The sequence below is a fragment of the Adiantum capillus-veneris genome, chromosome 27, assembly GCF_014529385.1.
Source record: "Adiantum capillus-veneris isolate H3 chromosome 27, ASM1452938v2, whole genome shotgun sequence".
Lineage (NCBI taxonomy): Eukaryota > Viridiplantae > Streptophyta > Polypodiopsida > Polypodiales > Pteridaceae > Adiantum > Adiantum capillus-veneris.
Genome location: NC_140957.1, coordinates 43,166,959 through 43,239,047, shown reverse-complemented (window position 1 = coordinate 43,239,047; position 72,089 = coordinate 43,166,959).

The window sequence follows — 72,089 nt, the reverse complement described above, 5'->3', positions numbered from 1 at the left end:
CCTTTGGGTCTGAGTGCAATGTGGAGAAATCACAAGTGATCTCTCTATCTATTGAATAGTCAGGTGAGATTGTCACGAACGGAAAGATATTTTGCTATCTTGGAGCCCCACTTGGGCTGGAGACATCTCACAAGCAAAGGTTTCAAAGCCCCACTTGGGTTGGAGACATCTCACAAGCAAAGGTTTCAACGGGCCATGGAAAGAGTTCGGAGCAAGATGCAAAGCTAGGAATATGTTCTCATCCCCGTCCACAGTAGGGTGAAGGTGATCAACTCAATTATGATCATGTATCTATCCTTCTTTTGGGCCCCTCCTCAAGATACTAAAGTGAAACTAGAAGGAATTCCTAAAACTCGTGAAAATTTTCCTATTGAAAAATACCACCACATATGTAGTACCTTGGCAATGGGATAAATGGAAAAGTGTTGCACACCTAAGGAGCTTGGTGGTGTTGGAATCCTTGACCCGACAATGCATGCAAAAACCCAGTGTGCTAAATTTATGGCGGCCATTGCCAAACAAGATCAAGAATGGGCCATCATGGCCTAGGACATGATTGACAAGGCAAAGCTTTTCTCTCATGGGGAACCATGGAAAGAGGCAAAGGTTCATGAAAAACTGTTGGCACCTCCATGGGTCAAACTTTTTCTTGGAGGCAACACGGGCTATGTGGTACATAAATGCACCAAAGCAGCAGAGGCACCAGAATGGGGAGAGATAACCAAATATTCTTAAAAATCCATAACCCATTGGTCCCTTGGCTCTCCAAGGTGGGAACTGAATTGTTGAATCCACTCTAGAGAGAAGTTGCCAAGAAATTCAATAACAAAGGTCTCACTCACCCGACCCAATTTGGGGACTAGTACAACATGAAATAGAAATATGTTGACATCTAGTTCAATCTCGATTCTCAATAGAAGTGAACGAGGTCTATTAAACAAAAGTAGTCAAGGGTCTTGATATTATGCCCTTTCCAATATGTGAATTTCAACTTGAGTGGAAGGCTTGGCACTAGCTTGAGAGCAAAAACTTCACCAATTCGCAAACCAAGGAAATTTACTACAGAATTATGTTTAAAGCACATTGTTTCTCCCCACTTAATAAACAATGCCAAAAGCACTATCCAAGATCCAGATGGGCATTGATAGCAAGTAATATATGGGACCCTTAGTGGCCCCTAGCTATGAAGATCTTCCTATGGAAAGTGCTTTAGGGAACTCTTCCAACCGGGGTCAAGATCTTCATATGGAGAGTTCTTTGGGAACCTCTTCCAATTGGGGTCAAGATATTGGATAGAGGGATAGGCCCGAATAGATTCTTTGGATGCAAAGTGCCTAGTGAGGACCCCTCCACTTGCTCCAAAATTGTCCAACTACAAGAGACCCAGCGAGAAAAATATGCAAATGGACTCAAAAGACCTGGAAGATCATGTTTCTCAAGAGAAACCTACTCTTGGGAGGTAGAATATGAAAGAACCATGCCCAAACGAGCAAATAACTCATGAGCTTCATCTACATCCACCTCTCCTCTATCAACAGTGATTTTATCAACATAACCATACTTGGAAATCACATCTTTGAGCAAAAACTTTCATACTAAACTTGTAGCTTTGGTATGCAAGGCTCTTCCTTCAACTTGGTTAGTAAGATCTTCTCTAGCAAGAACAATATACCTCATTTTCCAAACATCTATTGGCATTGTAATCAGGTCCACTACCCACTTGTAGTGCATAGCCAATGGATAAGTGGGATATAATTCATCTTAATATCGTACATTATAATATTTTTGGCATATTAAGCAAGTCTCCACAAAATGAGCCACATCTTTGTAAATAACTTTCCACCAATATCGATCCTTGATCTTGACAAAGGTTGCCCAAACTCCTCTGTGTCCAACCCATAAGCTTTCATGAAACTCTTTTATCACTTGTTGTTGAGTTGCTTTGTTCCAAACAACCCGTCATGGTACCTCTCTTGGACGATTTGGCTACTTCCATAAATGACCATCCCTAAGAAAGTAGCCATAAGCCATTTTTTGGATCCTCTTATAATCATGATCACTCCATCCTTCTTGCCTGGTAAGAGTGCTAAGGTAGCAATTGATCAAAAGCCACTCTCCCTCATAAAATTCTTTAGAAAATACTTCAAAAACATGAGCAAGAGTACAACAACTTGCATGTAAATGAGGAGCTATAGAACTTTAAGCCCACATCATCACTTGTAGTAAGCATCTCTTCTTCATTTTCAAATCTAGCCCTTGATAACATAACCGCCATCGGATTATCTATACCTGCAATATGAAAAAATTCTCGGTTAAGAGACTTAATATAAGCTATCCATTGTGGCACGGCAATGTTCAAAGTAGAGCAATTTTGTCAGACCTTAGAGCAATAGCAACGCCCCAAAGTTCTCTCTTAACCTACGGGTAACCTCGTTGACAAGCATTGAGCACCTTTGCTCCAAATCAAACTGCATACATGTGTCCTTTTGCATCATCCTGACTTATGGCCCACCCAATTCACGTCGAGCTAGTGTCAAATGTTAAGATTATTGACCTTCCACACTTGTAATCAATTTTCTTAAGGTAGGAGCCTCGAGAAGCAACTTATTTACTTTCTTGATAGCATTTGTGTGAGCTTCTTCCCATACAAACCTTTTTCCTTCCTCAACAATTGGTAAAGCACCTCTAGAACCGCCAGTGCCCCCTCTTATCTTTAACGTCATCTTTGGACCCCTCTTCACATCCTTTGATTGGTAGATCATTAATCAAAGGCATAGTAACATGAGTTATAAAGTCCCTTAATACCTTATCCATGCCATTCATCATATGAGCTACAAAATTGGTAGCATCCTATAGTAGAGTGCACATCCTTACCAAACCGAGTGGTGTGCGGATTGTAGTAAGATCCTTTCTCATTAAAGCTAACAAACATTGGTCATATGCAGAGTAGAGATCACCCATGGAATATATGTATCTTTCTGCAAAAGCTTCAACAAACTGTTGACTCGTGGGGTCAACAACAAGACATAACTCAACAAAGCCTTATTTTTTTGAGAGTTATGAAATGCTACGGATTATGGTTCAAAACATCATTTGTAGTCTAGTCTAGTTGCAAAAGTTGGGGTGTAATGGCACTTCCAAATTGTACATACAAAGTCATTTTACCCCTTGAACTCTATTTTAGGTTTAATCTATGGTAGCCTTAGTATATAAGGTACCTAGGTCATTTTGTAAAGGGAACTTTTATCATAATCATAGTTTTAAGCTGCTGATGTCGATTGTGTGTGAGAGAGGAAGAGAGAGCGTGAGCTTCATCCTAATGCAACTCCCCGCTCGTTCATCACATTGGAGATCCGACAACACCATCGTGCTAGGCTCAGCAAGAGCTATTCCTCATGCCAAGCATTCCTCGTGGAACAGAGCGAACGTGCATCTATAAGCTATTTGTGGTTGTAAGTATATTAAACGATGTCTGTTTTCTACTTGCAAGTAGTCATTAAAATCATGGCGACATAAGCTACGCATAGGTACTCATAGATTTCAATTTCGGCACTTCCAAAATCCGACTCTGTCTTCATATGCATTTTTTGCAGATGAGTCTAGAGTGAGGATTTTGAATGTAGAGGCTTTGGGACATGTGTATCCTAGTGAGGGGATGGTGTTCCTTCAGTTTCATACGATTCTCATATGGTTTAGTAAGTTTCCTTCCCTTTGTGTGTATGTGGGTTGAGTGGGGTAGTTGAGAGCAGTGAGATTCTAGATTGTGGTTTAGTTAGCCTTCCAGAGTATTGTATGCATGGGATGGTCTCATCTTAACAAGCTACAGAGATTGCCTTCGTGCGCCTATTGTGCCATCTGTGTCCTCGATTGACATTATGTCGATCTAGGTTGTGTTGCATGCACTTTATATGTCGTGTGATTTTCTCCCACAACATTGGCACCGCTGTCGGGGACATAAGGACTTGAGTAGGTAATCCTACTAACATTCGTGTGATGGTTGCTTGCTTTAGTTTAGGCTTAAAAAAACATTTTTCTCAAGTGGATCCAGAAGAGGTTATTCCGAGATCAAGTGGATAGCCAAGAAGCGTGTATCTTGCCAAGGGTCTGCGACTAGGTAGATTTAGTTAGGATTTGTAGTATTATTTGTAAATTAGAGTAGTTGTTGGTGGTCAAATGATTTGTGAGGTGATAAAATCATTTGCTAGTTCGTGTGTGGCATTGAAACATTTTTCTACTCATAAATACAAAACGCCATATGATGTGTAGGAGTAGCTTTAGGTAAGTGATTTGATTCTGATTTAGAGTTATTCATCACTGATTTATTTGTTGAAGTGCTTGTTTGCATTTAGAATCTCTAAAAAGTCTTCTTTTGAGGAAGAAATGCAATAAACAACTTTTTGCTGATATTTTTGCATGACTAATTGATGTTGAGCATATAAGAGGACATGTGCAAGAGTTATGTGTACAAAAATTGTACTTCTGTAAATATGGACATCATAGGCATATGATGTTGTCTCAGGGGCAAATTTGAGAGATCTGACTGCGGCGTTTCACCCTAATGATGTTAAGTATGGAGCCTGATTTACCCTTGTAATTTTCTGTGGTAAAAGCGCACATTTGTAAGGCCCCCATTATGAGGAGAAGCCATCGTGCGTGAAGGAAAATCACTCGCCGGAAACCAAAATTTTCACGGCCAAAAATCAGGGGCAACTTTACCCGAGACTTTTTTTTCCCCTCGCCGGAATATTATGGCCGGACGGCGACCGAAAAGTGGTCGGAAAACAACCGTCGGTTGGCCGGTAGTCAATGGCCGGTGCCGGTGGTCGGAAGTCAATGGCCGGTGGCCAAATTCAAAAGCGGACTTGTCTTCTCAAGGGTGGCCACACATGGGCGGATTGGAGGGTCCGATTTGGACTTATCTACACAAGGACGACTACACATGGCTGCCTCTCATGAGAGAGGGCAGCCCTTTTGGCCTATAAAAGGAGGCCATTTCTACACACATTTCATAGTGTGTGAAGTTGATGCAACAAGGTGAGTGTGAGGTGGTGAGAGTGAAGCAAGGCGGGAGCTCCATTAAGGGTATAATCCCTTTGTAAACTACTTCTTGTTTTGAAGTACTAAATCCATTGAGTGGCTGCTTTCCCGTGGACGTAGCCCACATTGGGTGAACCACGTATATCGTGTGTACTCTCTCTCTCTCTCTCTCTCTCTCTACTCTATAATCTCGTGTATGTAAATCTGTCCCTCTCCATTAAGTAATCTACTCAATTATCTATTTAGCTACGTCTTATTTCCTAACAAGTGGTATCAGAACAAGGTTTGCTCGTAGCTAAATTATCTCAAGGAAAGGATTCCTTGGGAGTTATGGCGGAGGAAGGGAAGCTCAAGATTGAGAAGTTCAACGGAAAAAACTACCAACAGTGGAAGATGCAGATTGAAGACTATCTCTACCAGAAGGACCTCTATTTGCCACGAGGCGGTCTTGCAAAGAAGCCCGTAACGATGGCAGATGAAGCATGGATTGTCCTTGATCGAAAGGCACTGGGAACAATCCGGTTAAGCTTGGCGTCAACGGTGGCCTTCAATGTTTCGGAGATGAAGACCACGGAGGACTTGATGAAGTCACTTGACGACTTCTATGAGAAACCATCAGCATCCGGTATTTCTTATGAAGCGCTTGTTCAACCTAAGGATGGCAAAGAATGGTTTAGTTGCAGAAAACCTAAATGAATTTAACACAAACATAAGTCAACTTCGATCGATGAAAATCAATTTTGATGATGAAGTGCAAGCTCTCCTTATACTATCATCTCTACCGGGTAGTTGGGACAGCCTTGTGATGGCTGTAAGTAATTCTATCTCTGGTACAAATACTCTTAAGTTTGATGATGCTGTGGGTGTTCTCCTAAGCGAGGAAATGCGAAGGAGAAGTATAGGAGAATCATCAAGTGCTACACTATCAGTGGAAACAAGAGGAAGGCCTAAGGAAAGGTTCAAAAACCAAAAGGGTCGTGATCGCTCAAGGCGGAGCAAGTCACGCACAAAGTCAGTTCTTGAATGTTGAAACTACGGCAAGAAGGGCCACATCAAGAAGGATTGCTGGTCCAAGAAGAAGAAGGAGACAGAGTCTCAAGACAACAAGCCAACATCGGAGGCCAATGTGGCAGTTAAAGTAGAGCAAGATGCTCTAATTCTCTCATTAGACAATGTGTCTAATTCCTGGATAGTAGATTCCGGGGCTTCATTCCATGCGACACCACACAAGCAACATTTCCAAGACTACACCAAAGGTAATTTTGGGTATGTATACTTGGGAGATGATGAAGCTTGTGAGATTGTCGGCAAAGGTACAGTTTCTGTCAAAACTACTAACGGAAATGAATGGAAGCTTAAAGATGTTAGGCATGTTCCTTCTCTTCGCAAAAATTTGATCTCTACACGACAATTGGACGATGAAGGTCACAACATTGCATTCGGAAACAAACGGTGGAAGATCTCAAAGGGATCTTTGGTGGTTGACAAGGGAGAAAAAGTTGGTACACTTTACTTGTGTACTGTTAGCACGCAACCTTCAACTTGTGCAGCAACTACAGAAGTTGACAGTGCGGTGTGGCACTACCGACTTGGGCATATGAGTGCCAAAGGAATGCAAATCCTTCAAACAAAGAAGCTTCTACCAGGTTTGAAAGAATTGGACTTAGAGTTCTGTGAAGATTGTGTTTATGGTAAACAAAAGAGGGCAAAATTTCAAAAATCAAGAAATGAAAGAAAAAATAAAAAACTTGAGTTGGTTCATTCTGATGTTTGGGGTCCTGCAAGTATACCATCACTTGGTGGCTCATTGTACTATGTAACATTCATAGACGATGTGACTAGAGAAACATGGGTTTATGTCATGAAGAATAAATCCGATGTATATTCCATATTTCAAAGGTGGAAAGACTTTGTGGAGAATGAAACAGGTACCAAGGTTAAATGCCTCAGATCCGACAATGGAGGCGAATATTGAAGCCAAGCTTTTGAAAGCTTTTGTGCTAGCAATGGTATTCGGAGGCAAAGGACAACCCCAAGGACACCTCAACAAAATGGGATTTCGGAAAGGATGAACAGGACAATCATGGAGTGAGCACGAAGCATGTGGCTACATGCAGGCCTACAGCTTGAGCTTTGGGCGGAAGCTGCAAGTACGTCTGTGTACTTAATCAATCGGTCACCCTTAACGGCATTGGATGGGGGAGTTCCAGAAGAGGCATGGACAGGTAAACCGGTGAATTATGCATTTCTCAAAGTGTTTGGGTGTGAGGCTTTCATGCACATAGATAGAAGCCTAAGATCAAAGCTAGATGCAAAGTCCAAAAAGTGTTTCTTCATTGGCTATGGAGAAGGTGACTTTGGGTATCGCCTATGGAATCCTGAAGATGGTAAAATCTTAAGGAGTAGGGATGTAATTTTTTTACGAACAAAATATGTACAAAGATTACTTGGAAAGAAAACAACAAAAGAAACAGGTGATGTGTACATGGAGCTTGAGGACGGTGAAGACTCAAGGAATGCAAACGGTGACAATGTGCAACAACGTCAACCAAATGAGGAGCCTCAACCTATTCCCCGAAGATCTACAAGAGCAAGTAGACCTCCAGAAAGGTTTGTTCCTTCCTTCAACCATCTCTTGATCTCAGATTCTGGAGAGCCAGAATCATACGAAGAAGCTATGCAACATGAATCCAAAGAAGAATGGACGAAGAGCATGCAAGTGGAGATGGACTCACTACATCGCAACCAAACATGGGAGTTGGTTGAGTTGCCTAAAGGTAAGCGGGCACTTCAAAACAAATGGGTGTACAAGCTGAAGGAAGAAGAAGGTGGGAAGAAAAGGTACAAATCTGGGTTTGTGGTAAAAGGGTTTTGTCAAAAGAAAGGTATTGACTTCAATGAAATATTTTCTCCTGTTGTAAAAATGAACTCAATTAGGCTTGTCTTAAGCCTTGTGGCTGCTCATGATCTAAATCTCGAGCAAATGGATGTAAATACGGCATTCCCTCACGGTGACTTAGAGGAGGAAATCTACATGCTTCAACCAAAGGGGTATGAAGTAAAAGGTAAGGAAAAAATGGTTTGCAGATTAAAGAAGAGCTTGTATGGTTTAAAGCAAGCATCAAGACAATGGTACTTGAAGTTTGATCGATGGATGTTGGATCATGGATTCACAAGATGCAACTCGGATCACTGCGTCTACACGAAGAATTTGGGAGATGGGAAATTCATCATCCTAATGTTGTATGTTGATGACATGTTGATTGCAAGTGCTAACATGCAGGACATCAAAGACCTAAAAGAGGAGTTGTCTAAATCTTTTTCAATGAAAGATTTAGGTGCTGAAAAGAGGATACTTGGTATGAAAATATCAAGGGACAGGACGAAGAAGACAATAAAGCTATCTCAAGCAGATTACATCAAGAAGGTACTAGAAAGGTTTGCAATGCAAAATGCAAAACCAGTTTCTACTCCTTTGGCTGGTCATTTTAAACTAACGAAGGATATGTGTCCAAAGACACAAGAGGAGATAGCCTATATGTCTAAAGTTCCATATGCTGTAGCGGTAGGTTCTCTAATGTATGCTATGGTCTGGACAAGGCCAGACATTGCACATGCAGTAGGAGTTGTGAGTAGGTTCATGGACAACCCAGGTAAAGAGCATTGGCAAGCTGTGAAGTGGATACTTAGGTATCTAAAAGGGACAACAACAAATGCTTTGTATTTTGGAGGAACTGATATTTTTCTAGAAGGGTATGCTGATGCAGATATGGCAGGTGACAAAGATACTTGAAGGAGCACTATTGGCTATGTATTCACGGTTGGAGGCACAACAGTAAGCTGGGTTTCAAAGCTGCAGAAAGTGGTTTCACTTTCTACCACGGAAGCAGAGTATGTAGCAATGACGGAGGCAAGCAAAGAAATTCTATGGCTTCACAAATTCTTAGAAGAGCTTGGATTCAAATAAGAAAATTGTGTCTTGTACAATGATAGCCAAATCGCTATCCATCTTGCGAAGAACTCAGCCTTTCATTCAAGGACAAAGCACATTGAGGTGAGATATCACTTCATACGCACTCTTTTGGAAGAGGGATAGCTAAAGCTAGGAAAGGTGCATACAAGTGAAACAAATTTGAAACATTTTTGGGCTTGCAAAGACCACAAGACGCATCTAGGCAAACTAAAGGCTTGAATGATCATAACTTGCACAAAAAGTGGTCAAATTCAATTTTGAAACTTGTTGTGAGTTTCTAGTGTGTAGTAAGGAGCCTCTGGAGTGAAATTCACTTTAAACTAACTAGCTAAACATCATACGTGTATGATGTCTAAAGGACACTTTTAGATATCAAAATTGAAATCTGAGCTTACCAAGGTGTTAAGCACAACAAAACAAGCTTACAGACCAAGTTTGGGCTAATTCTGAGCACATAGACATCATACGCATATGATATCTCAAGGCCAAATCTGACAGTCCAATTGCACTTTTGACCACACAGGGGGTTTGAGAATGATGATGTAAGCTTGTTTGCAAAATTTCAACTCATTTGGTCACCTACTTTTGTATTTAAAGATATTTTTGCAGATACAAGAACGTAAGGGTGAAAAAGTAGTGATTTGAGCAATTTTGACATCCAAAATTTGTTGTGATCACATATTCTTGCCGTATGCATCAAGAAGTACCTTGGGTAGAAATCTACGTGAAATCTGAGCCAAAAGACATCACACGTGTATGATGTCTTAGGAGCCAGATTTGGGTCAAATCATACATCTAAGTATACCCTAGTGTCCTAGAGCATAAAAGAAGTCCCTAGCCAAAATTTCATTGCATTTGGAGCTAATTTCCAAAAAGACAAAAAGTGGGCAAGGTTCTGCCTGTAGTCACCATAACTTGCACAAAAATTGTTCAAATTGAATTTTGAAAGTTGTTGAGGGTTTTTGAGTGATAAAGAGTGTCTCGAACAAAAGTCACTTCATTTTGCCACAAAAGACATCATACGTGTATGATGTCTCAAGTGCCAAATTAGTAGTCAAAACTTGCATATGAGCCCACAAAATTCTTTGCCATCATAAAATAAGCCTAGAGACCAAGTTTCATTCAATACGAATCACTTTTAGCTTGGTAAACCTTCCAGGAAGTTGCAGGCAACAAACAAAAAAAGGACTGATAGGCCTAACTAAAAGTGTCAAAATCACAAACTGAGACTTGGAGTGGCTAGAGTACATCAAGGAGAGTCTACACTTACAGTTTAGAGCAATTCTAAGTCAGTAGACATCATACACTTATGAAGTCTCCAGGCACAGATAGACTGTTTTGGCCATAACTTGAGCTTCCTATATCGGATTCAAAAACTTTTTTTTATCAAAACAAAGCTCCAAACTAGCTCTACAAGTTTTAGTGTCAACCCTGAACAACAATAAAAGATCATATGGGTCATTCATTGATGGTCAATGTCCAAAAGAAACGTCGTTTAAGGCCTCAAAATTCATTTGAAAGTTAGGGATGTCTAAAACTGACAATTTGAGAGAACTGTGCAAAAACGGTCGCGGTTTTGCACATAGTTTCGACTTTTCCTTGACCAAAGCACTTGAACACTTTGATGTAGCCTTCTTACATCAAGCTAGAGCTGTTAAGCCCATAGATCATGTCTACTTTAGACTCAAACTCAACTTACACAAGCTTCGGGATCCCAACAATAGAGGAAGACCCGCCCATAATGGATCTTCCAAACTTGCAACTTATAAAAGACAACAAAATTTGCATCGACATTGACAACCAGGTCATGTCATGGAAGACATTAATTCAAGGAGGGGAGTGTTAATCTGTACAAGACATAACTCAATAAATCCTTATTTTTTGAGAGTTATGAAATGCTACGGATTATGGTTCAAAACATCATTTGTAATGAGTAATTAGTCTAGTTGCAGAAGTTGGGGTGCAATGGCACTTCCAGATTGTACATACAAACTCATTTTGCCCCTTGAACTCTATTTTATGTTTAACCTATGGTAGCCTTAGTATATAAGGAACCTAGGTCATTTTGTAAAGGGAACTTTTATCATAATCATAGTTTTAAGCTGCCGTCGATTGTGTGTCAGAGAGGAAGAGAGAGAGAGCGTGAGCTTCATCCTGACGCAACTCCCCGCTCGTTCATCACATTGGAGATCCGACAACACTATCGTGCTAGGCTCGGTAAGAGCTACGCGTCAATGCCAAGCATTCCTCGCAAAAAGAAGCGAACGTGCTCGCGCATCTACGAGCTATTTGCGGCTATAAGTATATCAAATGATGTTTGTTTTTTGCTTGCAAGTAGTCATTAGAATTGTGGTGACATAAGCTACACATAGATACTTCAGTTTTGAGCACTTTTGAAATCTGGCTCTGTCTTCATACACGTGTTTTCTTCAGATGGGTCTAGAGTGAGGATTTCGAATGTAGAGGCTTTGGGACACGTGTATCCTAGTGAGGGAATGGTATTCCTTAAGTTTTGTACGATTCTTGTATGGTTTAGTGAGTTTACTTCCGTTTGTCTGTATGTGGGTTGAGTGGTTTAGTTGAGAGAAGTGATATTCTAGAATGTGGTTTAGTTAGCCTTCTAGAGTGTTGTATGCGTGGGATGGTCTTAGCCTGCTGACAAGCTACATATATTTCCCTCATGCGCCTATCATGGCATTTGTGTCCTCGATTGACATTATGTCAATCTAGGTTGTGTTGCATGCACTTTATAGGTTGTGTGATTCGCTCTCGCAACACAAACTCATCCGCAATTGGACCTATACCCACATTGCAGATTGTTACCTTGTTAACTAGTTACATGTCATGTATAAACCATAGGGTACCATTTTTCTTGGGAACAGTAAACCATTGATTGGAGTATGGTGCACATGATGGTTGCAAAATTCCCATTTGTATCTTCTCGTTAGAAAATCTATAAGCTTTGCAAGTGAGCGTTAGGAACTGGAATAGGAAGAAAGCTCCATGGAGTGTTAGGAACAATGAATACAACCATCGGTGAGACAACACTTGGATCTACACACCCAATCTCACTTGGATCAAAAGAAAAGGCTTTACCATGTTTTTCAAGCATACCTTGAAAAAATTTGATCTCCTCTTTGTTAAGAAAACCGTCTTCTCCAATCTTCAGTTACTTCAATGTCTCCTTGGTAAATTTGTGCCCCATGTTCTTTGGATCTTGGAGCATAGGCTATCGAGAGGCTTCCTTTATCACTCCATCGCTTCCTTTTGATAAAGGTGTAGCCACTGGCCTTACTTTCTTTGCAACAATTGTATACTTCATCTCCACCTAGGCTTTGACCATGTCACCCAAATCTTCTCGCCCTTGTATAAATTCTTCATATATATCCAATGCTTCGTACATATCCATTGAATGCACCTTAGAAACTTCAATTTCCACTTTGTAGCCTATATTGGTTGATCTCTTCTAGCTTTGACATAGTATCCACATAGAAACCTCTTCAAAGATTCCTGAAATAACATCATCTGGTTCAAGTATATCACATTCCTGCAACTCACTTTGAATACTTGACACATATTGCTTCTCCCATTTAGGAAAATCATTAACTTTCATGTAAGACATTGAACCTTCCAATGTTACCCCAAAAATCATGAAGAGAAAGTTTCTCTTTGCAAGAACCTTCCCTCCTCTGTACCACCATAGTATTGCTTTATAATGGCACCCTGAGAAAATCATGTGAAAACCTGTGTTCTTTGAACTCTTTTTGTATATTTGGTAAGGGATGATCACATAAACTATCTTTGTTCTTGGCATGATCCACGAATCCTTGCATAGGCCAAACTGTCATCTAGCAACTTCATTTCCATACGCAGAACCGTAATGTAGGGTTTTCCCAAAATAAGTGGATAGGAGGAATGCTCTTGTACAAAAGAAAAATGTTCATCACAAACATCCCCAATAGTTACCTTAACATTTTCACATGCACCATAAAGATTTCTTGGGGGCATGTTGGCAACTTGCATCTACCAACCGTGGTCCACATCAATAGGCTACTTCCCTTTCTTTTGCAAGCCCTTGGTCAAAAGATTAACTTCCAAACCATGGCCTACGAGTGCTAAGACCATCTCTTCAATGCTGCCAAGATTAACGATGGTTTTTGTCGTTGCTCTTGCTATATGAGTTTTTGAAAAATGACTCTTTGGATACAATTTCATTACCTCCTTCATCATTAAAACGAACATGTCTTACCTCAGGTACAATCAAATTTGAAACCACCACATGCTTTGGCTCTTCTTCTTCTTCATATTCATCCAGAATTGCTTCAATGCAACAAATCATTTGGCTCTTAGCTACTTTAGGCTCCTGCTCACTTGATACCCGTTGTTTTCTTTTGATAATATTGATAATCTCCTCTTGAAACTCACGCTTGGCAATTCCCAGGATGTTACCCAATCTGAGATCCACTTTGCTATTAAGAATGCACTCTTCAAAGACCTTCTTTAGATTTGTAGCCAATTCAATGTCAAACTTCAGCTTATAAGAGGGTCCCTTGGGCTTACCTTGATTCTTATGTTTTGGTGCTTCTTCCATAACCACTTCAGGAGCAGGTTTGGGAGCATGCCCATCTTCTTTCTTACTATTGAATCTCGTTTCCCTCTTGGATGTCCCTGCATTTTCTTCATCCCTCCTATGTTTCTCTTACACTATCACATCATTAGCTTGAGACTTAGCAGTAAATTCATATATCAAAAGAGAATCCGCCGGATCAGTCCACCTTGTGATTTCTCGAATGCAATTCCCAACCCTGTGTATTTTCCCATGAGTCACCTTACCTGATTCTGCTATCTTCAAAGCATAAGGCCATAAATCACCTTTAGCTCTTATACCTTCATCATTTGCCTTGTTGTATACCTGCAACCAATATGTAGCTGCTTCTACAAAAGAAACATTATGCTCTATTTTCTCCACTAACTTCTTTATACCACCCCTTTCAAAATTCAATCAGAGCTACTCACCTACTATCTTGAGATGAATGAATCTTCTTATCTTTCCAAAAAATCACATTTTTATCTGTAAGCCTCATCAAAATATTCACAATCTTTGAGTTCATGATCTTTACTATCACATCATATGTAGTGATCATCCCAATTCTTGCATGAAGGACATTGCCTAGGCTCTAAGGTAGACCCCTTCGTAGCTAAGCCCTCAAGTTTTACCGCTTTAAAATTCGAATTTAACTCTTATATACCTTTCACCAAATTGTCAAGAACTGGCTCCTCCACTTTGGGTACTGTCAAAGATGATTTCTCCTTAGCTTCCTCTTCAATAGCATCTGTATCTTTGGCCACAATTAGCTTATCAACCCTCATCTACCGTTTCATGACCATATTAACGATTTCAAAAACTATTTGCCAGTCAGACATTAATCCCAATTCTCTTGTTGAGTCCTCCAGTAATTGTTTCAAACTCTTTTGAAGTCGTGGATCAACATCTTGAATAAACAATTCGACCTTTTTGGGCTTCATTGAATGTTTCTATGTTGTCGGTAGTTGCTCAAATTTATTTTCAATTTCCTCTCGTATTGCAGGGGACTTGATGTGTGCTGCGTGTGAGTCATTAAGGGTGCAAACACGCAACCTATGGTGCAAGAAGCTCAAGAATGCAACGGTGTTTCACTCACCTCTGTCTTTTTGTCGTTACAGGAATTTGGTGCCACCATGAAGAGGGAGCCCGCCGACACCACTACTCAACCGCCATCGATGCCACCGCAATGCTTGATCGCACTCTCTCTCTCTCTCTCTCTCTCTCTCTCTCTCTCTCTCTCTCTCTCTCTCTCTCTCTCTCTCTCTCTCTCTCGTGAGGCAAGAACACTCTCTTTAGCATGCACCTCTTAGTATGAGCGATTTAGGTCACAATGACCCTTTTACATGGGTTTTGGCCCATTCACACATAGGCGTCCATACTGGTCGATCAAAGTAAAAATTACTGTCAATTGAGATATGTGGTGTGCCTGTCATCAACGATCACCCAATCACCTATAGGACCAACAAGCTCGATCCTTGACTCAAAACAATGTGATATCCGTGGATGTGAACTGGGCTGACGTCGAGCCTCATATACGCCCGGTGCTGACTCCACTACATGACCCATAAAAACATCATCACACGGGTCTCCATCATCATTGATTGACCTGCCCCTTTCCTGATGTAGATTCTATCCTCGGAGGGTAGTGAGGTGAAGCTCGTTGGTTGAGGTGGTAGAGCATATGGGATATACTGTTTGCACAACAAATTCACCGTGAGAGTATGCAAGTGGAACTATCCTGGCAATAAAGCATGAGGGAAATATAAAGTACATGAGGACATGAGTAATTGCAAAGAATTATGAAATGCTACACTGCCATTAAAGATGAATAAATTGCACTTTAATGAAATTGATCAATCAAGACTTTTGGGCTTCTAGATGAATCTACCAATTGGGTAGGTATGGCAAAGGTTAAAACAACTACTCTAGTAGTAGCAAAGTTATATATACAATGCAAGAGTCCCCAAGTGTGCCTTTTATCTTTGATTAGCCAACTAACTCTCACAACTCCAAACAAGAGCTTGAATTTTTCACTTTAAGCTTAATGGAAATCTTTTTCATGTCTTTTTTTTAAATTCAAAATTATTTGTGTGTGCTTATTTTGTATGTCCAAGGCTTTTTTCTTTTCAAAGAAAAGCTCCCACACTGGGAACCTCGAGGGCTCTAGTACCATAGACAATACATGTAAGTGAAACACCAAATCAAGCCGGGATTAATCCACCTTGGGATTTTACGTTTGTGGTACTTTTTCTACTTGCTTCCATTTCCTTTGTATTCTCACTAGTGTCTTTCGATGTTGAAGTGAGCAAGCTACTCTATGCCTAAAACACTCCTAGGGTCTCAAACACCCAGATAACTTTACCAACTAGGACTAGTGGTCAAGTAAACGAGTCAACCTAAAGTCACGGCCTTCTAACCTCAAGGCTCATCCATAAGACTAAACTCTAGTTCACCAACCTAAGCAAAAACAAATTTATATAGCTATAATGGCAGATAACAAAACATAACTAAATACACTTAATCAAACCATGGAAAACCACAATCAACAAGTATAAATATCCACCAGCATGAATCATGGAAAGTAGTACACATGGAGGTATGGAGTTGCTCATTTTGTTGAAGAAGATGTCCTCAGCCATGTCGATGGAGATCCATATAAGTTTTATGCAACAATCTCAAGCAACAAGGCACTATATCTCAAGGAGGCATGTCAGTGTGAAAAGACCAAAAATCCTAGAAAAGACCAAAACTCATGGAAACAATCTGAAATAAACTCTAAAACCCTAACCTACCTATATATTATCACTTATGGAATCAAGGAAAGAGGATTTCCATATAGTCCGGGTGGCATCCCTAAGGTTAGGCCTATATCCTCATCATCTAGATAAACAAAATCATTGTCAATGAGACCATAGTTTTTCTCAGATTCTTCATCATCTTCATGTGCACATATATTAATTAAGAACCTCGCTATGTGTGGATACTCATACTGTGCAAAAGAATAGGCATGTGCCACTGGAGAAACATTCGTTACTGGGTACGGGTCATTAGTAGTCCATAGACGTATTAGCCATTCTAACTCCTCAAAATTTTTCTCACACGCGAGTCTCTCTACCAAATCCCATTCACAAGAAAGTACAGGGTAGTGTATGCAAAACACTTGAGAAAAATAAAAAGGGTACCTTTCATAAAAAATAGAAGCGTATGCCTTTGGTGAACTAGCCATCTCTAAGAACACAGATAGATTTGGTCAGGTCTCTAAAACATGAGGGTTGTATCTTGTGCTGCTTGATGTAACATGGTGCATTTTGACTATGTATTGGGTCCGATAGGGTGCACTCTCGTTGCTAGTCTCTCTTGCTCATTTATTGTTTTTTTTTTGGCTTGTATAAGTATAAGGCTATGTATATACAGTCCCTTAATTAAAGAGTTGATAGGTCAGGGAGGAAGGTTAAGAGGGAAGCGAGCGAATGATGATTGTAGTAAACACACTCTCCCCTTCCTTGGGTAGATCATACTTTTTGAAAGGTTGTTGTCAGCTTTTGAAACCAATCATTCTAAGTTGTAATGAGTGAAGTCTTTAAGCAGTAGTTTTCCACCACCTTAGGTGCTTCATCAAGTTGCAAGGGTGGTAAGGTACTCTCCCATGATCTTACTTGCAACATTTTTATAGGTGGTAAACTTACAAAGGGAGGTGCAAATTCTTTCTTGTTTGTATCGATATTTACAATGGTAGGTGGAGGTTGTGTTGAAGCTTGCATTTCCGTAGATGAACTACATTAAGAGCTAGAAGCTTCATTTGAATTCCCTGTTCCTGAGCTAGGTGGAACAAATCGTTCTTTCTTCGGTACACAAACTAGCTCTGGAATGGGTGTGTAGCATTCCATGATTTTTTCCTTTCCGCGATCTTCAATTCGTTTTGGACTTACAAGATTTGGCATACATGGATCTTTAGTAGGTGACAAGAGAGAACACAAGGTACATTTATGTACCCAGATTTGATCATTTTTGTCATAGTAGCCTTGGGCTTCTAATAATATCTTAGGAATCCAACATAATGTTTCCTTACATTTCTTGGGGCGAGTGGGGCATCTCTTACGAGGCTTCTGTTTTGAACCAGATTGAGCATCGAAAGTGGTTGTTAACAAAACTTTAGGGACCCATTTGTATGTTGCCCTTGACAAATCACGCTGAGTCTTGGGTGCCTCATTCTTTGTTTAAGCCATGGAAGTTGAAGCTCTAAAGCGTTGTGCCATAGGGATAGATGTTTCAACCTCTTGAATATGCAATGTTCCATTCTGTGTTCTCTCAGGAGGCAATAACTCAAGAACTGTTGCTTGAGTGGCAGGACTGAGAGTTTGTTTTTGTGTTGTGATACTCGTCGTTCCCTAATCGATAGTACACTTGGATGCACACATCCACTTACGTCCTAGGTTTATGATGCCCTCCATAGCACTCGCAGACATGACCAAAAATCTTTGAGCCACTGTCCCGTTGTCATAACTGACAGGAGAGTGCAAGATTCCAAAGACAATAGTTTTCTTCTTGTTAAACCCTCGAATTGGACCGTACTCTCGGATAAAGACGGATTTCCTAACTGACCTTACACTCCATAGAATAACAGATTATGTTTAGCTCATGTGTCCAATAAAGTGTTATATAGCACTTTCCCATAAGTTTTATTTAACTCGATGGGGTATCGTCAGAATATTCCACTTCGTCCTCTGATTCAACTTGAAATGCATGTGTAACTCCAAGCTTGGCCTCTCGTTGGTGCATAATACGTTGTTATCGTTCTTGAGCCTCAACTTAAGCTTGTATCTTTTCAATTCTGCTTGTACCTTGGCTACCTTTTTTTATGAATGGTACGTAGCTCCTCTTGGCCTAAAGGATCATAGTATCTTTTAAATTTACTCCCATTGAGGAATCCAATGGTTTCTACTCCATCAAGAGTTTCCACAAAAATGGTACCTTGTGGGGTGATTTCGCATACTCTATATGGTCCTTTTCCTGCATATTTCAGCTTTTTCTTCTTGTTACGCACTCCATACATAAGAAGTTTATCCCCAACCTTGATATCCTTGTTCTTTAAATGACGATCAAACCATTTTTTTTTGCCTATCCTTCTCCACAAGTGCATTTGCATAGCCAGTTGCCTCTCTTCATCTAACCGCTCAAGAATATATAAATGCTCAACTAAAGGGTTACCATCCCAACCTTCTTGCGAAGCTACTCGAAGATTAGGAATGACAAACTCCCATGGCATAACTGCTTCTTGTCCATATACCATCTTGAATGGTGTACAATTAATAGCCACTTTGTACGTAGTACAATAAGCCCATAGAGCTGATGTTAGCTTCAATCTGTGCGATGAGCCTCTACCATCTTGGTCAAGATAGAAATTAAAGTCTTGTTAGTACTCTTAGCTTGGCCATTTGCTTGTGGATAATAAGGTGTCGACTTATGGTGATATATCATGAAGCTTGTTGTGAGTTCCTTTATCACTTCATTTATAAAATGAGTGCCATTATCACTCATGATTTCAAAGGGGCAACCAACTCACGTAATAATGTTCTCAAAGAGAAACTTAGAAGTTGACCTTGCATCAACCTTGCGTGTCGCCTTAGCTTGTGCTCACTTTGTCACATAGTCAATCGCGACAATAATATATCAGGATTGGGTGTTAAAGTTAAACCCCATTTTTCAAATGGTTGGGTCACTTTAATAGGATGTAAGGGCGTCCGATCCTTCCGTTGTATGGTCTTGTAATGTTGGCATTCATCACATCCCTTTACAAAAAGTGATGCATCCTTGAATAAGGTGGGCCACACCAATAGCGTGAATGCAACACCTTCTTAGCAGTTAGTTGTCCTAAAAAATGTCCTCCAGCTATGCCCATGTGTGCTTCTTGTAGTATGTACAAATACTCATCCTCACGAGCACATCGTCTAAGAATAGCATCCTTCCCTAGCTTGTAGAGAGTACCTGCAATTTGAGGATAAGGTTCACATTTCTTTAGTAGCTTTTGAGCTCTATCCTTACGAGGCTCCTTGGGTGGAAAAACATTAACTAAAAAGTTTACAATCTTCTCACTCCATTCATGCATGGTCTCGACTACGAATAGGGAAGTATCGGGCAATTCATCATCGATTCTAGTGGGGGCTTCACCATTGGGTATACAAGACAAATGATTAGCCATGACATGCATTTTATCGAGTCTCATCACAATGGCAAAATCAAAGTAAAAAAAAATTAATAACCATCGTGTAATTCTTCCCGTGGAAGATGGTTTGCTTAAACAACACTTGATGATCCACATAAAAACAAACTTGTTGGCAAGAAGGTAACAGCCAAATCTCTTTATTGCTTAAATCATAGCTAAACCTTCCCGCTTTGTAGTGGTGTAGTTCCTCTCAGCATCATTCAGTGACAACTTGCAAAGCTAATGGGGTAGTCCAATTCATGTTCTCTTGGTTGAGCTAAAACACACCCAATGGAAAAGTTTGACGCATCAATATACACATGGAAAATCAGAATCCAATTGGGAACTCACACGACTGGAGCACTTGTCAATGCTTTTTTAATAATTCATAGGCATGGTCACACTCCTCGGTCTAGTGAAACTCGATAAGACGCTTGTACAATGGACGTTTTTTCTCATCAAAGTTTAATATAAACCGTCGATAATAACCAACATGCTCCATGAATCTTTGGACTCCCTTATAGTTTGTAGGTGGTGGTAAATTAGCAATGGCTTTAATTTTGCTTTCATCTGTGGAAATCCCATTCTTGGACATAATATGCCCTAAAGTGACTCCATGCTTAACCCAAAATTGGCATTTGAAAGGGTTCAACGAGATGCGATACAATCTGCACTTTTCAAACACTTTTTGTAAACATGATAGATGTTCTTTCCACGAAGAATAAACACAAAGGTCATCTAAAAAAGCTTCGCAAAACTCACTTAAATATTCCCTAAAAGCAATGTTTACTAATCTTTGGAATGTAGCAGGGGCATTAGTTAAGCCAAAAGCCATAACATGAAATGCAAACACTCCAAATTTAGTTATAAAAGCGGTTTTAGCTTGCTCCTCTAGTGCAATTGTGATTTGATTGTAACCAGAGTATCCATCCAAAAAGCTATAATATTCCTTTTCTACAACTCTCTCAAGCACATGTTCCAAATATAGCAAGGGGTAATGGTCCCTTCTAGTGGCAACATTAACCTTCTTGAGATCCATACACACTCTTAGTTTCCCATTCTTTTTTGGCACAATAACTGTTGGAGACACCCATTCTGAGTGCTCAATAGGGTATATGATTCCATATTTGATAAGCTTTTTGAGTTCTTCCTAAATAATCTTCGCATACTTAGGATTCATTGGGTAGGCTCTTTGGTGGACTAGTTTAGTAGTGCTAATCATTGGAATTGTGTATGTTGCACTACGGAAGGTGGAATGCCCTTCATGTCATGATATTTCCAAGCAAGTATAACCTTGAATTCCTTGAGGAGATCCTTAAGTACATATTCCTCAATCTTTGTCAAGTCTTGGGTAATGAAAATAGGTTTGGAGTCCTCACTTGGGTCTGCTAACTCTATTTCTTAACTACCACCGGACCATCATAGACTCCACATTAGTAGGTATTCTTTGGGCCTTTGTATATACAACCTTACACTCCTCCGTGGTGGATTTGAAATGATCAATCGAGGGGTGTAAGTCCATGGGATGTTGTTGTGTTGTGGACTATGATTTTGCTTCTACTTCCCTTAGTTATTGAGCTAACTCTCGATTTTGGTGTCTCCTTACAGTACGGCTCAACTTTGGCTTCTCTGCAGCCTCTAATTGTGCAATATTGATGGCTTGTGGGCTACGTGTACCACATGACGCTTTGAAGGTATTCACCCCAATTATCTACCAACTTCGATGAGCATCACATGCCCCCATATAACCGAGCCATTCTACGGTAGATTTCTTTTCATTTATCCTAGCACATATATTTGCTCGATATCATCGCCTCTTATATTGCTTACTCCTCTTGTCTAATTTTTGACTATGGCCGGTCTCTAGTGCAGAGTCGCTAGATGAATTGCTACTTGTGCCTTCTCCTCTCTAGGATAGATTGTCATCTAGGGTACCACTGGGCCTTGAATGGTTTATTCCCACATTTGCAACAGTATTTAACTCAGATTCTTTGTGCTCAGAGTCAATTTCAACTGATGATTCCGACTCCAGATTGTGTGGGCTATAGTTTTCTAAGACTCTATTGGTTCCACGGTCAGTCAAGCCTTCATTTCATAGGTCATTAGAAGCTATATGCATTGCTCCTATCATATTTAAAGGTACAAGTTGTGGAACTTCATCCCTTTCAGGTGTTACCCATGTTGTCCCTCTATTTCCCCAAGTGTTTATGGTTGCTGCTAGGTGAACCCAATCCGCATTGTCAGACTCAGTCATTCCAGGTAGAACATCCATATAAGGGGAATCTTCCCCAACATCGGTGTCCTTTTTACACGTGTAACAATACTGCAATGGAGCGAGTGAATTGTGGTGTCAGATCGATGGTCAATTATAAATTTGTTTCCTAGAGGATGTGCTTGACCAGTCACAAGATCAACTCGAATGACTCTTGGAACTGTAAGTAGACATGGTTTTTAGACCAATCATGCACCACTTTTGCTTCCCTCATGAAAGGACGTCCTAAGATAATTTTAGATGACATAGTGTGCTTGGAAAAAGCCATAAAAATGAAGGTGTGCCTTACCTTGTGTCCAAGGACATTGATCTTGAGATATTCTAGCATCCCGATAGGTTTAACGATGGTCTCATTGGCCATCTTTACCACTATGTTTGTAGTCCCAAGGTGAAGTCTCCCCACAGATTCCCAACAATTTTTATTTACAATGCTAACCCAACGCCCCCATCAAGGAGTCCCTTCAAAGTACTATCCTAACTTGTTGACAGGTATTTCAACAACAGAGTTCTCATCCAAGTTGGGTTGTGGATCTAAGGTTTCCTCCTCTATTGGCACTTCATTAGACCTATCTACCGGTGCAAATTGTGCTAGCCCGACCTTCAGTTCTCCATTGAGGACAGCTCGACGAAGAGCTAGGAATAGCTTGGGTCTCCATATAGTTTAGACATGATGGTGGTTCTAGCTTTTGAAGCCATGAAATCCATCAATTTGACAATATTCAACAAAACTTTTTGGCCTTTAGCCCCTTGACATGGGGAAAATGGGATCTCCATTTCTTCAATAGGGTCAGGTAATCCCTCTGTAAACATTCTCTCCAACAAGAAGGGAGTAGCCCACTTCCCAATGACTTGAAGTCACTCTCTTCTTGGATGACACTAGGTATGGCTAGTGGCCTATGGTCTTTGTGAGGTTGATTTTGTGTAGGAAACATTGTGTCTATAATTTGGATCTTCCTAGGTGTTATTTCTAGCTCCCTTTGGGTCTCATCTATCAAACTCCTTAATTGATTGACTTGCTCGATCTCCTTTATAGGGTTTGGGTAAGTTACGATCTTCTTCCTATGTTCCTGTAAGGGAATAAAACATAGCTAAGTAGATAATTGAGTAGTTTACTCAATGAAGAGAGAGAATTTTCACACACGAGATTATATATATATATATATATATATATATATAGAGAGAGAGAGAGAGAGAGAGAGAGAGAGAGAGCACACGATATACATGGTTCACCCAATGTGGGCTATGCCCATGGGTAAACGACCACTCAATGGCTTTAGTACTTCAAAACAAGAAGTAGATCACAAAGGGATTATACCCTTTTGGAGCTCCCGCCTTGCTTCACTCTCACCACCTCACATCAACTTCACAATGCACCACAATGCTTCACAATGTTCAATTCATTTTTGTGTGTAGAAAAGGACTCCTTTTATAGGCCAAAAGGGTTCTCCTCTCTCGTGAGAGGCAACTGTGTGTAGCCACCCTTGTATAAATAAGTCTGAGTCGAATTCTCCCATGCGTCCATGTGTGGCCGCCCTTGAGAAGACAAGTCCAATTTGAAATCGACCAGTGGCCATTGAATTTGGCCACCACCAAAGACTTTCACCCATTTTCCATTGGCCATTGACTACCGACATCGGCCAACTGGCCAACCGATCGGCCGTTTTTTGACCACTTTTTGTCCGTCGTCTGGCCATAATATTTTGGCAAAAAAGGAATATTTTGGTGCTCGAGATTGGATGTGAAAATTTTGGTTTCCAGCAAGTGATTTTTCTTCATGTACGATGGCTTCTCCTCATAACGAGGGCCTTACAAATGTGAGTTTTTAATACAAGAAATTACAAGGGGTAAATCAAGCTCTATACTTAACAGTTTCATGGGTTGTGTCCATTGTGGCTCATCATGATCCTCCTTGTTTTTTCCTTTTCTAATGGCCGTTTTAGTCTCCATGGTCTCACCTAAATCAGAATCATTTTCAGTGTCGTTCATATACATGGGGTCATCACCAATCCCTATGTTAGTCTTTGAACTGGGGTTTGACTTTGTTACCTTTTGTGATCTCTTCCTTCGTGTTTTCTTCTTCTTCTTGGGTTGGGTGATTGATGTCATGTCTTTTTCTTCAAGAATATAATTTTGGGCTTGGAGCATCGATTGTGTGAGTACATTTACTAGTACGACCGGTGTACTTTGTGATGGCACCTCAATAATCTCAATTAAGCTCAATGGCGTGATCCTTGGTGCATTTGGATTATTAGGACATTGGAGCAATCAAATGATTTATGCCACATCAATTACACATGAGTATCGGCATTGTAGATGTGCTCCCTTCATTGGTATGCGCTAGTGTAGCATTCTTTGTTAGTCTAATAGGACACTCAACTACACGATGTGTACCTCCACACTCATAGCATTGAAGAGGTGGTCTCTTAGCAGTGAGATTGATATTTTGGCCTCTTGCTGCAAGAGCAACTACTTGATAAATAGGTTTGACTTGTCCCCAACAGTCCTCCATGTAGTATTGTGGACACTCTTCAAATGCATCCATCCTAAAGGAAATATTAGGGTCTATATCTTCCTCACAGTCTTCCAAACAAGCATTAGATGGCTCACAACCCATATGATTCACAGAGGTGACTCTTGGATGCGGGGGCTATGGTCCTAGCACTTGAGGTGGTAGCTATGTAGCTTGAGCAACATTTTGGGCTCTAGGAACCATGTGTTGTGATAGTTGTTCAACAGGTGGGACAGGCATCAATGCAAGAACTTAAGGTGAATCCATCCAAGCCAAGAGTGGTCTATTCATCATCACACGTTTGAACATTATACAATCCTTAGCTTGGTGACCATACCTACCACATGCATTGCAATTCCCATGGAATTTTACACTAAATGTAGGGCATTCGCTAGTGCTATGTGGACCAAAGCAAACCGAGCACCATTATTGTTCCCTTCTTGGATACATATGATTGTCTTGTGAGGCTCAATTATCTCTAAGACTTTGTTGAATGAACTTGGTGAGATCTACTAAGGTCATCTCAGATATCTTTGGTTCTTTAACAATAGGCTATATGGTTATTGGCCCATGCCCCAATGCTTGCGAGCTAGTAGATTTAGGATCAACAGACACTCTTTCTCCTTGAATTATTAAATTGTCCTCCAATTGAATTGCATTGCATTGATGGTTACTACTTCTCAAGTGGTGATACCTCTGATGAGTAGGCCATTATAGATATCCTCATGTCGTAGTCCCCTAATGAATCTATCGAGCAATTTTTATTATTGAAGTGCTCATTTGGATTACTACAAGAATTCAAATGCTTCAAGCGACTACTAAAATCTCTCACTGACTCCCATTCCTCTCGTTGGGCTTTTTGGAGTTAAGATGCTACAGCCCAAAGCACTCCTTCTCATATATACTCCTTTAGGAACAATCTTTGAAGAGTACGGTAAATCAATTTCTCTTTCATCCTGAAGGTCCTATACCAATCCCTAGCCTTCCCACTCAAAGTCGGGCTTAAAGCATTGCTCTTATGTAGTTCATTGTGTTCTCCTAGGAAATCACATATTTGTTGAAATACTTCGATATGCCTTCTAGCATCCCCTTCCCCACTGTTTGTGTGAGCTTGGCCACTTGTATTTCCTTACTTCTAGGATGTCTATCAAGCTGTTACACATATTTTCAACAAAAGATCAACCAATAGCTTTAGAAAATGTTGCCAAGTCACACAAGTGAGCAGGTATAGTGGGGACATGTGCTCTCGGGATTGCAAATGGAATGGGGGTTGGCATTGGGTTAGGCATATGGGTGATCCTCGGGTCCCAAGCTGGGTATGATGTTGTGCCATGTGGTGGCCCAAAGTTCATATGTGTAGCCCTAGGCATAGCAGCCATAAGATATGACATGTTAATACTAGTTGGTATGTCCCCACTAGAATGAGTACTCGGATAGGGTGGTTGTGGAGTATAGGCTGTTGAAAAAAACAATAAGGGTGTGGGAGCTACATGGGTATGAGGGCCCATAGGTACATATGATTTATACACACTTGTAGGTATTGTTGTGGACATTGTGCTACTATGTAGTGGTGCTTTACTCACGAATGAGGTCCAAGGTGTACTTCTTGGTGGGACATTAATAGTCGTAGATTCTTTGAGGGAAAGATGAGCTAAATTTGGGAATGTGAAATGATTGCTTGCAGGTTCAAAGGGTATCGAGATTCCAGACAAAACAACATATGAAGGATCAATGGGTCTCACTGAGGGAGTCTCCATTTGTGATAGGGTTGGTTGTTTGGCCTCTCTTGTATCCAAGAATCTCATAGGACCCATCGAAGGAATGTTAATTTCCTTGCCTCCCTAATTGGATGACACCATGGATGACATCATAGATCATCTGTTGGCTGTTCCTATAAACTTGTGGCCCCAAACGTGGATTGTACCACCTCTAACCACCCCACAAGGTATGTGCAACATGTTTACAGGTCGGTCAACGTCTTAGCTTGTAGGTCATACTCCCAATTTTCTATAAGAAATATCTCCTCTAAGCTTGGCATGTTGGAGGTTCCCCTTGAAGTGGAAGCATTATGGCTCCCCATTGCTTGACCCTCCATGACTGCTATCTTGGGAGCACTCGGTTGCTCGACTGGCATGGTTGTTGTCATAGGGGTCTGCGCTTTCATGGGTCTTCTTTGTTCTAGCATTTGTAGGTTCTCAATTTCCTTCTCCCTCATTGCTTCCATATATCATTCGATCTCTTGCACTTCGGCAAGACTCCTACCATTGGGTAGTAGAACCTCGGGGGGTGATGACTCGGTAGGGTCTTTAATGAGTGGAGTAGGTAGGATATCAACATGGGCACCCTTGGGGAGTATAGAGGAGTCTACATGAAGTGAAAGGCAAATCTACCTCCCCATTGCCCTCGTTCACTTCACTAGTTGTGGGCTCCGAATGGGTGTCTCGACTAAAGGTCTCTTTTGAGTAGCTAAACACGCTAGACCCGTGCCGTGGGGCAAAGGCATGCATGTATTGACTTGACATTTCAGGGTTTTGTGTAGGATATCCCTCCATCGCATTTGAGTCAGAGGAAGAGTCACTAGCTGCTAGGTGGGGTCCTTGAGTAGTATTGCCCTGGGTTCTTGCCGAGGGCCTAGATCCTAATGTGGAGGGATAATGGGTGCACGTGTAAGCAGAGGTACTTTCTATATTATCATGCTCTAGAACATGACCAAAGCGTAGGTGCATGTGACCTTGGCACCCTAGAAGTGTTGATGAGTGCCCGTGAGGGCTGCTCACCTAGTTTTTCGGGTGTTTTGGTCTTTTTTCTGGCCAAGCTATGGAATATAACATGTGATAGCTCAAAACGAGCGTCTCAATTAGAGAGACATGGCGTCATTTATAGCTCTAGATTTCGTTACTTTACGTGCTAGAAATCCTTGAAATAGTCTTTTACTAGTTGTGCTCCAAGCTGAAATAAGTCCAAGGGTGCAAGTGTGTGAGTTTATACTAGATCATAAGACTGAGGAATGAGGCCTGGGCTTGGGCTTGGGGACCGATCCCGATCGTTCTTTTAATGCGTGGTTTTATAAAAAAAGTACTTTCTTAAAGTTAGAACCCAAAAACACAAAAAATTACAAAAACACAAAAAATTACAGATTTTTATATAGAGAATTGCAGCCCACACAATAAATTATAGAAAATACAAAATTTAAATTCTAGAAATTGTTGGAAATACAGACAGTGCAAAAAATTACTGTAAGATACAAAAAACTATAGAAAACGCAAAACTCTGATGCAAAACTTCTAGGACTACAAAAATTACTTCAAAATAACAACAGATCTAACCCTAACCCTAACCTCTCTTTAGCCAAACAATAGATCTACATAAAGCATCGAATAAATTTTAAAAAATTGCAGGATGGACAATAAGCAGTTTCGTCACAAGCTAAGCGCACACGATTGCCAAAAATGCCGTATCGCAATGGACTTGATGTGCGGTGCGTGTGATCCACTAAGGCTGCAAACACGCAACCCGTGTGCGAGAAGCTCAAGAATGCAACGGTGTGTAACTCACCTATGTCTTTTTGTCCTTGCACGAATCTGGTGCCGTCGTGAAGAGGGAGCCGTCGATGCTGTTGCTCAATCGCCTTGCCACCGCCGATGTCGCCTCAATTCTTGATCTCTCTCTCTCTCTCTCTCACACACACACACACGCATACACACACACTCTCTCTCTTGAGCACACAATGGAGAAGGAGATGGAGGTAAGGCAAGAGCACTCTCGTTAGCAAGCACCTCTCGAAATGTGGGATTTAGGTCACAATGACACTTTTACTTGGGTTTGGCCCATTCACACATAGGCATCCATACTGGTCGATCAAAGTAAAATTACTGTCAATTGAGATATGTGGTGCGCCTCTTATCAATGATCACCCAATCATCTATAGGACCGACAAGCCTGGTCCTTGACTGAAAACAATGTGATATTTTGGATGCTAACTGGGCCGACGTCTAGCCTCATATTAGCCCGGTGCTGACTCCACTGCATGACTCGTAAAAACATCATCACATGGGTCTATGTTATCGATTAACAATTCCCATAATAGCTCTCATGCATATAAGTTTTTATTCTTCTTCTGCACCCACCTCATGGCTTTGCTTGGTCACCCTCTGAGAATCTTCAAGAAAGTACTCTTCTTTGCAAAGCCTTCTTGAATTCCTACCAATTTGTGCTTATGCTACCTGTATTTCTCTATTTTGACCTCTAAGTTCAGGCACTACAACCAGGTAAAACCCTTCTACTGCATTTTGATAATCTATTTTATTATCTTCCATTGATTGTTCATATATATTACAAGATTTGGAGATATCTTGGCCTTCAAACCGCTGTAAATTGTCTGTGACAGTCTGTCAAGCTTTACAATTTCACTCTTGTAGATTGTGTTGTTGTTGAGTAGCCTGTTGGTTGTTGCATGTAAGCAGCAAATTGATGCATCATTTGTTGCATCGCAGCCTCTTGCTGTGTAGTCATCTTCCTCAGCAAAATCTTCCACCCGGCTTGTTTCGCATCGGGTTCACCAAAGATATCGGGGTTTAAGGGTTTGCAAAGTGAGACGGTGGGTTGCTTGCTGTGAGGAATCCAAGAGAGAAAGATGCACATCACCCGTTAATTGAATTAAAAGACTCTTTTACAATAAAAAATTGACGATTTATAAGCTTTAAAATTGGAACATAAACTTAATAAAGCACTTGATTACGATTTTTAACCGTTAACGGCCTCATAAACTTAGAATATAAAAGAGTTGTGGAGTTTAAACTTTTTTACAAGGGGTTTAAGTAGGATTAATGGTTAAGATTAAGCAAGTGTTAGGCTATAGGAAAGAGATTAGGAGAGAATGTGCCTGTGAGGGGGATCCGAGATGGAAAGAGATTACGGCTAATAGAAGTTTTAAAATGGCTATGGAAGGCTTGATAATAAGAGAGATTCAAAGAATGAGATCTCTCTGCATCCCCTCTGTCCTCTCCTAGAAAAAAAACCAACAACAACCCAACTTTACAATTTAGGTAAGTCCTCTTTCATCGGACATGTTTTCCCCATTTACTTTGGATATTACGGATGCTTATCTCCTCGGCTTCACTTCTCTCTATCTCTTCCATATGTCCTCACGCCTCCCAAGCACTAGCGCTAGCGCTGGTTTGGGGGGCGGGGGGGGGGCTCCAATAAAAAGGGAGCCTTAAGGCTCACATGTACAAGGCCCTAAGGGTCCCTCTTGCCACGCCAACAACCAACACCAATGGTTGACGATCGTCAACGACCACATCACCAGTGCCCAAATGGTAGCCACAAAATTGCCCACAGCGCCATGCTCAATGCACGCCATAGAGATCTCCAACTCTCTCATCCTTATGCTTAACAAAGGGCCGCGGCCTAGCCGAGGCCCATCATTTATACACCGCACATTGGGCCCTTGCCTTTGCATATGGGTCCATTCACCTGCCACATGGAATTGTCACACTATAGTGCCCCCAAAGCTATAAAAAAAATCCCAAAGTAGCATATAAAAAATAAATTTTCCCATCCCAACTTCAAAGCCCAGCCATTTGATGCTCACTGACCCAATGGTTGAGCACAAAGCCCGGCCAAAAATTCACCATGTAAACTCTAAGTTGTGTGAGCCCCATTGCCTTTCGACTTTGTTGAGCCCACCACAAACCAAGGCCGCCAAAATGGTAAAAAAACCATCTAACACCACATCTTTGGTAGGTGCACCCAACTTCATCCTAGCATATCGTGGTCGTCGTGACTCCGATTGATAAACAATCAAATCCACCCAACTCTATATGATGCACACCAATTCTAGAACTCTAACGAGGCTGAAAGAACATCAATGACATGCCTATTGAGGTGACCAAGCTTGCACATAGCTCACCCCTCTCAAAACTTTAACTAGTCATAGCTTGCCCATTTGAGCTTTGATTGTCGATTTGAAAAGTTTGACATGCACCATAAATTGAGCACTTCAGACTTATGTACTCACCTTAGCTTTGACCACTCATCTACACATATCAAATCCGACAAGAATTTGTAAAGCACTTGTGACCTTCAATCTCTAATATCTCTCACCCTCTAGCTTGTAAAGATAGGCTAGTAGAGCATTTTGAGTACGAGATATTTACTCCATAAATTCTTGTTTTGACAACTTAGAACATGTGCATTTTCAACGTCCAAAACATAGTTTTTGGCCCTTTAAAGCCTCATATGGCATAAATTAAACTTGCTTGTTATCAAGTCTTGGTCGACTTCTCAATAAACCTATAGATTTCAAATAGGCTTAATTTGTATCCTTTTTCCCTTTTTCCCATCATAGAAGCGGAGCGACATGATAGCAGCAAGTCCCTATGAAGAAGGGCAGTCTTAAAAAAGATGTAAGGGATTCTCCAAAGCTACTTTACATCTAGAGGAGGTGTCTGGGCCAAGCCCTCTAACAAGAATCTTTTTTCCTTAAAGCCATATTCACAATTCTGAGTGGAGAAATATATAAGAGCAAAATAGCAAAAAGAAATGCAAACACCTCCCTGCTCGAACAGAGCCAAGGATGACATAGAGAATCCTGAGGAAAAACCAACCACCAAAAAGCTCACTACAACTTTTACATGGATCCCTAACCCAATTCCCAACTACAAACCATAAATGCCAAATGGAAATAACCATAAAAGCCATGGTTGCCACCAACTAGATGACCCTGCCACAAATAACCTACTTGACTAGGGCCCAACAAGCCCTTGTTGTGTATAGTGCCCACCCATAAATCATGAAGCACATACATGATAGTAGAATTGAGACCAAATTAGATCCATACCTCAAAGATACACACCAATTAGTCTACAAAGACCCCGTGACAACCTAATTGACTAGGGCCCAAATGGTCATTGTTGCAGAATACTCACCCTTAAATCATGAAGCACATACATGACAGCTGAATGGGGCCAAATCAAATCCAAACCTCAAAGATCAATAGGACTTAGTTTGTAGAGTCCCCAAATCCATGGACACCAAGAGACCCTCCACATGGCTTCACATGGGACCGGACCATTATCTACAGAAGGACAGTAAGTGAGCCATCCACACCAAAGAACACAATTTCCTGTTAATTGCAAACCTACCAGCAATTAATACTTCCATTGGTAGAGTCGAGAGCCACCATAAGAATCCCTTTTATCATATTTTAACAGCCCCTGCATTTCAAGGCAACCCCACACAGTGGCACAAGGTCTTATTGAGCCATTATAGCCCTCAAATTAAGTAAGCATTGCCCACTCCCAATGAATCAGCACCGGCCCTTGAGAGAGGTTTCATCCAAAGTTAAAAAATTTCAACCATGCCAAGAGTACAATTTGCTTACTTGCATAGTTATGAGAGGCCCCCTAGGGGCCTTGGTTCCAAAAGCAAATCTCATAGCGAGAGACAAGCATGCATGTTTATAGCTCCCCAACCAGGGGCCCCTCCCTCGGGGGCACCCCCATAGTAGAGGTCTCTCCCCACCACACTCCCATTCATAGTCAGGTCTTGCGCAACACTTCTAGCAGTCTTGCTTTTTGCCCTCTAACAAGAATCTTGTTTCTAATTGGGATAGTCCCCCACAATATCTTCCAAGTGAATATCTTTATTGAGCCCGATCATTTTAACTCCCAAATGTTATTTACACTCTTCTTCCATTTCTATTCAAAACAATTTTATCTTCCACAATTTGCACAATGAAGTGAACCAATCTACTTTATATATCAGCTTGCCATGCATCTTCAATGTTTTGCAAAGTGCAAAAATTGTGTCTTTGGGCCAATGCTAAGGTTTTTGATCTAGTTTTGTCCCAGAGGCAGGAATTGGGCAATTGGTCAGAGTCTTTGAGACTCTACATATCAAAAACCCTCCATTTATATTCAACCCATGTTGCACCACCAACTGGTCTACATCGTTCGAGCAAGAGTTGTCTTTATCCTAGAGATGAGCCAGCTTGAAGATCTCGTTGTTATTAAAGAATCTAGAAACTTCTCTCAAAAATGAATTTAGGGATCCTCCTCAAGGGGACCAATGTAAGATGGAGCATCAGAAGTATCTGCAGTGTCCCACCATTCTAATGACGATGTCGCTTTACTGCACTTTCTTAGTAACTCCCTTGTGCAACCTCCAAGATTTAGAAAAGCCCAGCTTGGTTCCAATAATTTTTACTTTAATCTCCTTGCAAGGGCCTCCTTGTGATTAGAGCTCTACTTTGTCAATCATATCCCAAGCCACGACCACCCAGCCTTGCCTTTGATGTGTTAAGGAGACTACTAATTTTGCACACATGGCTTCTACGTGGATCAGAGTGTTAAGGATACTAATGTCACCTTGCTCCTTGGGTCTTGCCACCCATTCCAATTTCTCTAGTGCCATGGAGTCGCATCTTTTGTGCTATTCTTTCATAGAAACTATTTAACGGGTTTAAAAAATTCCTTCCAATCTTGTGTGTGAATTCTTATATTTATTGATAGATTTTTTTCTAAATCAATGGATACTTATCAATGTAATTATTTAAGAATGAAATCTTCAACAATTTTGATGTTTTTTCTTAAAGGCCTTATCAAAATTTTAGGGTTTTTCAATGGCATTGAAGATCTTGAGTTGAAGACGGATTGAAGATTTTCACTTGTATGGTTCAAACTTAGCATATAAAATAGGCTTCTACCCTCCATTGGTGTAAGGGCTCAATTAGGTGGATATATTGGGAAGTTTAATGATGAATGTTGTAAAGTTGCAATGACACTCACGTGGAAGGAAGAGACCAAGTACTAGAAGGCAACGGCTAGACATTGGTCTCCTTGGGGACCCATAGTGGAGGGCTTGGGCCAAAATAAACATTGGATTGACATAGTGGAAGGCTTTGTCACCTTGGATTCTTTTCGGGATTATCAGAAAGGGGATTGGCAATCTTTGGAGCATCTAAAGTTCTGCAGCAATCTCTCACTCCAAGAGGAGATCCTCCTCAGAAGAGTTCTAGGAAAAGTCTCAAACCTAACCCTTCCTCCCTGCTCCACACCAATAGATTGGAAATCTTGGAGGTGGCTTGGTGAAAGGCTTTTTAATTCATTCAAGGCTAAAACAATTTATGAGAATCTTTGCTTTACAAAAGATTGGGTTGAACACCTCAACAGGATCTCGTCCAAAAAATTGACGAGATGAGAAAATGGAGCCAAGTAATTGGAAACATTTGGAAAGCCAACTGCGAAGAGAGGGACAAAGTTTTCCTATGGAAAGTGCTTTGTCATAATAACTAATATCTAATTCTCCTAAATGATTTTCTCATGTTAAACTGAGCATTGAATATGGGGAAGTGCAAGGGGAGAAAAAGCTAGAATATTGGTTAAGCTGGCAGACCGGCCACAATAGGGATCCAAAGAAGGGAATATAGGGATCCAAAGGGGGGGCCATCTACAAAAGAGCAATGTGCAACAATAGGCTTTAAAGACCCTAAGGTTAAGCCCATTAAAACTTCCAAAATGGTAAGGTTCCAAAATTCAAAGGTTGTGTCCAATACCTCAAGCTTAGTAAAATTGGATGCTTGTGAGTGTGCCAAAAAAGTCTTCAAGGCTCCTACATAGGAGGGGGCGAGCCATGTAAGTAGGGGATGAGACACACATGCGCGCGCACACACACACACACACACACACACACACACACACACACACACACACACACTCACAGGCTCCCTTTACACAAAGGGAATGAGGGACACATGTCAGCTCCCTAAGCCAATTGCCCACAAGGTGCACTCAAATCCTATTGGATGGCCATGGAGGTGGACCAATGAGAATTAGGCTAGAGTAAATCTAGTTTAATTCATTTAAAAACACTTAATAAAAGAACCAATAAGAATTAAGCTCTCTAGAAAACTATTGGACAGTCTCCCAAAGGGTCTAATGAGCATTCAACAGCCCAATGGCTTGCCTGATTCCTATTGGCCGAAAGACAAAGGGGTCCAATGAGAGTTTAGTTGCATTAATTAATTACCTAAAGCTCTCACAAAAGGGGAAAGGGGGACACATGTCAAAAGACTATCACTTATGCTTCTTAAATCCTATTGGCTAAGCCTAGAGGGGTCCAATGGGAAGCCAGCAAGAGGAATTAGCAAGAGGGGTCGACCAAGAGAGAGAGAGAGGGGGATGATTTTTCAAAGGAATTATTCTAGACATACTCGTAGAAGCTCATGTGTGAAGCAAGAAGACTCTCTCTCTCTCTCTCTATCTCTCTCTCTCTCTCTCTCTCTTTCTCTCTCTCTCTCTCTCCTTCTCAAGCTTTAATGGAAAGCTCATCATCTACTCCAGGCTTGTGAGAAGGGAGGCCTACACCAACAACTCTTGGCTTTGTGATGCAAATCCAACCAAGAGCCCAGCTTCAATGCATGCTCATCTCCTCTACCATGCTAATTACTAAGCTATGCTATGATAATATGAGTGATTATGTGAGGAGATATACATCTTTCTCGTAAGACTGCTCCTTCTTCCTCTCAATCTACTCTCATACCCTGCTAGCTCTCACCATCTTCGAAGGTGTGTTAGGTCTTGGGTATGAGACTGTGAGGGAATTGATATTGTGTTTTATAAGTGTTTTCTTAGTGCTTGAAGCTTCCATCTTCATTGCACTAGCTAGTTATTGAAGGAGTACAAAGAATTGTATTGTAAAATGTCTCCCTTGATGGCGGAAACCTATAATACAAAGCCTTTTGGAGGGGGGACCAGCTCCATGTAGATCCGGTCCTCAACTGTTGTCAATAGCTTAATTTCTCTCTCTTTTGAAGTATTGTTCATGCCTATCTAACTAGGTGTTATGCTTTTTGCTGCTCTCTCTCTCTCTCTCTCTCTCTCTCTATACAAGCATGCTATGCTCATTAGGAATCTAATCTAATGAAATTCTCACTATGTCTATGCTAGTTTCTGCTACACACAAGTTACTAGGCCATTAAATGTTGCATTGGTATCAGGGCACAAGGTTTCTCTTTTCTTCCTCAAGAAGGGAGGTCCTCAAGCTAGCTATAAATGGTTGGTATTATTAATTGCAATTGAGTAAGCAGAATAGGGATTTTGCAGCCTTGCAGTGCGCCTACCTTCGTGCAGATAACGGGCATCACCGTCGAGAGCTATGGTGTTAACCCTCACGGCACACGGACACCGATCACCTACGATGGACGCGTATTATGTATTTGGTAGAGTCAGGTACCGGGCTTGTCGGACCAATAGGGAAAGGTAGAGTGATCGTCGATGAGAGGCGCACTTTAACTTGGACATTCAAGGGATTAGTTGGTTAAGCATGGGCGCCCAAGTGTGAATGGGGTGAGCTCCTATAAAAGCCAACTAAACCTAATTTTTACTCATTCTCTCATTTGTGCAATTGAAGAGTGCTCTTGCTACATCTCCATCTTCTTCTTCTTCACCTCCTTGTGTGTGTGTGTGAGAGAGAGAGAGAGAGGGAGAGTGTGTGTGCGATCGAGCATTACGAAGGCACGACGGCGGCGAAGCGGTTGAGCGCGGCATGACTGCAGCTTCTTCTTCATCGCGGCGAGGAATCCACCACGAAGGCGAGCGTAGAGCGGTGAGTGACACACCCTTTGTTTTCTTGAGCTTGCTAGTTTAGGCTTGTTGTGTGCTTGGAGCCGTTTGTGGCTCGCATACGGTGTATTGGCAAGTCCCTTGCTTCGACAGTGCGGCAAGGAGCGCACATTTTTGGCGCCGTTGCCGGGGATATGCCCTACACTAAGCTCGGTTAGCACTTTACGCTTCCTTGTGGTGCAATTTCTATCATAGGAAAGGCAGGGAAGGAGTGTGTGGAAGGTTTGTGTTTTTTGCGTTTTCTGCAATTTCTGTTAAGTTTCAATTTCTGCTATTGTCTGCGTTTTTTCAATTTTTGCAGTTTCTGCGTTTTCAAGTTCGGCGTTTTCACTTCCTGCTTTCACATTTCTGTCAAGTTCTGCAATTTCTGCGTTTTTTCTGCATTTTCTGCGTTTTTTCTGCATTTTCTGCATTTTCAGCAATTTCTGTGCAATTTCTGCTTTTTCTGTCAGTTTTTTGCAATTTCTGCAATTTCTGCTTTTTTGCGTTTTTCTGCATTTTTTTAATTGCTGCGTTTTTAATTGCTGCGTTTTTCTGCGTCAAAAAAAAAATAAAAAAAAAATAAATTTGAAAAAAAAAAGTAAAAGGAAAAAATTTCGGAAATTAAAAACGCGAGCGAGTGGGCGGCGATATTTTTCGAAAATAAAAAACGTGACTCTAAAAACGTACGGGTTGGTTTGTATAAAAGATAGATCGGGATCGTTTTCCCAAGCCCAAGCCCAGGCCCAGGCCCAGGCCCAGGCCCAGGCCCAGGCCCAAGCCCAGGCCCAGGCCCAGGCCCAGGCCTCAGTCCTCTGATATATACTAGACTCACTCTTATATATATACCCTACTCCCTCAAGAGAGAATGAGAGCATGTGGGACAAGTCCTCCACTCTCCTCCTTTCTCTTCCCACTTGCACCCTTAGACTTTCTAGTTTGGGCCTAGTTCCCTACTGGAAATTGACAGTTTTAGGGATTCCGAGGGCATAGAGTGACCAAACGGAGGGCTGTAAAGCACGGCACGACCCTCTGACCGATACGCTCGTTTTGAGCTATCACACGGCCCATTCCACGACACGCTCTAAAAAATCTAGCAAAAAAAAAACAAACAAAAAACACGCTAAAAACTAGTCACAAGGCCTCCTAGAGCAGCTTTTTGACACCTTAGGGTATCAAAAGCACATGCACTTACGCTCTGGGCGAGTGTTAGAACACGAGCATATTGAGGGTGCCTCTGTTCATACGGACACCCATTACCCATCCACGATAAGCTCTAGACCCTCAGCGGGGACACAAGGTAGCACCACCCAAGACCCTAAAATAGCCGCTAGTGATTCCTCCTCCGACTCAGAAATCATGGAAGCATACCCTAACCAAAACACTGAGAGAGAAGGCCATGCACCTCCCGAAGCTCCACAGCCTAATACTAGTATGTTTAGCCGTTTCATGGAAACATTAGGTAGAGCTACTCGCTCGGAACCTGATGCAAATGAAGCACACGAAGGGGGTGGGGAAGTGGACTCTCCTTTCACATCGCACATGGACCCCACACCTCCAATTGTACCACTTGCTTATGCTCCTCGAGTGCCGCTCCCTAGCTCTTATCCGAGTGGACCTATGCCCGGTTATGTTCCATATCCTGCATCATCTACACATATGCCAAGACCGGTACCCGTTCCTCTCCCACATATGATTCCAAGAGTACCTCCACCGGCCCTACCTCCTCACATAGGTGACTTGGCAGCGTTTGCTCAAACCATAGGTCGATCTATCGCGGAAAATATGCGTCATGCATCTGATAGAGAGCCTAGAAGTAAGGCAGTACAAATTGCCAAACTCACGCAAAAATTCAATGGGGATGAAGATGCTAGGAAACACATTGAAGTGTTTGAACAAGTATGTGATTCCTTAGGGGAACGCAACGAACTACATAAGTGCAATGCCTTAAGCTTGACATTAAGTGGGAAGGCTGGAGATTGGTATAGGACCCTAAGGGTGGATGAGAAAACAATCTACCCTACCCTTCGAAGGTTGTTTCTAAAGGAGTACATACGAGAAGGTGTGCTTTGGGGTGTAGCATCTCAGCTACAGAAGGCCGAACGTAAGGAAGGAGAGTCAGTAAGGGACTTCATTAGTCGTCTAAAGCACTTAAACTCTCGTTGCCCTGTAAATGAGCGCTTCAACAATAACCAACTGCTTGATCGATTCATTCGAGGGTTGAGGAATGAAGGAATCTATAATGGACTAGTGATTAGAGGTATCACAACCTGGGAAGATGTCACTGCCAATGCAATCCAATTAGAGGACAACTTGATGATAGCAGGCATGAGGGTGTCTACTGACACGGGATCCACTAGCTCACAAGCAATTGAGTATGAACCCATGACTGCAAAGCCCATTGCCAATGAGCCAAAGGTATTTGAGACATTCTTGACAGACCTCACCAAGGCAATCCAAGAGTCTCTTAAGGATAATCGACCCCCTCAAAATAGTCACATGTATCCAAGAAGGGAGCAACAATGGTGTTCCATTTGCTTAGGTCCACATAGCACTAGTGAGTGCCCTACGTTTAGAGTAAAATTTAATGGAACTTGCAACGCATGTGGTAGGTATGGTCACCAAGCTAAGGATTGTTTAATGATCAAACGTATGATGGCAAATAGACCACCTGTAGCCTGGACGGATGCACCTCGAGCTCCTGTATTGATGCCTACTCCACCTGTTGAGCAACTACCGCAACACATGGTCCCTAGATCTCAAAATGTTGTACAAGCTACACCGCTACCACCTCCTGTGCTAGGACCGCAGCCCCCGCATCCAAGAGTCGCCCCTATGAACCAAGTGGGTTGCGAGCCATCAAACGCTTATGCAGATGGTTGTGAGGAGGAAATAGACACTAGTATTGCCTACGGACTTGATACATTGGAAGAATGTCCTATATACTACATGGAAGATTGTTGGGGACAAGTCAAGCCGGTTTATCAAGCTGCTGCTCTCGCATCCAGAGGTCAAAATATCAACACCCAGGCTAGGAGGCCACCTCTTCAATGCTACGAGTGTGGTGGACCACATCGAGTAGCGGAGTGCCCTATTAGGCTGCAAAAGAATGCTGCACAGATGCAAGTGAATCAAGGGAGCACGTCTGCAATGCCAATACTCACATGTAATCGTTGTGGCATAGATCACTTGATTGCCCAATGCCCCTATAACCCAAATGCGCCTAAAATCACACCCCTGAATTTGGTCGAAATTGCTAGTGTGACGTCACCAATACCACCCGTCGCACCCGCTTATGTGATTACACGGTCCATGCTTCAAGGGCCAGGACATATCCTCGAAGAGAGAGATACCGCGTCAGTTATCCAAGCAAAGAAAAAGAAGACACGAAGGAAGAAGTCGCAGAATACGGAAAATTCAAAGCCAAGTTCCAAAACAAACATAGGAACAGGAGATGACCCCGTGTATATGAATGACCTCGAGGATGATTCAGATTCAGTCGAGACAATGGAGACTAGAACCAATACCACAAAGGGAAAGACCGACAAAGAAACCCGTAACATGGAACCAAATGAAAACCGAATGAGAGAAAACCATAAAGAGCCTCTGAAAACACCACAAGTGTTTCCATATCCAATCCAAGACCCCCAAGATAAACCGCAGGGGCAAAAAGGAAAAAATCGTAAAAAGAAGATTGGGACGTACCCAAACCCAGTAGACGAGATCAAGCAGGTGAAACATCTAAGAGGTTTAGTGGAGGAGACTCAAAGGAAACTAGAACCAGAACCCATGCATATCAAAATTCATGACACAGTGTTTCCCACGCAAGTTCATCCACCCCACATGAACCATAGACCGTTAGCCATATCTAGTATCATCCAAGAAGGGAGTGAGGACAGGACATCAGAAAGTGAGCATACACCCTTCTTGTTGGAAAGGATGTTTAACGAAGGAATACCTGATCCCACTGAGGAATATGAGATTCCATCCTCACCAGTTCCTAGTCAAGGACCTACACCCTGCAAAACGCCAATGAATGTTGCCAAACTAGTGGACTTCATGTCTTCTGAGGTCCGAACCACGATCATAGCAAAGCTGTATGGAGATCCTGAGTTATTCCTTGCACTTCGAGCATTCCTTAACGGAGAGCTACGAACGGGATTACCGCAGTTTGCGCAACCAAATAGGCCTGACTCGATTATGATTGATGAGGAAAATCATGTGCAATCACTTGACTTAGATGGACACGAGTCTGTGATCGAGGTACCCATTAACGAATTAGGGCAGTATTTTGAAGGCGACGAGTCTAATGCGACCCTACCCATCACTACCAAGGGATTAACTATAAAGGGAATTCTTGATGGTGGTGCGGGAGTTAGCATCGTTACAAAAGATTGTTGGGAATCCATGGGAAAACCCCGCCTCAGTGTTACTAACATTGTGGTAAAGATGGCAAATGGTACCATAGCCAAACCTATGGGGATGCTCAAGGATCTTAAGATCAAAGTTCTAGGACACAAGGTACGACATACGTTCATTGTAATGGATTTCTCTAAACACCTTATGTCATATGAAATGATTTTAGGACGACCATTCATGAGGGAAGCACAAATGGTTCACGATTGGTCTAAAAATCATGTCTATTTGCAATTCCAAGACTCTGTCCTTAGAGTGGATTTGGTGACTGGTACGGTACACCCCTTAGGGAGTAAAAACATTATTGATCATCGCTCTGACACCACAGTTCACTCGGCCCCACTACAATATTGTTACACTTGTAAGAAGGATACAGACATTGGCCAAGATTCTCCTTACATGGATGTGTTACCGGGTATGACGGAATCAGACAATGTGGATTGGGTCCACCTAGCATCAACCATAGACACTTGGGGAAATAGGGGGACAACATGGGTAACACCTGAGGGGAATGAAATGCATGTACCCTTAAATATGCTACAAGCAATGCATATCGCTTCCGACACGACTCATCCTAATGTAACGAAGAAAACATACAAGTGGGTCCCTAAAGCTTCTTTAGTGACCATAGCTAGTGCTAAAAAACAGAAGCCTTGTAAGAAACGTACCACTCGCTCCAAGAAAAGTAAGAAAATGTTGCGATGGATCCCTAAACGACTATTGGAAGCCCAAGGCTACTATCAAGGAAATGATCAAATCTGGGTGCCGAAACGTAGATTGTGCTCTTACCTGTCACCTGGCCCATGTAAACCCAATCCTGTGGCTCCAAAACAAATTGAAAATCGCGGAAAGGAAAAAATCATAGAATGCTATACACCCGTTCTAGAGCTAGTTTGGGTACCAAAGAAAGGACGATTTGTTCCACCTAGCTCAGGAAGGGGGGAGTCCCATGAAGATTCTAGCTCCTCATGTAAGACATCCATAGAGGTAAAAGCTTCTACACAGCCTCCATCTATAGTAGTGGATCTCCATGAAGCTACAAAAGAATCCACACCTCCCAGTGTTCAAGAATCACCTGATGAACCACTTCAAGTTCGATCCTGGGAGAGTACCTTACCACCCTTGCAGCTTGACAAGGCACCTAGGGTAATAGAAAACTACTGGCAAAAATCCTCACCTATTACCAACTGGAACAATTGGTTTCAAAGGGTGACAAGCTCATTTCAAACGGTATGATCTACCCAAGGAAGGGGGGAGTGGTTGTGGACATCCATCATTCATTTGTTTCCCTCTCAACCTTTTTCCCTGACCTCTGAATTTCCAATCTTAGGGAATGTACATATAAAGCTTTATACTGACAAAAAAAAAAAAACAAAAAAAAAAGAGCAAGAGCAATTAGCAAACGAGTATGCACATTAAAGTCAAAACATTGACTCAGACCTACACATGTCACATCTGGTACAGTGAAACAGAAACCTATGCCATGAAACACCTTTGATCCTCATCAATTGAGTGATGGAGGGTAGGTAAGATTAGTACGATAGGAGTGTTTCTGTTTTAGAGTTGAGTGATTAGCAAAGTTTTAATTTTTCCCACTGATGTGCCTCCTGGAGGTATTCCTTTTGTTTCCTAGTGTGTACAGGAGCGTGTTGCTATTGATAGGATTTGGATCTTCATGGAACCTTCAAATCAAGCGCGACCATCAACACAAACAGGTGTTTCTTGTCCATAAGCATTGCCCTTATCTTTTTTTGCATCCATGTCTGCTTTGATTGTGATTGGTAGCATAATATTCAGCGCATTGGTTAGTATCAAACATTTAATTCAATGTAATGTTTTGTCATAATCACTTGTCTAGGTGTAAAAATCAAGCAGTCCGACTAAGCTAGTTTGACCAAGCTAGGTATTAGAAATCTTCTCTTAATACCATGGGGAATGCCTTCCTAATAATCAATGGTTACTTAGGTTCTTAATCCGATTTAGGCAGCATTGTATGAAATGTACTAGGGCTTTCTAGTGGGCTTAACCCTATTGACCTTTAGCTTAAGTATTATAAAGGGAGTTTACTAATGTGATGAGCCTGGGGAGTGTAACAGTGTTATATGACCTCCCAAAGTTACAAAATTTAAATGATGAAAATGAACAAACAAAAAATCAAAGTGCCACAATGTAAAATTTTAAGCTGGAAGAGAAATCTCAGCTTGATTTGGTACTTCACTCACATGTATTGCCTATGGTACTAGAGCCCTAGAGGTTCCCAGTGTGGGCGCTTTTCCTTGAGAAGCAAAAAACCCAAGGCATACAAAATAAGCACACACATCAAAATTGAATCAATGTGAAAAGACCTTGGGGGGTCAAAGAAAAAGTAATCAGTCAGGCGATGATTTCATGAGAAATTCCTTTTATGGTAGCTTAACTACAAGGTTTTCTAGATATAGCCTCTAGTCAGCCCTCGAACATGAATACTTGGCTCTCGCGATTAAACAACTTAATTGACCACAGAAAATTAAGAAGCTTATCCATGGTATTAATATTCGATCTCTAGTGCTTTTCGACCGTCAAATTAGCGACCCCAGACTTGTTTAATTTTTTGCCTTTACATCTGTTTATGCATTTGATTACATTGCAATTTAATGTTCATTGCTAACAAATTGTTTGAAATTCTTTGACCAATCAATTTTTCTACCTAAAACTGCATATGCTTTTTAAGAGAATGCCATTACTGTGCCAATGTTGTTTGATTTTGCAGTGACTGAAGAAGGCTAAGGACATTCATCTCAAATGCTCTTCCACCTCGACGAACCAGCTTCAACTCAATAGCTTCCGAGGACGGAATCTACATCAGGAAGGGGGGCATGTTAACCCTCACGGCACACGGACACCGATCACCTACGATGGACGCGTATTATGTATTTGGTAGAGTCAGGTACCGGGCTTGTCGGACCAATAGGGAAAGGTAGAGTGATCGTCGATGAGAGGCGCACTTTAACTTGGACATTCAAGGGATTAGTTGGTTAAGCATGGGCGCCCAAGTGTGAATGGGGTGAGCTCCTATAAAAGCCAACTAAACCTAATTTTTACTCATTCTCTCATTTGTGCAATTGAAGAGTGCTCTTGCTACATCTCCATCTTCTTCTTCTTCACCTCCTTGTGTGTGTGTGAGAGAGAGAGAGAGAGAGGGAGAGTGTGTGTGCGATCGAGCATTACGAAGGCACGACGGCGGCGAAGCGGTTGAGCGCGGCATGACTGCAGCTTCTTCTTCATCGCGGCGAGGAATCCACCACGAAGGCGAGCGTAGAGCGGTGAGTGACACACCCTTTGTTTTCTTGAGCTTGCTAGTTTAGGCTTGTTGTGTGCTTGGAGCCGTTTGTGGCTCGCATACGGTGTATTGGCAAGTCCCTTGCTTCGACAGTGCGGCAAGGAGCGCACATATGGTCTTAATAGTGGAGTCCTACGGGGCTTGCCTACGGCTTAACCACTATTGAGCTATTAGAAGCTTTTAAGGAGATGCGATACAATCTGCACTTCTCAAACACTTTTCGTAAGCATGATAGATGTTCTTTCCAAGAGGAATAAACACAAAGTTCATCTAAGAAAGCTTCACAAAACTCCCTCGAATATTCTCTAAAAGCACTGTTTTTTAATCTTTGAAAGGTAGTAGGGGCATTGGTTAAGCCAAAATCCATAACATGAAATGCGAACACTCCAAATTTGGTTATAAAGGCTGTTTTATAGCTTGGTCCTCTAGCCCAATTGTGATTTGATTGTAGCCAGAGTACCCATCTAAAAAGCTATAAGCTTCCTTCTCTGCAACTCTTTCAAGCACATGTTCTGAATATGGCAAGGGGTAATGGTCCCTCCTAGTGGCGGCATTGACCTTCTTGAGATCCACGCAAACTTTGAGTTTCCCATTCTTTTTTGGCAAAATCACTATTGGAGACACCCTTTCTGAGTCCTCAATAGGGTATATGAATTTGCATTTCACAAGCTTTTCAATCTCTTCTTGTATGATTTTTGCATATTTAGGATTCATTGGGTAGGGTTGTTGCTGAACTGGTTTAGCCATGCTATTCATGGGGATTGTGTGTTGCACCACGGAAGCTAGAACACCTTTCATATCATGATATGTCCAGGCAAATATATCCCTGAATTCCTTGAGAAGTTCTTTAAGTACAAACTCCTCAGTCTTTGTCAGATTTTGGGTAATGAGAACAGGTTTGGACTCTTCTCCTGGGTCTGCTACTTCTATTTCGTTAACTATCGTTGGACCTTCATAGACTCCATTTCTCCCATCGATAGGTTTTCTTTACAACCTTACGTTCCTCTATGGTATAGGATTTGAAATGTTCAGGTGCAAGGTGTAAGTTTGTGGGGTCCTGTTGTTCTTTGGACTGTGATTTCACTTCCGATTCCTTTTGTTGTTGAGCTAACTCTCGATTTTGTCGTCTCCTTACGGTACGGCTCAAATTTGGCTTCTCTGTAGCCTCTAGTTGTGCGATGTCAATGGGTTGTGGGCTACACCACATAACGCTTTAAAGGTATTCACCCTAGTTATCTACCAACTTTTGATGAGCATCACATGCCCCTATATAATTAAGCCATTCTGTGGTAGATTTCTTTTCATTTATTCTAGCACGCACATTTGCTCGATATTTTCGCCTCTTATATCTCTTACTCTTCTTGTCTAATTTTCGATTACGGCCGATCTCTAGTGAAGAGTCACTAGATGAATCACTACTTGTGTCTTGTGCTCCCTTGGATAGATTGTCATCTAGGGTACCACTGGGCCCTGAATGGTTTGTCCCCACATTTGCACTAAGATTCAACTCAGATTCTTTGTCCTCGGAGTCAATTTCAATTGATGATTCTGACCCCAAATCGTGTGGGCTATAGTCTTGTGAGGTGCTACTAGTTCCAATGCCAGTCAAACCTTCATCTTGTAGGTCATCAGAAGCTATATGCATTGCTTCTAGCATATTTAAGGGTACGAGTGGTGGCATTTCATCCCCCTCAGGTGTTACCCAGGTCGTCCCCCTATTTCCCCAAGTGTCTATGGTTGCTGCTAGGTGGACCCAATCCACATTGTCCGACTCAGTCATCCCAGGTAGTACATCCATAAAGGAGAATCTTCCCCAACATCAGTGTCCGCTTTACACATGTAGCAATACTGCAATGGGGCCGAGTGAACTGTGGTGTTAGATCTATGATCAATTATAAGCCTGTTTCGTAGGGGATGTGCTCGACCAGTTACAAGATCCACTCGAATGACAGAATCGTGGAACTGTAGGTAGCCGTGGTTTTTAAACCAGTCATGCACCATTTTTACTTCCATCATGAAAGGACGTCCTAAGATCATTTTCGATGCCATAGTGTGCTTGGAGAAATCCATAACAATGAAGGTAATTCTTATTTTATGTCCAAAGACCTTGATCTTGAGATCTTCTAGCATCCCAATAGGTTTAACAGTAGACCCATTGACCATCTTCACTACCCTGGTTGTGGTCGCAAGGTGAGGTCTTCCCATAGTTTCCTAGCAATTTTTAGTCACAATGCTAACCCCAACCCCACCATCAAGGATTCCCTTCACAATTAATCCCTTCGTAGTGATTGGTATGGTCGCATTGGATTCATCACCCTCAAAGTATTGTCCCAACATGTTAACAGGTATTTCTACCACAAGGTTCTCATCTAGGTTGGGTTGTGGATCTAAGTGTTCCTCCTCTATTGGCATCTCCCCAGCTCCATCCATCTGTGAAAATTGTGGTAGCCCAACTTTAGTTCTCCATTGAGGAAGGCTCAAAGGGCTGAGACTAGCTCAGGGTCTTTATATAGTTTGGACATGATGGTGGTTCTAACTTCTGAAGACATGAAATCCATCAATTTGGCAATGTTTAACGACACCTTTTGGGCTTCAGTCCCTTGACGTGGGGAAGATGGGATCTCCATTTCTTTGATAGGATCAGGTAGTCCCTTTGTAAACATTCTTTCCATCAAGAAGTGAGTACGCCCACTTTCCCATGACTTTAAGTCACTTTCTTCTTGGATGACACTAGGTATTGCTAAGGGTCTATGGACTTGGTGAGGTTGTTGTTGTGTAGAGAACACGGTGTCTATAATATGGATCTGCCTAGGTGCTGGTTCTAGATCCCTTTGGGTATCTTCTACCAAACTCCTTAATTGCTTGACTCGATCGATCTCCTCTGTAGGGTTTGGATAAGTTCCTATCTTCTTCTTGGATCCCAGCTATTGTGGTTCATGAAGATCTTTCTTGTTGGTTTCTATCTTACTGGTTGTTTTGGTCTCCATGGTTTCACCTGAATTAGAATCCTCTTCAGCGTCATTCATATATACGGGGTCGTCACCAGTTCCTATGTTGGTCTTTGAACTGGGGTTTGACTTCGTTGCTTTTTGCGATCTCTTCCTTCGTGTTTTCTTCTTTTTCTGAGATTGGGCAATTGTCTCAAGAATATAATTTTATTTTTGGAGCATCGATCATGTGAGTACGTTTACTGGTACCACAGGTGTACTTTGTAATGGCTCCTCGATAACCTCAATCAGTTTAATGGCGTGATCTTCGGTGCATTTGGATTATTTGGACATTGGGCAATCAAATGATTTATTCCACATCGATTACACGTGAGTATCGGCATTGTAGATGTGCTCGCTTGATTGGTTTGCATTAGTGTGGCATTCTTTTGCAGCCTAATAGGACACTCGGCCACACGATGTGGACCTCCACACTCATATAATTGAAGAGGTCGTCTCTTAGTAGTGTAATTGATATTTTGGCCTCTTGCAGCAAGAGCAGCTACTTGATAGACATGTTTGACTTATCCCCAATAGTCCTCCATGTAGTATTGTGGACTTTTTTCAAGCGCATCTATTCCATAGGCAAGATCAGGGTCTATATCTTCCTCACAGCCTTCCAAACAAACGATGGATCACTCACAACCCACTTGATTCACAAAAGTGATTCTTGGATGTGGTGGTTGCGGTCCTAACACTGGAGGTGGTAAGGGTGTTGTTTGAACAACATTTTGGGCCCTAGGAACCATGTGTTGTGACGTTTGTTCAAGAGGTGGGGCCGGCATCAATGCAGGCACTTGAGGTGTGTCTGTCCATGCTAAGGTTGGTCTATTGGCCATCGCACACTTAAATACTATGTAATCCTTAGCTTGATGACCATACCTCCCACATGCATTGCAGTTACCATTGAATTTTACTCTAAAAGTAGGGTATTCACTGGTACTATGCAGTCCATAGCATACTGAGCACCATTGTTGCTCCCGTCTTGGATACATATGATTGTTTTGCGGAGCACGATTGTCTCTAAGACTCTCTTGAATGGCCTTGGTGAAATCTGCTAAAGTCATCTCAGATATCTTTGGCTCCTTAGCAATAGGCTTTAGGGTCATTGGCCGATGCCCCGATGCTTGTGAGCTAATAGATTTAGGCTCAACAGACACTCTTTCTCCTTGAATCATTAAATTATCCTCCAATTGGATCGCATTGGTGGTAACTGCTTCCCAAGTGGTGATAACTCTAATGACTAGGCCATTGTAGATATCCTCATGTCATAATCCCCTAATGGATCTATCAAGCAATTGATTATTATTGAAGCGCTCATTTGGATTACAACGAGAATTCAAATGCTTCAAGCAACTAATAAAGTCTCTCACCGACTCTCCTTCCTCTCATTGGGCCTTCTGGAGCTAAGAGGCTACACCCCAAAGAAATCCCTCTCGTATGTATTCTTTCAAGAATAGTCTCCTAAGAGTAGGGTAAATCGTTTTTTCTTCCGCCCCTAGGGTTCTATACCAATCTCCTGCCTTCCCACTTAAGGTTAGGCTTAAAGCATTTCTCTTATGCAGGTCATTGTGTTCTCCTAGAGAATTGCATATTTGTTCAAACACTTCGATATGCGTTCTCACATCCTCGTCTCCACTAAATTTTTGTGTGAGCTTGGCTATTTGTACTACTTTACTTCTAGGTTCTCTATTAGGCGTGTTACGCATATTCTCAGCAATAGATCGACCGATAGCTTGAGCAAATGTTGCCAAGTCACCTAAGTGAGTATGAACCGTGGGTGGAGGTGCTCCAGAGACTACATGTGGAATAGGTATTGCCATTGGGCTTGGCGCATAGGAAGCCCTTGGGTTCCACGTTGTCAAGAAGTAGGCGGTCTTGCCAGGAAGGCACCGGGCCTCTTGCTGTGAGAGTTTATGAGGAAGCTCAAGGGTTATGAGAAAGAGCTAAGATGTAGATAACATAGCTTCTAGAGCTAAAGAAGAAATGTAGCCAAAGAAGCCGCTCACTTTTCCTTACAAACACACACGTGATGGAGAGAACTCATGAAAGATAGTCAAAACAAAACAAAAATGAAAACATCGAGATTACGATCATATCGTATCATGGGTAGGATAAAAGGGTTAATGGATGAGTTAATGATATTTAATCTTTGTTGTCCAAATAAGCTACGGATTGCTCTTTGGAACTGTAGCTTTGTGCTTACTATAATGTATATGTTTTGTCTAGCGATGGGGATTAGTTGTGAGTACAAATCCTCTTGATTCATAATAAAATAACCATACTCACATCAAAAGAGAAGTTATAGTCAATAATAGGTAGTATGATGGGATCTGGTGAGAGAAGTATTTCGTTGAGCCTTTCAGGACCAAATAGAAACACTATGCGTTGCTGAAAGTGAATCTTTTGACTAATCCAAATGTTGACCTTAATAGATTTCATAGAATGGAAATGAAAGAAACCGCCTCTATGTGGATTATGGTTATTCATCGATGATATACTTAGTATGTTCAAAGATAAAGGTGTGAAAGAAGTGAAAGGAGAAGAAAAAGAGAGTTTCTCTCCCAAGCCCTATTGTTGCCCTTAGGCAATAAGGATACTGCAGGGAGAGAAGTACCTGTAGCAAGGAGATTCTAGAGTTTGTGGAAGAGAATGAGAACCTTAAGAGAGGAGGTGCTTGTGAAAGATGAAGATATGGTTACTAACCTTGTGAACATAATTGTTTCCTGCAAGAAGGTTGTGCCCGTTACATTTACAAGATTGCTGCTTGAATACCTTCGAATGAAACAATTAGGACACAACAAAAGAGATGAAAGGAAGAGTAAAGATAGAATTAGAGATAGATCTAAGTGTGGTGGTGGTATTAAAGATAAATAATGAGAGATAGAGACGGAGTTAAAGACAAGTATTGGACTAGATATGCAAATGAAAGAAAAACTAGCAACATATATCTTACATGAGAGCAATCGCCACCACCTTAATGGAGAGAGAAGATGAGGCAAGACTTCAGCCTTTCTTCAAGAGAAAGTGTGGCACTAAGATGAGTGTGTCACTATGGAATTGAGCTATTCTCATTCACTCATAACTTGACCACAATGAAGAGAAGGTTGCCCTTTTTATAGGTGAGGGAGCCATGTTTTACATAATCACTTGATTAGGCTAAAGAGTTAGCCCAAATCAAATGTTCTTTGGATATTTCTTAAAATGGGCAATATTAGGACTCAAAATATCATGAAATTCAGCATTTTTGGTCGTTGAGGCTCCATGTGGATGCATGATGTATGTGGGCCCCACCTAGGCATCTTCTGTGTGGCTCCAGCAGGGGGTCCCAACTTGTGTGTCTTGTCCTTCAAGGCATCTTTGAGGCGTCACATTCACATGCTTGTGTCTTTTATCCTCCAAATATCTTATTTTATGGAAAAAGACCAAGATTACCTCTTTTCACTTGATTTACTTGTTTACCATCTCTTCTTGCAGTGTAGTTGTGAGAGGGTTTTTCACTGGTTTCTCTGTAACTTTTGACCTGTAACTCGGATTGACATGCTTCAAAAGGAAAAATTGGCCTACTAAAAGAGCTTGACTTGGTTTTGGCCTTTTTTCCATGCCCTTAGGTTGGGATTTTCAAATTGGGATGGTCCAAGAAGCTTTGGATCTTCCTTTTCATAAAGTCTTCTAGTAGGCCCTTCCCTCTTGTATGTATCCAAGAAGGTATGCATTATTGAAGGGTTATATTATTAAATAAATGTGAAAAGAAGAAAATAATTTATATATGGTAGGGTATAGCTGAGATATTAGAAGAAATATACAAATGCTTTTCCCCCAGACAAAAAGAGGCACAATCCTTGATACTTCTCTTGCAGTACTTTCTAATAGTAATGTACATTTATATTACTTTAAAGGTAATACTAAGGTATGGTAGAAAGATTTTATTTATGCATATGAGTATTATATGAAGCAAAAAGTCACAAGATAAATCGTTTAATGCCCGTTCCCACTATATACGTGCCACAACACGACATCCACCCCCTCTAAACTTGCACATCCTCCGGTATGTGCCACATTGTCTCTTTGTAAGATCAGACCTCTTGTACATCTTCCTTGCTTTCTTCTTCATCGGATGATTCCAGAGCTTCATGTTCACTTTGATCTTCACCTGTGTTTTGTTCTTCTTCCTCATCAACATCTTCTAGATCATTGTCTCCTCTTCTCTTAAACATTTTGATCCTTTTTCCTGCAATGGGAATCTTTACTTCTGTACCATCTAGTTCAGAAAAACTGTAAGTAGCATTTTCATGCACATGCTTTACAACATACGATCCAAACCATCTTTTTGAGAACTTACGCATGACTGTGTGCTGGTTATCAAGGCTACTATCATACACGAAAACCCAATCACCTTTGTCAATTGCTTTGCTCCTGAGTCGATGTTGCTTATCAAAGTAGTCCTTGTTTTTCAACCTTGCATTTTTGAGTCGTTCTTTTGCAGCTTCAATGTCTCCAGGTCTTCTCTCTAGTTGCCTTATACGCAGTGCAAGGAGATCTTTCCTGCTAAGCCCCTCTTGCCAAGGTAGTACATTCCATGTGGAAATTGTATCTTCAATCGGCATCACTGGCTTTTGACCATACATTAGCTCCGCAGGCATGTAGCCAGTTACTGAGGTATGTGTTGTACGATCAGCCCATAAAGCATATGGTAACAGTTTTGGCCACTCACCAACTCTTTCTTCACAAGCCTTGGCCAAAGCTTTGATGGTAGGAGGATGCCCTCTTTCACTCTTTCCATTGCCTTCAGGGTTGTAAGCTGTAGTAAGAGAAAGCTTGATTCCTAATCTAGAAAAGAACTCCCTTGCTTCTTCGGCATCCAGTTCACCTCTATCTGCAATGATTTTTACCACACAACCATAACGGCAAATCACCTCTTCAAGAAGGAATTTGCACACAGCTTCTGTGGTTTTAGCTCTTAATGCTCTTCCTTCAACCTTATTAGTTAGGTCTTCTCGTGCAAGAACCAAGTATCTCATCTGCCAGAGTCCTAAAGGCATTGTGACTAGATCCACAACCCATTTATAGTGCATGGATAGTGGATATGTAGGGTGCAATCCATCACGATGTCGAACATTTGAATACATTTGACAAGTTACACATGACTCTACAAATTGAGATACATCTTTATACATACCCTTCCACCAATATTTTTCTTTCAACTTGGAGAAGGTTGCCCACACACCTCTGTGTCTAGCCCATAGACTCTCATGAAACTCTTGCATGAGCTTTACTTGAGTCTCTTTTTTACATATAACCCGTTGTGGTGTAGCACCCTTTTGTTTAGGATGCTTCCACAAGTAACCATCCTTTAAAAAGTACCCATATGCTTTCTTGCGTATCCTCTTGAATTCTTGTCCAGACCAATCATCCTGTTTTGTTAGAGTACTCAAGTAGCTTCCAATAAGAATCCAATCACCTTCATAAAGCTCTTTCAAGAATGATTCAAGTAGATTAGTCATGCAGACATTGTTACCTTTGACATGAGAGATAGAATAGAACTTTGTGCCTACATCATCTCCCTCGTCAATCATTTGTGACTCATCTTCATACCTTGCCCTTGATAGCATATCTGCCACTGTATTGTCTTTACATGCAATGTGCTTAAACTCAGGATTTAAGGACTTAATGTAGACAATCCACCACAACATAGCAATGTCTGGCGTTGAGCAGCTTGTAATCATCCCAATAAGTGGTAGACAATCTGTTTCTACAACCACACATGCACCAATTAGGTACTCTTTCCCACTTTTCAAGGCTGTAACCATACCCCATAACTCTCTCTTTATCTGTGGATAGTTTCTTTGGCGAGCACTTAGTACCTTTGCTCCAAATCTTGCCACATACCTGTGTCCTTCTTTGTCATCTTGCCCTATTGCCCATCTAATCCCTGTAGAACTGGTGTCTACTGTCACAATTACTAGCCTTTGACACTCATAGTCTACCTTTCTCAAAGTTGTTGCTGACTGGAGCAACTCCTTTAGCTTTTTCATGGATTTTACATGTGCTTCTGTCCATTTAAACTTTTGATTCTTTCTAAGCAGCTGATAAAGAGAATCAGCTACATGTGTATAATGTGGAATCCAAATAACATAGAAGACACATGCTCCCAGAAACCTTCTAACCTCAGTGATGCTAGTGCATGTTTCTTTCATTCTCTGGATGGCATCTACCTTTGATGGACAAGGTTTCCTACCATATGGCCCGCACATGTGTCCCACAATGAGCACTTCTTTGACACCAAACATAGAATTTTTCCCTGACAATGTAAGATTCACTTCTTCCAGCCTAGAAATTTTTTTATCACAATCATTTATGTGATTTACCACAAACCTGCGACATCCCTTGAGATCCAAAGCTTCATCTTTGTCACTTTCTTCACATCCTTTGATAGGAAAATCATCAATGAAAGGCATTGTGATTTGAGGAATAAAGTCACGTAAGACCTTCTTCATCCCATTCATCATATGTGCAACCGAGTTGGTTGCTCCCTGTGGCAAGGTACACATCCTTACCAAACCCAAAGGTGTCCTCATGGTTGTCAAGTCTCTGCTTTCGATTGCAAGCTGAAATTGATCATACCCTGAGTAGAGATCCCCCATTGACTAGATTGCCCTCCCTGCAAACGCCTCTGCAAACTCATCCACAATTGGACCTGTACCTACATTTCTAATTGTCACCTTGTTCACTGGTTGCATATCTTGGATGAAGCGTAGAGAACCATTCTTCTTTGGAACTGTGAACCACCTGTTTGAGTATGGAGCACAAGAAGGCTCCAAGATTCCCATGTTGATTTTCTCATTCAGTAGCTCTACTAACTTTGGCAAATGAGCCTTTGGAACCGGAATAGGCCGCAGATTCCAAGGCCCATGAGGTATTGTGAAAATTACCATAGGAGCTACAATAGAAGGATCAACACATCCTATCTCATGTGGCTCAAATGCAAAAGCCTTACTATGCTTTGAAAGCATTTCTTTGAAGCACTTTGTCTCCTCCTGTGTCAGAAACTCCTCGCGACCAATCTGCAACTCTTGGAAAGACTCCTTTGTGAAGGTATGCCCAATCGTTTTAGGATTCCTCAAACTTGGTTGTAAAGAAGCCTGTTCAATCTTTTCCCTATTGTTGGGTGATAAGGGTGAAGCTACTGGTTTCACCTTCTTTGCTACACTCTTGTATTTAGTTTCAACATGGACTTCTGGGCCAACTGTTTGATTTTCTGTAAAGGCTTCTATTACTTGATACATTTCCATAGAGCAAACTTCCACAACTTCATTTTCAAGATGTAAACTAGACCCCATTATAGCATCAAGCTCACCCATAGTATCTACAAAAGAAACTTGTTCACACAAACCCAAAACATTTTCAGTAGGCTCTAGCAACCCACTCTTTTTCATGCCTATTTGTACATTATGCACATATTGCCTCTCACATCTCTTCAAATCTTCAAGTTTTGTAAAACATACTGATCCATTCCTTGTTACCAAGGAGCTCGTTGAAAAATTTTCACCTATTTTTGGATCAGGAGAGACCCTTTTTCTTTCTGTACCATTGCAGTCCCGCTTTACAATGGTACTTGGCCAAAACCCATCATTTCCCTATGGTCATGAAACTGTTTGCTCACCTTTGGTAGAGGATGTTCTCTGAGTTTGTCACAATTTCTTTCATGGTTCACACAAACTGTGAGAAATTGGACAGCACGTTTACCATCTTTGCTACGTATCCTAGCATATGCTGAACCATCGTCCATTACCTTTGTTTCCATTCGAACTCCTACAATGTAGGGATGTCCAAGGATGAGATGATATGAAGATGTATCCTGTACAAAGAAGTTTTGGTCAATCTTTACATCACCTATTGTCACCTTCACACCTGGACATGCTGCATACAATTCACCGGATGAATTGTTTGCCACTTTTACCATCCAGCCATGATCTGTGTCCATTGGCCATTTGCACTTGTTGTAGAGACTCTTTGACATTATGTTTATTTCTGAACCATGGTCAATCAAGGCAAAAAATGGCTCTTCAAGATCACCTACCTTGACCAAAGTTTCTGTAGTAGCCCTTGCCCAGTGACTTCGTGAATAGTAGCTCCTAGGAATATCTTCAACTTCTTCATCATCATTTGAGAAATGCACTTGCTTCACTCTCCCACTAGATTGGTAGCATCCTACCATAGTTCCATCATCCTCCTCCTTATTTTGCAGCTGTATCCCTTGTGTCTTTGAGGTTTCCCCTTCAACCTGTGGACGAGAAACTTTAGCAAGAGTTTGCCTCTTCCTCTTGATGATGTCAATGATCTCCTCATGGAATTCTCGCTTTGCAATGCCAAGAACTTCTCCTAGAGTAAACGCAATCTTGCTATTTGAGATCCTTTCCTCCAAGACTTTCTTTAAATTTGTAGCAACCTCAATATCAGATTGTAGTTTATAAGTTATGCCTTTTGTCTTACCTTTTGCTGGCTCTTTCTTCTTTCCTGTTGTAGACTCCTCCATGAGTACTTCAGGTGGAGATGCTCCTTGTGTTGAGGGTGTTTGAGAAGGCATTGAGTCGCTTCTTTCCCCACTTCTAGAAGCTCTTTTTGATGGTCCTTCATCAGCATTCTCATGCCTGCGCTTCTCTTCTACAATCGCCTCATTTTGTAATGTATGCATGCACTGACAATGAGTCCACTGGATCATTCCATCCCGTTTCTAGACGTATGCAATCACCTGCTTCATGTAGAATCTCTTTTGTAAGATTTCCCTTTTTAGCTAATTGCATGACATTTGGCCAAATTTGACCATGATGGTCACTCACCTCTTCATCAGTAAGATGCTCAATTTTTACTCCATAAGTAGCTGCCTCAACTGAAGAGGTGGCATGGTTAGTTGCCATATCTTCAACTAAGGTTTGCATTCTCCCCTTCCCAAAGTTATTTCTCAAGGGTAGACCTGTCTCTCTTAAGTGGATTTTACCATCCTTAAAAAAGACAACGTCTTTTGACAAAGCATCACGAAAATCATCACAATCCCTTCTTACATGGTCTGTAGTATCACACAAAATACATCTATTAACAAACCCTTCCTTGGGGTGTTGTCTTTGCCTAAGAAGTGACCCTGATGGTGTGCCTTTTTCTTCAAGCTTTGCAAGTTTCACCTTCAAGTCACGCATTCCCTTCACAAGTTCATCTAGCATAGACTCATCAAATTTAGGAGCTATATAAGTAGGCTTTACCATTTTTTCAGAAGTTGAGGTTGAAGGACTTGTAGTGTTTACTACCATCTTGTCCCTTCTTCTTTGTCGTTTGGCAAGCAACGAGATAGCACCTTCAACTTCATTCCAATCGGTCTTTAGTCCTTCCCCAGCATCTTTATCTTCAAGGAGAAGCACCAAATTTTCTTGAAACTCTTTACCTGCGGATTGTAAGAAAAGATCTGTCTTCTTTGTATCCAATGTGGCCTTTTCTGTCCTGGTGAGTTGTGCATAGTGCCGCTCAAATTCCCTAAGTAGATCTGTTATTGATATTCCTTGCTTTGGCTTGACTACCCATTCTAAGAATGTCCTTTTGGTCACTCTCTCCGAGTCCTCCATGAAATATTCCTCCTTTAAAGCTACTTTGAGCTCTTCCCAATTTCTCCCATGCCCATCTTTAATTGCCCTAACATGCTCCCTACTTTCTGGAGCAACAACTAGCTCAAAGCTTTGAATCATCTCACCTTCCGACATACGATGCAGCTCCATCTCTTTCACATACTCGCGTAAGTACTTGGTGACATCTTTGCCATTGAACTGATCCATTCTGTTGACGACCACTTGTATGGCCTTCATTGCTGAAATCTCCCTTCTTTCAGAAGCATGTTGTTGTTGCATGAACATTGCAAATGCTTGAAACATTTGCATTGTTTGCTGGGTCAAAATGCATACCCTTTTGCTCAACATGATCACCCATGGTTACGCACAAACTCTCACCCTGGCAGTTTCACGTCGCGTTCACCAAAAATATGGGCGGTCTTGCTAGGAAGGCACCAGGCCTCTTGCTGTGAGAGTTTGTGAGGAAGCTCAAGGGTTATGAGAAAGAGCTAAGATGTAGATAACATAGCTTCTAGAGCTAAAGAAGAAATGTATCCAAAGAAGCAGCTCACTTTTCCTTACAAACACACACGTGATGGAGAGAACTCATGAAAGATAGTCAAAACAAAACAAAAATAAAAACATCGAGATTACGATCATATCATATCATGGGTAGGATAAAAGGGTTAATGGATGAGTTAATGATATTTAATCTTTGTTGTATAAATAAGCTACGGATTGCTCTTTGGAACTGTAGCTTTGTGCTTACTATAATGTATATGTTTTGTCTAGCGATGGGGATTAGTTGTGAGTACAAATCCTCTTGATTCATAATAAAATAACCACACTCACATCAAAAGAGAAGTTATAGTCAATAATAGGTAGTATGATGGGATCTGGTGAGAGAAGTATTTCGTTGAGCCTTTCAGGACCAAATAGAAACACTATGTGTTGCTGAAAGTGAATCTTTCGACTAATCCAAATGTTGACCCTAATAGATTGGACAGAATGGAAATGAAAGAAATCGCCTCTATGTGGATTATGGTTATTCATCGATGATATACTTAGTATGTTCAAAGATAAAGGTGTGAAAGAAGTGAAAGGAGAAGAAGAAGAGAGTTTCTCTCCCAAGCCCTATTGTTGCCCTTAGGCAATAAGGATACTGCGGGGAGAGATGTACCTGTAGCAAGGAGATTCTAGAGTTTGTGGAAGAGAATGAGAACCTTAAGAGAGGAGGTGCTTGTTAAAGATGAAGATATGGTTACTAACCTTGTGTACATAATTGTTTCCCGCAAGAAGGTTGTGCCCGTTACATTTACAAGATTGCTGCTTGAATACCTTCGAATGAAACAATTAGGACACAACAAGAGAGATGAAAGGAAGAGTAAATATAGAATTAGAGATAGATCTAAGTGTGGTGGTGGTATTAAAGATAAATAATGAGAGATAGAGAAGGAGTTAAAGACAAGTATTGGACTAGATATTCAAATGAAAGAAAAACTAGCAACATATATCTTACATGAGAGCAATCGCCACCACCTTAATGGAGAGAGAAGATGAGGCAAGACTTCAGCCTTTCTTCAAGAGAAAGTGTGGCACTAAGATGAGTATGTCACTATGGAATTGAGCTATTCTCACTCACTCATAACTTGCCCACAATGAAGAGAAGGTTGCCCTTTTTATAGGTGAGGGAGCCATGTTTTAGATAATCACTTAATTAGGCTAAAGAGTTAGCCCAAATCAAATGTTCTTTGGATATTTCTTAAAATGGGCAATATTAGGACTCAAAATATCATGAAATTCAGCATTTTTGGTCGTTGAGGCTCCATGTGGGTGCATGATGTATGTGGGCCCCACCTAGGCATCTTCTGTGTGGCTCCAGCAGGGGGTCCCAACTTGTGTGTCTTGTCCTTCAAGGCATCTTTGAGGTGTCACATTCACATGCTTGTGTCTTTTATCCTCCAAATATCTTATTTTATGGAAAAAGACCAAGATTACCTCTTTTCACTTGATTTACTTGTTTACCATCTCTTCTTGCAGTGTAGTTGTGAGAGGGTTTTTCACTGGTTTCTCTGTAACTTTTGACCTGTAACTCGGATTGACATGCTTCAAAAGGAAAAATTGGCCTACTAAAAGAGCTTGACTTGGTTTTGGCCTTTTTTCCATGCCCTTAGGTTGGGATTTTCAAATTGGGATGGTCCAAGAAGCTTTGGATCTTCCTTTTCATAAAGTCTTCTAGTAGGTCCTTCCCTCTTGTATGTATCCAAGAAGGTATGCATTATTGAAGGGTTATATTATTAAATAAATGTGAAAAGAAGAAAATAATTTATATATGGTAGGGTATAGCTGAGATATTAGAAGAAATATACAAATGCTTTTCCCCCAGACAAAAAGAGGCACAATCCTTGATACTTCTCTTACAATACTTTCTAATAGTAATGTACATTTATATTACTTCAAAGGTAATACTAAGGTATGGTAGAAAGATTTTATTTATGCATATGAGTATTATATGAAGTATACTTATGCGTCAAAAAGTCACAAGATATATCGTTTAATGCCTGTTCCCACTATATACGTGCCACAACACGACAACGTTTGGTACGGTGTTGTGCCATGTGGCAGCCCAAAGTTCATATGTGTGGCCCTAGGGATAACAGACGTCGGATGCGACATGCTAATGCTAGCCGGTATATTCCCATGGAAATAAGAGCTTGGGTGTTGTGGTTGTGGAGCATACGTAGTTGAAACAATGGGAGGGGTAGGAACTACGTCAGTACGAGGACCCATAGGTGCATACGATTGATACACACTTGTAGGGACTGTTGTTGGCATTGAGGTACCATATAGCAGTGCTTTACTAACAAAAGAGGTCCATGGCGTGTTTCTTGGCATGCCCATCATTGGAGTAGGCATGGTAGCCATGGTGTCATCAAGAGAAAGATGAGCTAGACTTGGAAAAGTAAAGCTATCACTTGTGGGCTCAGATTGCACTGAGACCCCTGATGAAACAACTTATGGAGGATCCATTCGACTTACCGAGGGAGTCTCCATTTGCGATAAGGTCGGTTGTTTAGCCTTCCCTGTATCCAAGAATCTCATGAGTCCCGTTGAAGGCATGTGGATCCCTTTGTTCTGTCTCTCTAGCTCAATAACCCTATGGATGACCTCACAAACTCTTTGTTGTTGATCCTCCACACTAGTAGCACCCGTTGTGGATTGTAGGATATCTAACCAACCCACGTGATAGATGTGACTTGTGTATAGGTCAGTTAGAGTTTCTTTGTAGTTCGTACTCCCAGTTGTCATTTAGGAACGCTCCATCTACGCTTGAGGTGCTAGGGGTGTCCTTTGAACTAGATGCAATGGGGCTCTCTATGGATTGACCCTTAGTGGTCGCTAATTCATGAGCACTAGATTGCTCTCCTAGCAAAGATATTGACATAGGAGCTTTCGCTTTTAACTCTCTTCGTTGCTCCGCCTTGCGTAAGCTCTCGATTTCCTGTTTCCTAGCCGCAATGATATATCGCTCAATCTCTTGCACTTTGGGAAGGTTTCTACCATCAGGTAATATAACCTCAGAGGGGAATAGTTCTGAAGAGTCAGGGGGTGTAATGAATGGAATATTCACATGCACATTCTCTAAGGGCATAGGATCTACGTTGGTCATGAATGGAGAATTTACTTTCCCACCCTCCTCATTTACATCGTTAGTTCCATGTTTGGAGCGAGTGGCTCTACTAAAGGTTTCCTTCAAGTGGGTAAGCACGCTCAACCCAAACCGTGGGCCCGTGGCATGCATGTCTTGGCTTGAGCTCTCAGGATTAGGCATTGGGTAACCCTCCATGACGTCGTAGTCAGAGGAAGAGTCACTAGACGCTATATGCGGGTCCTGAGTGGTACTACCTTGGGTTCTTGCTGAGGGCCTAGAGCCTAAGGTAGAGGAATAATGAGTGCCCGCGTAAACGGAAACACTCTTGATGTGCTCCTCCTCTAGCACATGCCCAAAGCGTAGGTGCATGTCCCCTCGACACTCTAGAGGTGTTGGTGAGTGCCTCTGGAGGCCGCTCACCTTGTTTCTCTTTTTTGGTGTTTACAACCCAATTTTTTTGTATTTTTGGTTCCTTTTTTAACCGAGCCACAAAATATGGCGTGCGATAGCTCAAAACAAGCGTCTTGGCTTGAGGGACATGCGATACTTTACAGCCCCCAGTTCGGTTACGTACAGCCTTCAGAATCCTAAAACTAATCTTTTCCTAGGTGAGGAGAGGGCTAGAATTAGTAAGTCCAAAGGGTGAGTGTGAAGGGGATGGTGGAGGACTTGAGGAACTTATCCCACATGCCCTCATTCCCTCTTGTGGAGGTAGGGTATATATATAAGAGTGAGTGTAGTATATATCATAAGAATGAGGACTGAGGCCTGGGCTTGGGCTTGGGAAAATGATCTTGATCCAAAATTTTCGTAGAACACCCTCACGCCTTACGCTTAAATATTTTTGGTTTTTTTTTTTGAAGGTTGCCGCGCGCGCGGTTTTGGTGACCTTTTTTGGCCACACACACAAAACTTTTGGCCTACTCTCCTCACTAACCTAACCTTATCTCTTCTACAGCTAGCTACTTCGCTAACTAAGCTTATCTACTCTGCTAATTACTAACTAACAATGAACAATGAATCTACCTAATTTGCTAAATGTTTACTCATTCAAAACTTGAAAAAATTAAATTATTCTTCTTCCTCTTCCTTCCTAACTCAAAGACTCACAGAGTGCCTCTTGAGCTTAGTGCAAGGCGATTCCCCGACAGCGGCGCCAAAAATGTGTGCGTCTGTCGGACGTGTCAATGCAAAGGAACTTGCCGATACACTGTGTACGAGCCACAAATGGCTCCAAGCACGCAACTAGCCTAAACTAGTAAGCTCAAAGATGGCGATGGTGTGTCACTCACCGCTCTACACTTGCTGTCGTGGAGGATTCCTCGCCACGAAGAAGGAGCCGCCACTGCGCCGCGTTCAACCGCATCGCCGCCACCGTGCCATCGTCGCAATGCTCGATCGCACACACACACACTCTCTCTCTCTCTCTCACGCATACACACACACACACAAAGAGGTGAAGAAGAAGAAGATGGAGATAGAGTAAGAGCACTCTTCAATTGCACAAATGAAAGAATAAGTGAATTTTAGGTTTAGTTGACTTTTATATGAGTTCGCCCCATTCACACTTGGGTGCCCATGCTTAACCAACGAATCCCTTGAATGTTCCAGTTAGAGTACGCCTCTCATCGGCGATCACTCTTACCCTTTTCCTATTGGACCGATAAGCCCGATACCTGACTCTACCAAATAAATAATACGGTGTCCGTCTTAGGTGATAGGAATGTGCGTGAGGGTTAACAGAGATATACATATTTCTTGTAAAACTACCCCTTCTTCCTCTCAATGTACTCTCATACCCCGCTAGCTCTCACCATCTTCGAAGGTGTGTGAGGTCTGGGAGCACAAAGAATTGTATTATAAAATGTCTCCCTTGATGGGGGAAACCCATAATACAAAGCCTTTTGGAGGGGGGGCCGGCTCCATGTAAATCCGGTCCTCAACTGTTGTCAATAGCTTAATTTCTCTCTCTTTTGAAGTATTGTTCATGCCTATCTAACTAGGTGTTATGCATTTTGTTGCTCTCTCCATCAAAGCACTCTTGCTATGCTCATTAGGAATCTATTCTAATGAAATGTTCACTATGTCTATGCTATTTTCAGCTACACACAAGTTACTAGGCCATTAAATGTTGCATGCTCTTTGGATTGTTACCAACCGGGGATAAGGCAAACGCAAGAGGCTTAGGAAAAGGAACCTGTGTCAGATGTAAACACTAGAATGAGACTCTCACGCATGTGTTTTGGAGATGTTTGATAATCAGAGTTTTCAGAGACACAATCTGCATGTGGGTCTACACACATTTGGACACTCCCTTCTTTAGATGCGACCTTGCAATGGACTCTAGATGCATAAAAAATGAGGATCTCCTGACTGACATCTATATAGTAGGAGCTACGATATTGAGAGTAATTTGGCATTCCAAAAATGTGATACTCTGTCAAAAGAAGTCTGAGCCTCTCGACACAAATCTAGTTCTAGAAACTTGCCGGTAGCAACTCCTTAGTAGAAGGAATTAGCATTGCAAGCTCTATAAGAAAGAGTAAACGGAGAGGTGCGACCTCTTGGGCTTTGATGTATTTTTTTTGGAGAACCGAGTACAAAGGATATGCCACGGCTATTTGTAACATTGTGTGATTAATTCAATTCAAGCTCATTAGAGCACTTTAAAAAAAAATTCAATCGTGTAAAGTAAAAGGAACATCCAAAGTAATGATGCTTCTGTATAGCACATTGATTTACTGGGTCTATTTTCATACAACCCATAATTTGTTTCTTAGAGTCCTTGCAAATTTTTAAATCTGGAAGGAAAGTACTCACTGTCGTCAGCATGGTGATGTGCACATCGAGTGCCCCTTCCCTACTCCTTTCACCATCGCTTTGCAGGCCCATCTTGTCTGCGTGCGCTCATCATCAGACTTTGCATCTCTCTCTCTCTCTCTCTCTCTCTCTCTCCGCGTGCAACACATGAGATCTCTGGCAATGAAGGAATCTGGAAAAAAAGGAGCAACCTCCTGACACCATCATCCGCTCAGAACCCGCGCCATCACTGAATGCTCTATTGCTTCAGGATTCTACCTTCTCCTCAAAGCCTATGCCATGTCCCTCCCTCCCTCCCTCCCTCCCTCCCTGGGCTCTCCTCACTCTGTGCTCCGGTACTCCCACCTATGCCTCGCATCCCTCCCCCCCCCCCCCTGATTTGTTGCAGGAGTATGCATCGCCCTCATACTGCCCCAATCCCTATGGTTCAATCAGTAAGCTTTGATTTCTTCATTGCAGGAGGAGACATTGTAGGGATAGATGGGCTAACATTAAATGTCTCATTAAATGGCTCTCCGCACAAATCCCCTTTCCTTGCAAAGCTTAGGGGAGAGAACTTCAACAGAGATGATGGGATTTGCCCTTCAAGCTCAGTGTTGGCCACACTGAAGCTCTGCAAATCAGATGATTTTATGTCAAGTTGACTGATTGCAACAAATTCATGGTTGCGATAGATTAAGGAATGCTCCCATTGAACTCGTTGAACGAGAGGTATATCTGTACAAGGAGAGGCTATGACAAGAACGCCGATGTGCAGAGCGGGCTTGAAAATGTGTTGTCGTAGACCTAAAATGTGTTATGTTTTTGTGTGTGTGTGTGTGTGTGTGTGTTTTCAGGCCCGCACTAATGCATCAAATCGATGCAAAAAAATCATGTAGCTCATCGCTTTCTCTCTCTCTCTCTCTCTCTCTCTCCACGTGCCAAATTCCCCCATTTTTCACTTGAAGCATTTTTTCTCCTCAAACCATACAAAGCATCAAGCCGGATTCCATCTAATGAGCCTCATTTTGGAAATTGAGCGGACCTATTTAGCACATTGATCTATAATATGATTTTCACATATTTTCTACACGGATTTTGTTTGAGATTCGAATTTCATTTGCATGGGCTTATTTCAAAGTCACATCCATTTTGGCAGAAGTTACATCCCCAAAGGAAAGTTGGTAGAGCATTGAGGATCGGCTACCTCTTAGACTCATGATTCTTGTTGTGGAATGGCTTTTGAATGGTTTCTTTGGTGAAGGTGGCACAAACTAAAAGGGTAAAGTGCTCCTTGAACAAAAGAAGCACATAGGTCTCTTGCATATCTCAACTTTGTAGACACAAAATTTGGCTTTAGGCTTGCCTCTATTTTTATGCTTTTAATTTTATCTCAACTCACTCTATTAAAAAACAGAAAGAATCCCATACGTTCTGTGTGAAATGTAAATTTTTCATTTCCTGTTTACACGAGTATTCTCGTGATTCATGAGTATTATCATTTCTATAATTATTCTCAAGATTTTCGGGAAAGCTCCATTGAGCCATTGAAAAGCGTACAAGAGCAAGTACATCCTATAAGATAGAGGAGTACAATAGTGCTCGGAAAAACCCATTTTCTTGGCCATGTTTCTAAAGGGCAAACTAGTCAGACAACCAAGATTTATGCCAAAATCTAGAGTATTTTCTGGGATTTATATGCCCAAATTTGGACCTTTAAAATCAAGGTTTAATGGAATTAAAACCAGGATATCTTATTTTCAACCAAGAAATTTACACTACAATTGGGATATGTGAGCATTGGATTAAAATAGTACTCATATACGCTCGACTCTACTTTGCAGTGTGAATTTCCTTGGTTGACAATGAAAATTCCCATTTATAATCTCAAGCCACTTTAATTTTCAAGGATAAATGTTGGACACTTTAGTTATCAATATGGGTATATACCTTATATTTCTTATAATACCTTATTGTCCAATTATTTTGGCCTAGGAATACAAGGCCAAAAATAAATTGTTCTTGTAAAAGTGGGGAGTAGGGTGGGGAGTAGAAAGCTCGCAATTTGATTCTACAATTTGGAATATTCAACATTGTCATCCTTATATGCCCTAGAAGTCCCTTGCCAAGAATGGTCCAATTGCCAAGAATGGTTACTTGATACCCATGTAATTAGCAATTACATGGGAAATGCATCCTTAGTATGTGAGCTTTACTTGATTCCCATGTAATAAGCAACTAAAGAATCACGAGGGCATTCATCTATAAGCCATTGTTGTTTTCAAGTTGCACTTTAAAATAGGTATCACCTAGAAGCTCTCAAAAGCTAGTTGGAAGTGGTGTCACTTTCAACAAACCTATGTTAAAATAATGATGCAATTAGGACCTCCACTCTCCGAAAAATAAAAATCCTTTCAAAAGATCTAAAATGCATAAGTGAAGGATGAGTTTAGGAGGCTAGAAGACACGTGAAGATGGAAAGCCAAAAGCTTTTTTGAGTCCATACGTCGATTGCACATTGGTACATTTGTGTTTCTCTTTTCTTTTATTTTTTCTTCAACGGTTTCTTCTCTTTAGAGTGTCCTTGCATTATATAGAAGCAGTAAATTTTTTCGAACCCATTAGGAACACCTTATATAGTATTGATGCAAGAACAACTCTGATTGGGGTATAATATTGAATCATCAAAAGGCTTACACGTAGAATTTGAACGTGCATGATACTAATGAGAAGAACTTTGATCGGGTATAATATTGACTCGTCAAAATAATTGATGGGAGAAGGACTCTGATGGGGTATAATATTGAATCATCAAAAGGCTTACATATAGAATTTGAACATGCATGATACTAATGAGTGGACCTAATTAAGATTTATCACATTTTAAGACCATATAAACTTTTCTCATAGCACCTCTTACAAATGCATTATTCTTAATAACCTACATGAAGCACTACTAGAGATCGAGAAGTTTTGCATATAAAATTTCTTTAAAAAATAGATTGAATTTTTGCATTTAAATTTGTTTTATTTTTGCACTTATAACAATATTAATTGCACACAAGGTGATGTTTAACTTTGAAGTGAGTCATTGATTAATTTTTAAACGAGTGGCAAAATTTAATTGCTTTTGGAACTTGTGCAAAGATCATGGCATCTCACATGGCCTCCACACTAAAAGGCGAAAGGTGTATGCATCTACCAAACAAAAATGTTTCTATCCTTATTTACACATTTCTCTAGTAATGCTACATTATTCAATTTAGACAACATTTGGCTATATTATAGCATCTCTTTTGGAGGTGAAGCCTTCATCCTACATCGGGTGGCTTACCCTTAAATAATGAATATAGCCTTGAGCTTAGGATATTTGGACAAATTTAGAGAGAATATATAACAATGTCTGTAAGTTTATGACGTTTTTTCTTTATCTAGGTTGAATATCTACCAACATAATATGGCGGAAGGGGGAGCCCTTCACACATGTTGCAATCTGCGACCTGAAGGCTAAAGTCCAAAACAAAAACAAGCCCCTTTGCACACGATAAAGAGGGAGAGAGGGGGAGAGAGAGAGAGGCCGCTGAAGGCGGCCGATTGTACTAGTATATTTTGAAATGTGTGATGATGATCATAGACTCCTGCCAATCGGTTAGATGTATCTATACTATTATAAACAGGGAAGGGATTTCTATCCCCCTCCTTGACATGTGACGCGGGCTCCTTCAAGCGGCCAATGTTTTGTGTAGCTTCTGACAACGTAGTGATGCACACGCGCACACACACACACAGAGCTGCACAAAAAGAGAGAGAGAGACGAGCAAAGGCCTCCGACTGTACTTGTGTAACTAGTTTTACATGGCCTTCCCTTTTTTATATAACATTTTAATGTTTGTTTCCAAGAAAGAAATGATTTTCTTTGCCACCATATAAGCATGGTCAATGATACTCCTTCATGGAAGCAAAATGCTCGTGCATACAATCCTCAAGCCAAATATAACCTTGTAATGCACAATGATCAAAGAGTAGGCTAAGTAATATGATACGTGGACTAGTGTTCCATCTACACTACAATAGCTTCGTTTTTCTTAGAGAATAGTCCATCCATGTGAACATGCAAGTGCACATGTATGTTGGGTGATAATTATTGAGTGCTAGGTCGATGTGGTAGTGGCTATCTCCATCCACCTTCTAATATATATATCAATGTCTCTTGTTGCATCATAATCTCTCTTCTCTATGTTTACTTGCCGCCTCATGTTCTATCTTCTCGCTTCCTCACTCTAACTTGCCAAGCTCTATCCTCTTCTCTTCCCCTCACTTGTGATCCCTCTCACCACCTTGAGATTTCTTTTAATCTTCTCCTCTTCTCTTTCATATCAATTGCTTTCTCCTCTCCTCTTCTCTACGACCTCAAATGCTTTGCTATAATGATCTCTTTTTACTCTTGCTCACTCTTATCTCTTACCTCTCACTATCTCTCTCAACCTCACGAGCTTCTCCTTTGGCTACTTAAAAGAATGGTGCTAACTTGTGTAACAAGGCATGATTTGGGTCAACTTGACGCGGTTTTGATGTCACAAAATAGTCAAGTGCCTTTGCTTTTTCAAATTTCACAAGGTGAGCATAATGAAGTAAAGCTGTTAGCAGCAAGCTAACGCGGACACCATTTTTCGGAGTTCTCTTTGTAAAACAATTATTGTTTGATAAATTGGGAATATTGTAACTCTTATTTTCTTGGTAAACTTTGTAATTAATGAGCCGTGGCTACAAGCTTCCAGATTGTATTAACCAGTCAATTTTCAGCTTTGGTAGAACTCCAGATTATTACTTTTGACCACTCGAAAACCTTGGCTAAGGTATAAAAGCCAATTTTTGTAACTTTTTTTATTAGTTTTTGGATAAGAAATACACAGCGTGAGCTAACGACGCTCACTTCTCTCCTTCTCGCGCTTCCTACTCCCTCTCCGGTTGTCACATTGCGAATGTGTTAGTTGCATTGCAACCGTAGGTAAGAGCTCTACGCATTGACATAAGCCATTCACAGTAGTTCATAGCTTTTGGCGTCGCCGACCCGTGGCCTAATTTCATCATAACTAGGAATTTACATGTCCAAATAAAAAACTAAGCATAGGTGGGGTATTGGGGCATCATTGCTAAGCATTTAGATGCATTTTAGGACGAAAACGACTAGGTCAAAAATCCAATGTTGTTAATAATCGCGATTTTGGAACTTGACCTAAAGTGGGGTTTGAGACCATAGGCATGTGTGCTTAGGTCTTATAAACTTGTCCTAAAAGTTTCGTTACATTTGGATGTCATTTGATGCTATAACGGATGTGATTTGCTTGCCGATGAGCGATTGGCTTTTGGTGATTTCAGTCACTTGAGTGTAGCTTGAGTTAAATGCGAGTTGTTAGTTGTTTTTTGAGAGATTGACAACCTCTTGTAGCCTCTATGCACTAGTCGAGCCAGCTTTGTCCCATAGTTTGATAAATTAATCGTGGTTCTCGCTAATACTGCAATAAGATAGGATGGTGAGGTTAGACATGCGTCCCACATTTGGCGCCGCTGTCGGGGATTGAAGAGACCTAAACTAGGAAAAACACGAGCGTCTTGTGTAATTGTCCTTTAACTTCCTCTAGGTTCGCCTAGAGTCCAAAACTCTCTTTTAGAAACCGCATAGCTTAAGATTGTCGTCTTTTGTTGTGTAGAGGTAGCTTGGAAGTAATCGTACTTGCTGAGTAGCTTTAGGACTATAGGATTGTAGATTTAGATTAGGATTTGAAGAATGATTGGTAGATGAGACAAGTCTTAAGATCAAAACTCTGAAAAACATAAAAAACACAAGAAAACGAGTGTTTGTGGACACTTCCACAACCCAATTGCATGAGAAACTAGGAGTAGGGTAATTAGGATCCGAGGTGGATTTCATAGCATTGCTCTCTCTAAAAGAATCAAATGTGAGTTTTTATATAAAGTTGTAGAATTTCAGGTCTACGGTTAGAAATGGCACGAAAAGACTCGAATTCACTCAATCCAATTGGGGAGTAAGCCTGAGAGTTGTCCGAACCAGTGGGTAAGCTCAAGGACACTTCGAGGTAAAAATTTCAAGAAGTTGACCAAAACTCAGATTATTTACTTTTTCTTGACATTTTAGACCAAATTAAGTTTTGACTTGATTTATAGGTTAAAAAAACATCATAAAAGGACTGTCTTTGAGAAAATTGCAAAAAAGTGCTCATTTCAAGCCTCAAGTTAATAACCGTGATTATTATGCTTTTGCTCTAAATTAGCCAAGACTCATACCATTGACTCATTGCATGAGTACAAACAACTTTTAAAGGCCCAAGAGATTTGGATCACTAAACTGGCAAAATACTGGGTAAAAACTAAAGTTTGTACTGACTTTTTGAACCTTGAGTATGAATTGAGAAAAAATTTATCCAAACTTGGTGAAACTTGATTCATAGGCTTATATTGATGTGATAAACATGTGTATATGCTCTGTTGACCAAAAACGTGTAAAATTTTGGCAAAAGTAAATAATCACAATTATTTACATCTGCCCTGTTTTTGAACTTTTTTGACCAAGTTGGCATACCACTAGCTTTACCATGTTGTAATAAGCCCACAAACCAAATTTGGTAAGATTTGAATCATTGGATTGAAAATTGTGGCTAAAATTGCAAAGTTAGTTTGCACACAGATAATTGATGACCATTTGACAAAAAATGGTCCAAACTTGATGAAAATTGGCTAATGACCTTAACATAAGGTGCCTAATAGATCTGTGTCAAAGTGGGACAAAAATATGCAAAAAATTGTCAGGAGGAAATAATCGCGATTATTTACATCTGCTTCAAAACTTGGTGATTTTTCAAATTTGAGTATACCACAAGGTCAAGCACATCAAGTAGACCCCACAAATAAACTTTGGTGAAATGTGGACCACAAAAGTGAGACTTAAGCCAGATTCTCGAAATCAGAGTTTGCGGACACGGAACAGTGGGTAAATTTGATCAAATTTTGTCCAAACTTGTTGAAACTTGCCCAAGGACTTTAACAAGTTGTATACTTACCAAACCAATCCAAAAAGTGACAAAAGTAAATAATCACGATTATTTACTTCTGCTATCTAGAGACTTCAATTTTGACTTTTGGGCTTATACAGTGTTAGACCAGCATAATATAAGGCCATAGAGCAATTTTGGGGTCAATCGGATCAAATTGGTACAGATACACTCAGTTTACAGGTTACAGATTAGACCTTTGCTTTTGCTAAAGCTGAATCTGAAAGTCAAAATTTTGACTTCCATAGCACGATTTGGAGTGATATACAGAGACCAATCATTGGAGTTCTCAAGAGCCCTACTGTCCTTGTAGAAAAATAGCTAATTTGATTAATTGTGTACAGGAATCAGGTTGCAGACGAGGAATCAGTGGCTTGACAGAAAGTTGCAATTGAATCGAGTGGAAATTGACGACAAGTCAATCTAAGGTGAGTACTCAAACCAGGGCTTCATAAGTCTATATGAACTTAGATCCGATCGTGTAATAGGAAATCAAGGCCTATTCGGAGAAAACACCAGTAGAGTATCCACTGAAGAAAGCATAAATCAAGGAAACTCCTTGCACACAATTCCTGAAGAAGTTTCGGACACTTTTTCAGATTCAACATCTGAAATGTCTTCTTACTCGACTCACTCGAAAACCGGAACGACAATGCGCTATAAGCATAAACTCTCTTTTTACAAGACTAATTGTCATGGAGCCCAAATGTACTTGGATCCTAACGAAAAGTATGCTATTCGCATTGATGACCATGGTATTGAGTTCGAAGAAGAGGTTGGGGAAAACAAATAAGGAAAAATGTACATGGATCGAAACGGAACTCAATGTGTACAAGTCGAAAACCCTGACGTGGTAGACAAATGGGGATTAGAAGTAAACACTATAATCCCAGATATGTCACAAAAGAAGGACCACCAACTTTGGAATTTGAGGGATACGATCAAGTAGACTTGAAGCCTTTGAAACGGCTTAGTACAGATAATCCTAGGATCGGAGTCTATTGTTGGGAAGATAGAAACATAAAAGATCTTTTGTGGACTTCTCGTGCTAGACCAAGACAATTAACGGTCAAGAAGATAATCTATATCTTCAAAATCAAAGATAAGGGATCTACGGATCTACCAACTTACTTGTTTAGGGATTGTTATAACAACAATTTTGCTATGATGACTCCTGAGGAGGTAGAACAAACCAAATACCAAGGATATTCCATACGGGATTGGATATTAGCTCAAGGACCAGAAACCACTCCAAGAGACGAAGATCACGAGAGATCATCTGAGAGTAATGTGAAGAAACCAGAAACCACCTCATCACATAGAAAACCGGGTGACACTAAGGCCAGTCTAGGGCTACATCAGTCACTATTTTCGACAGACTGGTTTGAAGGACTAGGAACATGAACAACTCCCAGAAGACCTGGAGTTGAACCAAATAGATGTGTCAGACCAGCTGATTTTCAAAAATGGATCAGAAAATACAGTGGATTAGAGGATCCATATGCCCACTTAGCAAGCTTTAAGCAAGTGCTAAGAGTGGAGCATATATTCGATTTCCATACTCAATTCGAGGGGTTTGGAATGACATTGGAAGGAAAAGCTTTGACATGGTTCCAAAACATTCCACCAAGGTCAATCATGGACTTGAACACATTAGCTCAAGGATTTGTAGCTGCCTATTCTAAAACGGAGATTAAACATAATACGCTAGCTCAAATCTACAGCTTTAAACAGAAACATGGTGATTCTGTTAGGGATTGTGCAACTCGAATGAAACAATACATTGCTAGATGCCCAGAGATGGAGATACCTGCAGAAGAGCAACTTTTCTCATTGTTTCTGGAGGGATTGCTAAACAAAGAACTTCATGCAATACTATAGTAAAAAGCATACAACCCTAGAGGCATGTGCGTCTGATGCTATTGACCTAGGAAACAACTGTGAGATCTTCAATGAAGAGGATGTCCCTAAGGATAACCAAAGCGAGAAGACAACATCCACAAAACCAACACAAGTGGGAACCGCTACTGTGGCACCACTCTCAGCCATAGAAGATATGCTAAAAAGGATGA